At 34.9% G+C, this 72,089-nt stretch overlaps 3 protein-coding genes across 6 annotated transcripts in view; 1 reads left to right on the plus strand and 2 right to left on the minus strand.

Moving 5' to 3' along the window:
* Nucleotides 1-5,763: 5,763 nt before the first annotated feature.
* LOC106870552 (pachytene checkpoint protein 2 homolog) lies at nucleotides 5,764-33,903 on the minus strand. 3 transcript variants are annotated; one of them, XM_052966409.2, is made up of 13 exons: nucleotides 31,956-33,903; nucleotides 31,317-31,383; nucleotides 30,705-30,807; nucleotides 27,287-27,452; nucleotides 26,125-26,307; nucleotides 24,330-24,420; nucleotides 21,823-21,959; nucleotides 19,245-19,331; nucleotides 17,909-18,015; nucleotides 17,458-17,611; nucleotides 10,841-10,953; nucleotides 9,300-9,369; nucleotides 5,764-6,981 (listed from the first exon to the last, which is right to left on the minus strand). In XM_052966409.2, exons 3-13 carry the CDS (start codon nucleotides 30,788-30,790, stop codon nucleotides 6,886-6,888), a joined length of 1,290 nt encoding a protein of 429 aa, XP_052822369.1. In that variant the 5' UTR covers nucleotides 30,791-30,807; nucleotides 31,317-31,383; nucleotides 31,956-33,903; the 3' UTR covers nucleotides 5,764-6,885. The 3 variants fall into 3 exon arrangements, with proteins under 3 accessions (XP_052822369.1, XP_014772164.1, XP_089205218.1); XM_014916678.3 differs by having other exon boundaries at nucleotides 31,317-33,903; XM_089349092.1 differs by lacking the exons at nucleotides 31,317-31,383; nucleotides 31,956-33,903 and having other exon boundaries at nucleotides 30,705-31,159.
* A 5,863-nt stretch (nucleotides 33,904-39,766) lies between these two features.
* Nucleotides 39,767-50,908, minus strand: LOC106870550 (3-hydroxyacyl-CoA dehydrogenase type-2). Its single transcript, XM_014916676.3, has 5 exons — nucleotides 50,752-50,908; nucleotides 48,094-48,258; nucleotides 46,833-46,997; nucleotides 44,277-44,514; nucleotides 39,767-41,942 (listed from the first exon to the last, which is right to left on the minus strand). Exons 1-5 carry the CDS (start codon nucleotides 50,770-50,772, stop codon nucleotides 41,752-41,754), a joined length of 780 nt encoding a protein of 259 aa, XP_014772162.1. The 5' UTR covers nucleotides 50,773-50,908; the 3' UTR covers nucleotides 39,767-41,751.
* Nucleotides 50,909-65,465: 14,557 nt separating this feature from the next.
* Nucleotides 65,466-72,089, plus strand: part of LOC106870549 (ataxin-10) — a 63,888-nt gene continuing 57,264 nt past the window's right edge. Inside the window, exons 1-2 of one of the 2 annotated variants that reach the window (XM_014916673.3) lie at nucleotides 65,466-65,729; nucleotides 66,544-66,858. In XM_014916673.3, the coding sequence (XP_014772159.1) occupies nucleotides 66,716-66,858 (143 nt within the window). In that variant the 5' untranslated portion in view covers nucleotides 65,466-65,729; nucleotides 66,544-66,715. The remainder of the gene's footprint in view (nucleotides 65,730-66,543; nucleotides 66,859-72,089) is intronic. The other variant, XM_014916674.3, reaches the window with a different exon arrangement.

The following is a 72,089-nucleotide window of genomic DNA, read 5'->3' on the forward strand; positions in this document are numbered from 1 at the left end:
GAGAGAAATATTATCACTGTGGTATCTGCAGTAAATCATTCTCTGAAAGTAGTAATTTAACTACTCACAGACATATTCACACAGGAGATAAGTGATATTAGTGGTAAACCATTCTCTACAACAATTCTCTTATCTTTTCACAAACACATTCATACAGGAAAGAAGTCATATCACTGTGATAATCTGTGGAAAATTTCTACAATAACTTAAGTATTCATAAATATATTAATATAGGAGAGAAACCATATTATGATACCATTTTCTGAAAAAAAGTAGTTTAACTCAACACAAACTCATCCATTAGAAGAGAAACTATGTTAAATCATTCTCACAAAATTCCAGTACATTTTTCATAAAAAAGAGTATGTGTATTACTTTGATATGTTTTGTATGAAAGAAATATCTTATTTCACAACAGATGTATGTATTAGTCACAACGGAGAGAAGGTATAATAGTGTGATAACAATCTCTTGTCACTCTTCTGTATAATTGCAGATGTATCTACATTGGTGAGATTAAGTTATCAGTAATATTTTTAATAAAAGCTTTTATTCAGAATACTCATATTCCATTATAGAAGTTTCCAGAGAAAAGATACTATTGATTCCTTCAATAGTGTGGGCAGATAACTGAGAAATGTATTTGTCCTAAATCTGAAATTACATTACCATACAGTTGAAATATAATACTCAAACTATAACAGAAAATATTTCATCAGATCGTATGTGATCATATATGTATATATTCTAAATCTTATATGCATCCTTTCACATGTGTATTAAATTTTCTTGTTAAATTTACATTTTATATCCTGTAATGAAAAGGATTTAGTTGTTTGTAATTTCTTTTATAGCATGAATCAACTGTAATTTGATAGTTAAACTGTATGTAAAATTGCATGTATCAATACCATCATCAACTTTTATTTGTACAAGGTATAAAATTCCATGATAAAGCATATCTTAACATAGTCTTCATCTATTGTCATCTCAGTGTAAGGCCCAAGAGTCTGAGATCTGACTTTACACTATGGTTTATGTGTGGATATTTGTTATACCTTTTAAAAAAAATATGAATTTCTCTTGAATATTATTTCTATTTGAAAATATATGAGTAACGTCATATAAATTAAATCCACTTTAGATTAACTTTAATTTCCTGTCTGGGTCTAGTAACAGGGTTATGTTATTTTATGTAATTTTGATACTATTAGCAGTTACCACTCCATCTGGAATGTTTTATATTTTTTAGAATGAATGATGTAATAATAATGTAAAACTTGTTTCTTTCTAATAATAATCTCTATTAAGTGAAATATTATCCAAAGAGAAGTGCTGATCTCTGACTGTGGAAGGAACCTGTGGTAGAGGTAGACCCAGGAAGACATGGAATGAGGTGGTGAAGCATGATCTTCGAACTTTGAGCCTCACAGAGGCAATGACTAGTGACCGAGACTGTTAGCAATGTGCTGTGCTTGAGAGGACCCATCAAGTCAAGTGTACCTATGCTGATGGCATGTAAAGAACATCTTTCAAGCACTGGGCCTCGGCAAAGTGGTTGAGTTCCTTTTGAGTGTTGGGCTTTACAGAGGCACCTTTGGCATTATGACATGCTTGAGAAGACCCATCAAGCCGAACAAAATGAGTCATGGCAGATACCAGTGTTATGTAATTGGCACCTATTACACTCCTGGAGTGGTTGGCATTTGGAAGGGCATCCAGCCGCAGAAAACCATACCAAATCAAACTGGAGTCTGGTGCAGCCTTCCAGCATGCCAGCCCAGTCAAACTGTCCAACCCACGTCAGCATGGACAACAGACGGTTAAAAAGTTTGCCCCACAACCATGTGATATTTTTTAGTTCATTCTTGCAATGTGATACTGTAGGTGTCTTCTACAATGGTATTGGTGTGACCAAGTGAGAGGAATTGGTAGACAGAAACTTGGAAGTTATTGGTTAAAAAGTTGACTAAAATAGGTTAATATGAGAAGTACTCCAGCAGGTGGTATCAAGTTTCTCCATTGTTTTGCTAATAATGTATGTCCTTTTACTTGTTTCAGTCATTTGACTGTAGCCATGCTGGAGCACTGCCTCGAAGGATTTTAGTTGAACAAATTGACCCCCAAGGCTTTTTTTTTAAAGACTAGTACTTATACTATTGGTTTCTTTTGCTGAACCACTATGCTATGGTGATGTAAACATGCCAACACTAGTTGTCCAGAGGTGATGGGAACAAACACGGACACAAAAACACACACACACATTATATATATATATATGACGTTCTTTTCAGTTTCTGTCTGCAAAATCCACTAACAAAAACCTTTTTTGTCAGCTTGAGGTTATAGTAGAAGACACTTGCCAAAGTTACTATGCAGTGGGACTGCACCTGGAACCATGTGGTTGGGAAGCAAGCTTCTTACCATACAGTTACGCCTATATAAATTTTGACTGCAAAAATATCCAGATGTGTTTTAATGCTAGAAATCTTCATTGGACACTGTCACTCTTATCTGCAACACTCGCTCTTGTTGTTGACAGAGCTACATACAATTGTCTATGTGGAAATGGATTAATTGTTGGGGAATTGAACTATTTTATTCAGTAACCGATATTGGGATGTAGTGAGTGTCTTTTCAAATGTTGGTCTAAATGGAAGTTATAATCTGCAAAAGTGAAAAGCAGAGTTGTGTCAGGTCTCATCTGAAAACAAACAATTAGATGAGCCTTTTGTTTATAGACATGAAAAGTTAAAATTTTCACTAATGCTATATCAAGACAGTGGAGGCGCAATGGCCCAGTGGTTAGGGCAGCGGACTCGCGGTTTCGATTCCCAGACTGGGCGTTGTGAGTGTTTATTGAGTGAAAAACACCTAAAGCTCCATGAGGCTCTGGCAGGGGATGGTGGCGAACCCTGCTATACTCTTTCACCACAACTTTCTCTAACTCTTACTTCCTGTTTCTGCTGTGCCTGTAATTCAAAGGGTCAGCCTTGTCACACTGTGTCACGCTGAATATCCCCAAGAACTAAGTTAAGGGTACACGTGTCTGTGGAGTGCTCAGCCACTGGCACGTTAATTTCACGAGCAGGCTGTTCCGTTGATTGGATCAACTGGAACCCTCGACGTCATAAGCGACGGAGTGCCAACAACAATATCAAGACAAATTTGAAATTTTATTCTTAACCATCCAATTTATTGTGAAATTTCTTGAGAAATATTAATTCTGATTACTCCAAAAGTAACAGTGATAGTTTGAGCTTTAGTTGCTGCATCTGTTAGACCCCCACAAAATTTCAACTTAAATGTGAAAAATTCCATAATTTCTACCATGAACAGGCATGTCAGAAATATCTACATTTTGTCCATTTTCATCCAATTCAATAATTGTCAAATACCTTGAGAAACATTCAAAACGTTTTATTCCAACAAACTCAGATATTTCACTAATAGGTTCTACATTTGTTAGATTTGACTTGAAGACTTAAAATTTTCACTAGGTAAGAAGCTTGCTTCCCAACCATATGATTCTAGGTTCAGTCCCTCTGTGTGGCACCTTGGGCAAGTGTCTACTTTAGCCTCGGGCCGTCCAAAGCCTTGTGAGTGAATTTGATTTGGTAGATGGAAACTGAAAATAGCCCATTGTATGTATGTGTGTGTGTGTGTATATATATATATATATATATATATATATATATATGTGTGTGGGTGTGTATATATATGTGTGTGTGTGTGTGTGTATATATATATATATTTATCTGTGTGTCTCTTTGTGCCTGTGTTTTTCCTCCCACCATCACTTGACAACTGATGTTGGTGTGTTTACATCTCTGTAACTTAGCAGTTTAGCAAAAGAGACTGATAGAATAAGTACTTGGCTTACAAAGAATAAGTCCTGGGTCGATTTCTTCGACTAAAAGACCCTTAAAGGTTGTGCTCCAGCATGACTGCAGTCAAATGACTGAAACAAGTGAAAGCATATCATACTTAATAGAAATTTGTAATTTTATCTCATTATAATTTAGTTTCGATTTTGTTCAAAAGTACTGACTTAACAGATGTTTCCAACTAAATTACCCAATTTGCAGCCACTTCTTACCCAGACATTCGAGGGCCATCACTGAGTATAATTACAAACAGTAGACAAAAATATTGGCCATCATAGTCCATAGCACTTCATAAACACCACATGGTGTGATACTTTCTCCAGAATAGTTTGAAAGCTTCTGTGTTGTGAGTTTGAGTTTAGCTTCTCAGGTTCATTCCACAGGCTAGCAAACGTAGTGTAGCTGATCAGTAAAAAGATGCTCCCGTGTTAACTTCCATTTCAATATAGTAGCCCCAAAATATCATTAACCCTTATAGCATTTAAACTGGCCATATCTGGCTCAGATATTCTACCTGTTTTATGTTAAATCTAGCCAGATCTAGCCTCTCACACCTACCCTACAATATAATTCTAAAAAGTAAGCAATCACATCATCAAAATCTCAAAACTATGACATAATTTATGATTAATTTTAGACAATGTGAATAAATAAGCATTACATTTGACAGAGTAATCTGAATGCTAAAGGGTTAAGAGATATGTTTGACAATATCCCTTGAGGGTCAACAATTTATCTTGAATAAAAGTTCAAGCAATAACTTATTCTTATTGCAAACAGTAATAAGAGTAGCAGTTTGCAACTGATCTGGTTTGATTCACTCATTTCTCCAATGCCAACTTTGTGAGTTTAACCAATGATTTTGATGACAAAATGATCAAATTAACCCAAATATAATATTAATTAGTTTTGACAGAGTTCTTTGTCAAATTTACTATTAGATTTTTAAAAAACAATGTTGATATGTATAATAAAAGGGGAAAAAATGTTTATTCAATCTAAAATAGAATATGTAATTTTGAACAATTTTGTATTTAAGTGTTTTTCAAAATAGTAATTTAAGTTAAATTACTAAATCATGCTAAAATAAAAGGTAATGATATTCATAATTTCATGAATGAAAAGAAAATTGAGTTTACAAAAACATAAAAATATAAATATTGGGTAACATTTGGAATAAAGAAATTAAAAAAAAAAAAAAACCAGTGATAATTATTTAAACAAATGTGTAAAATGGCAGTCATTTAAAACTGTAACACAAGAATATCACAATTAAGATGAAATCTTGATCATTTCCAGAAGTTATGGGCCATGTCTTAAGAAATTTGAGATCAAATGTCTGATTTCTTTCAAATACAAACAATATAATCAGCTATGAAAAATTTTAAAAAAATCCCTTGAAGGCAGTACCCCAGTTTGCTTGCAACCCAATGGCTGAAACCAGTAAAAGAATATATATATATATATAGTTGAAATTTATAGAAAAACAAAATATGAAGACAGGTGTATGAACAACAAGCAAGTGTATTAGTTTGACACTTGGGAAAAAAGAAAAAGTATTTTATGTTTCAAGCCTATGCCCATTATATATATATATATATATATATATATATATATATATATGTGTGTGTGTGTGCGCACATGTGTATATTGTGGGGAGGGGCACATGGCTTAGTGGTGAGGGTGTTGCACTCATGATTGCTAGATTGTGGTTTCAGTTCCTTGACCAAATGCAAGGTGTTCTTGAGTAAAACACTTCATCTCATGATGCTCTGCAATCACTTTGACACCTGATGCATGATACACCATGCACCTGTTCAGACAACATTGATTAAATGGAGAGAAGAGATAATGGATGATGTTCAGCATGAACATTTGATCACTATAAACAAACCATTTATGTCGTCTTCAATGGGAGAGTCTATCATTATATATATATATATATACATACATACATATATATATATAGTGTGTCTGTGTGTGTGTGCATGCACACGTATTTCTTTATTAATATTAAATCTTAACATATGAACAAGGTCTATTATTTACAGGTGAAAGGAACGAGGATGTTGTGTTATTAGAGGTGTAAGTGAAAGTTACAAAAACCAACATAGGTATGTTAGCTGGCCTCACAGGACACTTATTTTTCATCATCATCTCTTGCCTGTGTATTTAACATGAATGGGAGAATGTACATTAAAAAAAAAAAAATAAATACAGGCATAAGGAGAAAGAGAAACCAGAGAACTATGATAGACAGGATGAGTCTGTAAATATGGAATTGTAGCATAGATGAATCATTGCAGCAATGCAATAACTTTAATGTGTGCATATTATTAGCTAGTCAGAGGTAGGATGAGTGAGGTAACAGCAATGTGTCATACCGAACAAAATACATTGCTGAATTATAGTTTCAACAAAAGGTTTTGTGGGTCCAACATTCATTTTAAACATTCATAACAAATGTGTTTTTGTTTTACTCTTACCACACATTTATACTTATATGCATACACAATACACATACATATTTACAGTTGTGGCCAAAAGTTTGGAACATAGGTCTGTAAATTAGAATTTTTATATTAAATGCTCCAAGTTATATTTGGTTGGAGCATATATTGGGCATAAGAATTTTAATTTTGAAAAAAACATACCAAACTTTTCGCTATGGCTGTATATACTCACAATATACACATACACACATAAAGCTTACATACCACATGTCAGTATAAAACACTTTAATGTTTACACAACTTACATCACATACACACACATAAGCTTACATGCACATACAAACATTCTTATGTACATATACACACATATATATTCATCTATTTACATGCATACACAGTAAGGAGAAAAGTTTAGTTATTCATATAGATTTTTGTTTTCTTTTTTTCAAGTCAAGTATTTTTAATTTTCTGTCCAAAAGTTCTTTTCCATTCACACATACATGTAAATAAACACACATATGCTTAGATTCCAGTAAAACATCACTTTAATTGTCCTTACACAAATTATTTTGTTGAGTAAACTGATTGTCAACAGCTTTGTCAAGAGCGTCCAGATACACTTCCAACGTCGACGATGAAACCTAAACATGAACAAAATATGTAGATTAAAGTAGTGAAAAAAAAATTTTGTTCTTTAACTCTTTAGCATTCAAACCGGCCATATCCAGCCAAAATAATCTATTTGTTTTATCTTCAAACTGGCCACATCTGGCCTCTCACACTTATTCTACAATATTATTCTAAAAATAAACAATCACATCACTAAAATCTCAAAGCTATAAGGTAATGCATGATTAATTCAAAGCATTATATTTGATAGAGAAATCTGAATATTAAAGGGTTAAAGTACATTTATTTTTTAAAGTACCTGCCAGTTATTTCCAACATCAGTAACTGAATAATCACTGTTTTTCTATATATCATTGGTGATGGAATTTGGCTGGCATGCTGTGTCTGAATGCTTACTACTGATGAAGAGCAGGTACACTGAAATCAGGTGATCTAGTGGTTCAGCCACACTAGATGATTATCATCTGCTAACCATATGTATGTGCTTTTAGCACTGTATGTCTATATGACAAAATCTCTCAAGGCAAATATCACAATAATATGACATTTTAACATGCATGTTAAGTAGGACATAAAGCTTGCCATTCAGTATTAATTTCCATCACTAATATTCATTTTTTAAAGTATGGTTTGAAATAGCTAATTACATAAATATGACACCAATTTGTATACAATTACTCTGATTGCCTTTTTTTATAACTGGACAGTTTAGAATTATGTTTTATATGTCTCCATAGAATAAGCTCTATTAAGGGAGCTACTAATAGACCAAGGTATACTCAGTTCAATTCATTATACCATATAGTCCTTATAATCAAGTGTGATAATTAGTAGATTTGGATTAACAGGAAATAAAAGATCTGCATAACATTGAGCAGATGGTGAAAAAAATGTAGCCATGCTACACGATGAGAAAATTAAAACACTTTCTCTAAATGTCTCAATATAATCAAATATGGTTTTAAAAGGCTGGACACTGTATTTGCCCCTCAAATTTCATCAATTACTATAATTCTAGAAATGAATAATTTTAGTAAATCATGTAGTGAATGCCATTGATTAGTTTCAATTTTCTATTGGAACCATAGCTGCAGACATGGTTGTATAACTAAGAAATTTGCTTTGTGACCACATGGTTCTGGGTTCAATATCATTGCAGGACACCTTGGAAAAGTGTTTTCTACGATAGCCTTGATGTCTTATGAAAGAAGCTGCACAAAAGCTTTCTGCTATAAATCACCACCATCATCATTATTTTTTGTGTCTGCTTTTCCATGCTGACATAAGTTGAATGTTTTGAGGAGTTTTTCTTTCTTTGAAGCAGTGTTTTACAGTTGGATGGTCTTTGTGTTGCCAACCCTTTTATTTGCCTCTGATGAAATGCAGGAAGACACACACACAACCAGGCTGATGTGTCTGTCAGAATTCCTATATTCCACAGAAATGAAATGTGAGAATTACAAGCAGAACCACAGTCATGATTATAGAGGATTTATCTCAGCATAATCTGTTGGGTGTGCAATGTGAACTTGAGTAAAATGTTGAGTACAAGACAGTAATATTATATCATTTCTTTAAACTAAGATACTGGCTGCTTCCTGGAAGGAAGATGATTGCTCTTGATCAATAGATCATGTAAATAGATGACACACGATGAGTAAAGAGGATATGGTGGTGATTGTGATGGTGGGAGTTATAGTTAAGATGAAGACAGAGAAGATCCATTAACATCAGGCATGCAATGTTCACAAGTCACTTTGTGCTGCTCCCAAAACTGGGGCTATTGCTTCTCCTTCAGAGCAGGCATAGCAAACCAATGGGTTGAACTAAAATGCCTCTCCCATTTTATGCTTGATTATATAGCAAGCTGTACACGTGCTCCTGCCTTCATTCTGCATGATGGTGGTAGTGAGGAGTGTCAGGTTTATATGAAAAGCCACCCATTGCTACCAGTCAACAATGAGCATCAGTAATGAACCTGACCTGTCTAGAAACACACTGGGGAGTCCCAGTCAACTGCATATCTTTGGGAGCAGTTTGACTGCAAACTCCGATGGAGTGGTTTCAGTTACAAACTCGGTGAAAGTGAGAATGTGATATACCAATACATGGGAGCTTGCAGTGTCACAAAGCATGGGTCCTGGCCACAATAATATGGTGATGGAGACAGCAAATATTTTCAAACATTTCAATTAATGTTACAACAGAATATGGCTTAAAAGTTAATTCAATTCTTCATGTTAAGCATATATAGTGCAATATTTTGTTAAAAAAAGAATTTAGATTATACTTAAATTGATCAAAGAAAATGCAATATACTTAAACATACCCTCAAAAACAGAGCATGAGCAATAAATGGCATCTTTCTTAATGTTCTCCCACTCAAGCCATAACTTTTCCTGCGAAAACAAATGTACAAAATTAATAAATACAATATAAAAATACATGTTTAATATTCAAATTGTTTATCTACAGACACAAACATGGTTGTGTAGTTAAAGAATTTACTTTGAAAGGTTGCATACACCAAGAGTAAGTATCCTCTACTATAGCCCTAGGCCAGCTAATGCTTTGTGAAAGTATTCAATAAACATAAGCTGAACAAAGTAAATTTTGTGTGAATATGTACATGTATGTGCATATGGAGGTATATATATATATATATATATATATATATATATATATATTACATAGAAAAATGCGAACATGAAGAGTGATATTCTTAAGATTATAAACCTGGAAAAGTACAGGACAAGTTATTACACCTGTAAAAGTATAGGACAAGCTATTACTTCTAGTAAAGTAAAGAATAAGAAACTTTTTATTTGAAATATTGCAGCAAAGAATGCCAATTCTTCTAATTTATCACTCTTTACAGTTCTCATCTTTTAAATTTATTGTACAAAACTGTTCAGCTAATTTGTAAGTTTGTCTAATTAGTCTCTTTTTTCTGTATTTAAGGTAGTAAATTTGCCAAATTCTACTTAAATAAGTATAGTGTTATTTGTAAACTATAATAAAATAAGTTTTAATATTCAAATTTTAATTTTAGCTGCAATATTTTAAGTAAAAAGTTTCTTATTCTTTACTTTACTAGAAGTAATAGCTTGTCCTATACTTTTACAGGTGTAATAACTTGTCCTGTACTTTTCCAGGTTTATAATCATAAGATTATTACTTTTCATGCTCGCATTTTCCCATGTAATCCATGATTTTCCAGGTATTGCTGTTGTAAGATAATTAATAATTTAAGATTTTACCTTATTAAATGCTGAAAGATAATATTTCAATTTTTCCATTAAGTGATGATAATATTTCAATTTTTTTCATGTTTAATTTAAATATATGTTGTGATTGAATTATTTGATATTATCCATCCCACCAAATTAATGAGCAGGGATTTCTAGCATATTGTTGGTTGCACCATGGCTCACCAAAAGTTACAAACAACAAGATACTAGTCAACCCTAGGCTATGATAGAAAACAATCATCTAAGTTCTTAAGCAATCAGATCAAACTGAGAACTAAGTGGCTGTGAAGCAAACTTCTTAGCCATACAGCCATTATAGATAATGAAACAAAAATATTACATAGAAGTTTAACAAACTGAGGAACAAAAACAATATCAGGTAAGTAAATAGAATATAGAAAATGAAATCTCTTATCTGCATGCCTTAAATACACACGCTATAATAAAAATATTCTGGTTATTTCATTAGTCTTCTTTTTCTTTCTTTTTTTTATTTATTTAAGATTAGATTACAGCTGAAATAGCTTGCAGTCCTAAGTAGAAAAATCCACTTGCTAAGAAAATTCAATAAATTCAAATGTAGTAAATTTAGTAAAATCATTGCTGTTAATAAACTCACTGTGAAATGGTTAACAATTGAAGACTAAGCTTTGTGGCATCGTTATCAGCATAACCAGTAATTTCTAAAACTCGAATATCAAGCATTTGCTGAACAGGTGAAATTATGCCCGTCTGTAATTAAAAACAAGATTTTAAAATATAACAAAATTATAACCTGTACATATTTTTGACAAAATTATTTCAGGAAAAAAAAACAAAAAACACATTGAATGTGTTTTTCTTAATAAAAGGAGTATTTGAGTAGGAATGAATAGTCCTTTAAACAACGTTTGCAAAATGAAATTGATTTCAAAGATTAGAAACTAATCTAATTATTAACACAAGATATGAATTAATTAGAAGCAAATAAATTGAATAAATACACTGGTTACAATCAATTTGAGATTAGAAGCAAATAGCATATATTCTATAGGCTACAAAGTTTTAGTTGGTTTTTTTTTTTTTTCATTGCTTTAGTCAGGAAGAGAACTGTACTCACAACCAACAGAAGTCATCTGGTACTAGTGAGAATGACATAGTTTAAGTTGTTCTTAAACAGATTCAAGTTGGTGGAAGGACATGAGTAAGGAGGGAATTCCAGAGACCTAAAATTCTAGTGAAGAAGGACTGGAGGGAGCAGTGATTATAGTAGGGGCGGGTGGGTTAGGGCCTTACCTGTACAATAGAGGTAAGGCCTGAGTGGAGGTGGGATGAGAGCGGTAAAAGAACAGAGTAGAGACAGAATGCCTCTGAACTAGAAATAGGAGTAGGAATATGTTGGTGAGCAACCTCATGTCAGTTAGCCACCTTTTTTTGGATGCAGTCCAGGATATCTGTATGTGTGGCAGCAGTCCCATCTCAGGTATGGGAGTGGGAGTAGTAATCTTCTGCGAGTCTTCCCCTAAGGAAGTAGGCAGTCATTGGTATGACAAGGATCTGAGATTGCCAGAAGAGATCTTCAGTGATAACGAATTACAGTAATTTACAATAACTATGAAGTTATAGCAGCATGTTGTTCATGGATAGGGGAGGGGGGACAACACTGTTTTCTTTGTGCATGTAGTGTTTATAGCCTCTTACAAATTTTTCAACAAAGCACCTTAGAGTTAATCTAGCAAAAACCAAAGTCTTAGTAAATAGGAGAACAGACAAATTACAAGTCCCTTCAGGTAGATGGCCCTGCTTCATCTGTAGAAAAGACATAGGTAGTAACTCTGTAAGATGTACCTGGCGTAAGCTATGGAAACATAAGAGGTGCAGCAATATCAGAGGAAGGTTAACAGGGAAAATAGTTTTTGTGTGTGGAAGGTGCACAGGTACCATTAACACTAAGAATATACAGAAAATAGACTCCATCAAATGCCAGGGGGGGAAAAAACTAGAAGTAGGTGACCAAGTCAGTAGCGGAGGTGGATGCTCCGAGAGCATAGCTGTGAGAATAAGAATAGGCTGGGCAAAGTTCAGAGAGCTCCTACCTCTGTTGGTAACAAAGGGCTTCTCAGATTGTATGATGGTTGTGTGCAAACAGCCACGCTACACAACAATGAAATGTGGGCTGTGGCCACCGAGGAGATGCGAAAGCTTGAAAGGAATGAAGCTAATATGCTTTGCTGGATGTGCAATGTCAGTGTGCATGTATGACAGAGTAAGCATCCTGAGAGAAAAGTTGGGCATAAGAGGCATCAGATGTGGTGCACAAGAGAGACAGCTACACTGAGATGGCCATGTAATATGTGTGGTGGAGGACAGCTGTGTGAAGAAGTGCCAATTTCTGAGTGTGGAGGGAACCTGTGGAAGTGGTAGAGTCAGGAAGGCATGGGATGTGGTGATGAAGCATGAATGTTGCTTCTTTGAATGCTGGGCCTTATGGAAGCAATGACAAGTGACCGGGACCTTTGGCAATATGCCATGCTTCAGAAGACCCATCAAGCCAAGTGAAATCACAAACATAGCTGATGCCAGTGTTGTATAACTGGCACTCGTGCCAGTGGCATGTAGAAAGCACTCTTCAGATGTTGGGCGATATGCTGTATTTAAGAAGACTTGTCAAGCCAAGTGAAATCATAGTAGTGGCCAATGTCAGTGTCGCCTATCTTGAACCTGTGCTGGTGGCATGTAAAAAGCACCCATTGAACTTTGGGCCTCACGGACGCAGTGACAAGTGACCGAGACCTTTGGCAATATACTGTGCTTGAGAAGACTTGTCAAGCCAAGTGAGATCGTAGTTGTGGTTGATACCAGTGTTTTTTAACTGGTACCTGTGCCAGTAGCACGTAAAAATCACCCACTACACTCTTGGAGTGGTTGATGTTAGGAAGGGCATCCAGCTGTAGAAATCATACCAAATCAGATTGAAACCTGGTGCAGCTTACCAGTTTTCAGTCAAACTGTCCAACCCATGCCAGCATGGAAAACGGATGTTAAATGATGATGATGATGTACACATAAGAAAAAAAATTTTGAAAATTGATTATAAGGATGATGACGAATAATTCTTTTATGCATTTCTTTTAAATATCAAAATATTTTGCTAATTACAAATGTAAGTGTATTAATTTAACTATAAAAAAAAAAAGTAAAAACATTGTGATTAGAACTGAAAAAGAAATGTATTTAATTCTAAAATTTAACAACAACTGAACTAAATTTATTAATGAGAAATGGAAACAAAAACTATGAACAGCTCCTAAGAATGCTGCTAAAGACAAAATGCCTTGCATCATTAGTAAAACAATGATTTGATAAGTTAATCTGACAGACTACTTTTCAAATATAAATGAACATTTTCTTTGAACAATTATCTCTTTTCTTCAATAGTATAAGAATACTTTTGTGCAAACAATTTAAGCTTTAAACATTAAAAACATTTTAAAAAGACAATAATTACCAATCATTGTCTCAATCTTAGAATAACACAAACTCCTATTAGAACTGAATTATTTGTGCTGTTCTCATTTTGCGTTCAATATTGTCAATGAAGTACTCAAAATATTTATTGATGGAGGTAATGTGATAGAATTCTTCTTTGATTTTATTGCAGTTAATCTTTAATGCAGTTAAAAATCGAAGACAATCTTCCACCAACTGCACAGACATATGCAATGGCATATTTCTCAATAATAGTCATTGAAACAAATAAAATTGCAAAATGATTTAAGAAAACGTTGATCATAATAAATAAAAACATCTACAATCATAATAGAAATGCAAAACATCTGTAATACTGATTTTTGACACAAGAACAAATACAAGATCAACATTAGCAGGAGAGGAGAGTGAGAGAGAGAAATGGCCAGACGCTTTTCATGTTACCAGTCCTTAGCTGTTTCAAAGTAAGGTAATATTTTCCCATTGCTGGCCATGTTTTTTGAACAACCTCATTTATATGACAATTATGACACTCATTTACAGCCACCAGGTGATGTCAAGAGAAGGGGACACACAAACACAAATTACATACATACTCATATATAGAAAAGGCTTCTTTCAGTTTCCATCTATCAAATCCACACACAAGGCTTTATAAGCCAGGGTTATAGTAAAAGACCCTTACTCAAGATGCTGTGCAGTAAGACGGAACCCAAGCTTCTCAACCATACAGTCATGCCCACACATTATCATCATCATCTGCTATCCATGCTAGCATGGATTGCACATCTCTAGTATATATTACTAGCATTTATTTTTTATTGCAGAGATAAAAGACTCCCAGCAAGAACTAAGATTTAATATGGAATTTTACTATTTCTGCCAAATTTCAACATCCAATATACAAAATAAATACAAATTAAAACTAAGTGAATTAAGCATATTAAAGCAATAAGGTTGTTATTGTAAAAATATAATTTTTTCACTCTTTCATATCTTTTACTTGTGCTAGCATACATAAAATGGTTCTTGAAAGTAGCTATTTATATATGCTCTTCTATTCCAATGATAAGAACAACTAAGATAGTTGTTCTTATCAATGGAAGCCATTCCCAGTCACTGATGTTGAGCTATTGAGTACTACACTCCATTTACCTAGCAGCAGGTCATATGAAACATGGGGTACTGAGCCAATTGAAACTGACAAATAGTTTAGAAATTCTCAAAACTTTTTAAATTATGTATTTCAAATCAAAGATAATGAATGATACATGGTTTCATTTATGACAAATACAGCAAAACATTTGGTCCAATGTTCTTACAAATTCAGATACTTTTTTTTTTTATTAATCCTCAAATGAGGAATGGCAAAGTTTACTCAGACTTTAATGACTGCCAGTTTATTGCCTGTTAAGAATATTTTATATACCATGCCCACTTCTCATAGTTTAAACCCCACTCCCACCCCCATAGCTTGATGCCAACTCCCCAACCTTCCTCAGACTTCATAGTGCCGTGAGTTGCATGGAGACCATTTGTGCAGGTGGTACAAAAAAGTGCCCACTACACACTGTAAAGTAGTAGGTATTAGGAAGGATGTCCAGCTGTAGAAACCATGCCAAAGCAGATACTAGAGCACAATGCAGTCTTTAAACTCATTGGACCCTATCAAACCAGCCAATATACATCAGTATGGAACATGCTCATTAAATGATGATTATAATGATGAGCTCTTGTGCTTTTGTCACTAGTAACCATCTAAATGTGAAACAAAAGAGCAACCTATTGTCAGTAAGGTATATTGAAGCAAATTAAGTTATGTACTTTATTCAAGGATACATTGCAATGACTGCAGTAAAATTTGAATTAATGACTATGAGGTCATAGACCCAGCACTAATTCATAACCATTTTATTAACTATCAGTGTTTAAGATATTTAATTCTTATGACTGTAATATACAATTTACTGACAAATCATTGTAGCAGTTATCACACAATGTTATCTGAAATACCAGTGAGAGCCAAAAGTTGACACAAAGAAATAATCCTTGATGTAGAGTTTATTCTAATGCTGCTGAGTTTGGTATCTTGCTCTCACACAAATCAAAATGGATACTCTTGCTTATCTATTCAAGTGATTTAACTAACAGAATCGGCACATGTTACATCTCCTCCCTGGAATCACTTCCATTCTTCATTATCATCCCTGTATACACTATTTCAACCAATCACTTCCTCTCTGTGTTTTCAGCCACTGCTCTCTCTCCCTTCTGCTATACTCCATTCTTAATGCCTCTCTTATCCGCTATCATTCTCAATGTCCTCTCATATCTATCATCATGTTATGCAATCCATAGTCAGTGAAGTACTGAAGCCCCTAATGTACCTGTATATCTCTTTCTCCACTGCTCCTACACCTTGTACATCATCCCACAACTCCTACCTGAGCCAGTCCTATATTTCTCATCTTACCCCGCCTCATACAGGTATTTCCCTTCAACAGCATCTCCACCCTTGTTCATCACTCGCTGTATTCACTTCTAACCCCCCCCCCCATCTTTAACTATCTGTTATTCCCCCTCATCCTCTTATGAAAATATCCACTCTCTCATCCTCTCCCATGACTCATTATCTGTATCCTCTCTTATGCTCATCCTCTTGTACCTTGAGCGTTTGCTCTAGCACCTAATCGCAACCTTCTTTTTATTTCTTTCAGCTATGTATCTCTTCTATAGCAAGACACCTGCACTTTTCCTCTATCATACTTTAGCCTTTCAACACTTGGCATAAAGCCACCCACCTCCATTTTCCCTTCTCAAATACCCTTTTCTTAGTACTCTTTTTACTCTTTTACTTGTTTCAGTTATTTGACTGCAGCCATGCTGGAGCACTGCCTTTAGTCAAACAAATCGACCCCAGGACGTGTTCTTTGTAAGCCTAGCACTTATTCTGTCGGTCTCTTTTACCAAACTACTAAGTTACAGGTACATACCAACATCAGTTGTCAAGCAATGGAGGTGGGTACAAACACAGACACACATACGCACACTCATACATATATATATATATCATCATCATCGTTTAACGTCCGCTTTCCATGCTAGCATGGGTTGGACGATTTGACTGAGGACTGGTGCAACCGGATGGCTACACCAGGCTCCAATCTAATTTGGCAGAGTTTCTACAGCTGGATGCCCTTAGGCTTCTTTCAGTTTCCGTCTACCAAATCCACTCACAAAGCTTTGGTTAGCCTGAGGCTATACCAGAAGACACTTGCCCAAGGTACCATGTAGTGGGACAAAACCCGGAACCATGTGGTTGGCAAGCAAGCTTCTTACCACACAGCCACTCCTGTGCCTATGTAGTGGGAGCTTTTTCCTTTTCCTTTATCCAAGTTTTTTTTTTCTGTCTTGGAAGTTACACAGCAACCTTAGTAGTGTTGGTGACATGGAAAAGCACCCAGTACACTGTGTAAAGTGGCTGGCTTTAGGAAGGGCATCCAGCAGTAGAAATCATGCCAAAGCTGACACTTGAGTTCGATACAGTCTTGTGAATAGCTGAATCCTGTCAAGCTGTCAAATCCATGCCAGCATAGAAAGCAGGCAGACATTAAATGAAGACAATAATGAGTAACTCAAAAAGTTATATTTACTTGTTAATTGGACTGAATAGTTTGCAAATATGAAAACAAATACAAATTATTGAACTTTTAAGTAAGTTAAAAAAAAAATCAATGCAAACAAACAAAGTGAACACATTTTACATACCCTCATTAGTTCATTGATACAAGAATGGTATATTTTAAAAATTGCTCGAGGTGAAGGCAAACCGATGTACTGCTTGATATCAGCTCTGTCTACAAATGCCAAATCAATGGCACCTGTGATATTTGATGTTGTAAGAATCAAGACATTTGAATAACTGCAAAGAAATTTTAGATAGATTAAGCAAAAGAGGAAAAGAGAATTATAAAAAAAAATGGAATCAAATTCAATCCTGCTAATAACATATTTCTGAATTGAAAATAAATTCTGTTTCAGCTTAATTAAATGTTTTTTGGTACAAATCATTTGAAGCAATGAATGGAATGTATTTACTCAATGGTGTGTGTGTGTGTGTGTGTGTGTGTGTGTGTGTGTGTGTGTGCAATGGAGGGTGGGGAGAGAAAGAGAGAGGGGGGAGATTAGTAGAAAACCATAAGAAGCCAAAAGAACATACTTTTTGATTTGGTCGATTTTCGTCAAAAGAGCATTGACCACTCTAATAGCATCAGACGGTTCGTTGCCATTCAGACTGTTTTTTCTTGCAGAAGTAAGACTTTCAACCTAATCAATTACAAGCATCAAGACTTTGTTTCACTTTAAATAGAAATTAATCAAACAAAATATATAATGGTCATGCACAAACAAAACTGAACTGAGTATTTCATTTAAAAAGACGAAAACATGCAACTTTGCAGTTTGAGAAACGATATATTTCAAAATCTTTCAATCAAGACACTATGATACTTTGAATAAGTTTAGTGAGAGAAACTTCCATTACTAACTGCAAGGTATGTTTATCATCAGCAATAACAAGGTCTAAACATGTTCTTATCTTAATAACTACAATAGATTTATTTGTTCTAGATTTCTATCAACTTGAAATTCTAAACACTTATAATAGATGCTGATTAAGGAAACATTAAACTTTATTTTTTTACTATAACATCAAGAATAAAGTTCATATCTATAATCTGTGGCTAAATATTATGTCAGTGATTTAAAAAGAAGAAAAAAATTGGTTTTGCAATCTATTTTTTAGCATAGTCTTCCAAACTTAGATATGAATTTATTACATGTATGTGAATGTATTTTGTCTGCTGTGATGATTGCTTTTGGTTAAAATCCAATTTAACAAAAAAAGACAAAAAAAAAGTCAGGAATTCGATGAAACCATTTTTTGACTTCATTTCTATTCTCAGGTAAAAGACATAACCATGTCAATTTCCAATCACATGACCTACCTAACAGCTTTGAAATAAGTAATACCTACAATAAGTGAGGAGGTACAGTGAGACAAGTAGAGTAATATACTTTATCAGCAATACCTGTTACAGTATTATATCTGACACAGGATTTGGATGCCTGATCTTTGGATCAGTAATCCAGTACTTTAAGCACATAGGCATTCCTATGTTAAATATCAGTACAGTTCCCACATCTTATTATTGCATAATTAGTTGCTGGAAGATTTGTTTTCAACAAATAGTATGACCAATTGTCACTGTATGAAAGAAGTTTATTTTAACTTTGATGGGAGAGCTTATTTCAAGTTTTTTTTATCAGAGTTTCTACACAAATACAATATTGTGTTGGTGACAGGCTATGAACTACTAACCTTTCACCTGGTCAGTGGACCACCATCAACAACTCAACAACTATTATTGAAGATACATACACACACACAAACACACTTCAAGCAGCAGAAATATGATGTCAAGAAGCTTTAATTTAACTTTTTGATTAAGTTTCAAAACATTTATCGAATGTACATCAAATAAAAAAGTACTTACTTCATCTATTAATACAAATACCAAAGCTTCATTGTCAATAATTATCTCTTCAATTTTCTCAAACAACTTCACAACAAGTTTGCCACTCTATAAGTGAAAGAAACAATGTCAGTTTGAATAACAGATATATTAGGTTCTCAACATTTAATCAGTAAATGACTTTATACTTTTTGATGGGGAGAAGAAAAGAGGATAAAAAAAAACAGATACAAAAATAGCTCAATTAATCAACATTAGGGAAGTCCCACACATCTGCTCAACCTGCTAGGAATAACAACCAAATTACCCTCATCAGGCCATTGCCACTACTTTTGTACTCAATCTCCTCATACTAACCAAAATGTAACTGTCTAATGGTTTCTCTTTTGTTCATTACTCCTTCCTCTAACAACCTCATGCTCTTACCACAATGTTTCTCCCATCATAATATCTCTATCACCCTCTTTTATATGCAGACCACCACCACTAAAACAACAACATAAGCAAGAGAGGACTGACTCTTTTGTCTTAGTAAGGGCAAAGCAACCTCTAGTGATGGTGCTACAATAAAACACACCAAGTACAAGCAGTACACCCAGTACAAGTGGTTGGTATTAGGAAGGGCATCTAGCCGAAATACATGACATGTGGTTCTCAACCTGTCTCTAAGAGAAGTAACTTCAAATAAGAACTCACCTGGAGCATGGTGGTGGCCCAACACATTCCAGCATGGAAAAGCAAACATAAAAGTTAAAGATCACGCACACATACACACATGAAGCAAGCTGTTAAGATATTTGCTTGCAGTCATATCTGGATCTCATCCCATTGTCACCACCTTCCAACTATTCTGGTGAGAGGTATAAGTTCTTTTGGCTAGACAATAATTCTGAAGCACATATTCTTTTTCAGAAATAGATATTGAGTTTGTGACTATTTTAGCATGAGAGCATCATTTTTGAATTATATTAAACACTAATATTTTCTGTCTAGTGCTCATTTTATCAATCTCTAATGAATATTGTTAAACTATAAGGCACTAAACAAGAATGACTCTCCCCAGACACCACAAAATAATTTATATAGTTAAGGTGATATGAAAGAGGAAGTCATGCGTAACTGAAAACTGAAGTCATATGTGTAACGAAGAAGTCATTCATCTTTGTTCTAATGAACAAATGGTAACAAACCTAGGAAGGGCTGTATCCTCCAGTATCAATGCATATAATGTAATGGAAATATTTTATGATAAAGATGTACTTTAATTTATAAAGGTGTTATATTTTAGTTCATAGGTTAGTATGAACTTGAGTACCTTCTTGATTTTTCATCAGATAATAGATTAAGATTTTAATTGTGGACTGATTAACATAGCCTACTAACATAGTTTCATTATCATCATTTAACATTCACCCTCTATGTCACCTCACCTATTCTCACCATTGAGGACATGTCTCAATACACCTTTGCCATCATCTCTCTCTCTCTCACTATTGCTCTCTTCATCTTCCTCTCTAACTTACTCCCCTTTCTTTTTTCCAAATGGGAAATCAATGTATCTACTCTACAGCTAAACACCTATACTTTCAATCTCTCAACTGGCACAAAGCCACATCCTCTCACTACTACTCCTCTCTTCCAGTTGAGGGTTATTTTGTCTTGTAAGGTATTTGGTAACCCTGTTGGTGCTGGTGCTATGTAAAAAGTACACTCTATAAAATTGTTGGCATTAGGAATGGCATCCAGCTGTATAAACCATGCCAAAACAGACAATGGAACCTTGTGCAGCTCCTGGCCTTGCCAGCTCCTATCAAACAATCCAACCCATGGAAAACAGATGTATGATGATGATGATTTTTCATGCTTGCATGGGTCAGATGGAATTTGTTGAGGGAGATTTCCTACAGATGAATGGCTCTTCCTGCCACCAAATCTCACCTGTCTCCAAACAAAGTAATATTTTTCCATAGCTAGATATGTTTTACATGTAAGATTGGAAATGAACAACCACATTCATATGATGCTCATTTATAACAATCACACAACACACACACATATGATGGGCTTCTTTCATTTTCCATTTACTAAATCCACTCACAAGACTTTGGTTAGCTTGGGGGGCTATAGTGGAAGATACTATCCTAAGGTACTGGGCAATAGGACTGAACCCAACATAACATGGCTAGGAAGCAAGCATCTTAACCACACAGCCATGCATGTGCCTCTATTTCATATGAAAGAAACTCAAAGATAAACTCACATTCAAACATACACAAATAATTGAATGAACTCAAATAGATTAAAAAGAAACATGGAAAATGACATTGGAATACAATTTCTAAAACAAGGTGATACAATCAGAATAAATACAGATAATTAAATATAAATATTAACAATTAGAAAGAAATGCAATGTGAATTACTTTAGATAATTAAATGATATAGTGACAATTTATTTGTTGTCAACAAATTAAAATTTTATCATCAAGGAGAAAAATATAAAGCTAAGGATAAAATGGAGTGAATATATTAAATTGTTTTATCAAATTTATAACAATATAAAGAATGAAATTAAGAATTAAGATGAGAAATAATCTTACTTCTGAAAACCACTTAGAAAACAATCCATGACTGTTAAGTTCTATCAATGTGCCATAATTATAGCGGTCGGATAGTTGAATAGATATTTTCTGTGCCAGAGCTTTACACAGAGAAGTTTTCCCAGTCCCTGGTGGTCCTAGAACATATAATATCAATGAAAATTATCAATAAACTTTATTCTTTAACAAAGAATCATGATGGTCAAGTAGATAAAATGATAGCCTCTTGGGTTTGAAAGTAGTGTGATTGCATCTCATCATTACTGCAATTTTATGTTGAAAGCAAAAGAATAAACTTCACTTATCTGTCAACAGAGAAATAAAAAGGAGAAAGAAAAGAACCGGTAGTAGATCATGAAACAATTTGAGTGGTTTGGTGATGCATGATCATGAAAACCAAATCACCTCAAAACGATAAAATATTCTTAAACATCCATATAGTCAATGAAAGATAAATTGAAACAGTACATTTGTTTCAATTTATAATGGGCAGAACAAAACAGGTTTCCTAATGTAAGAAACCTGTTCTGGCCTCGTCTTTCATACTTTAACCCTTCAACATTCAAACTGGCCATATCAGGCCCAAATATTCTACCTGTTTTATGTTTAAACTAGCTGGATCTGGCCTCTTACACCTACCCTACAATGTCAGTCTAAAAACAATCACATCATTGAAATCTCAGAGCTACAAGATTATGCATGATTAAAGCAAAATGATGTCAATAAATAAGCATTACATTTGACTGAATAATCTGAATGCTTCCTCACATCTCTCAGTATAAAGCTGCTCCTCCCTCTAGAGTAACCTCACTCAGTCAAAGGGAGTTTTAATCTTGTAAGTTACGAGACAATCCCACTAGTGGTAATATCACAAAAAAGCACCCCGTATACTCTGTGAAGTGGTAGGCACTAGAAAAATATCCAGCTGCAGAACTCATGCTAAAGTAGACACTGGAGCACACTGCAGTCTTTGGAAGATGGACATTAGAAGATGATCTTTTATCTTTTACTTGTTTATGTCATTAGACTGCAGCTATGCCAGGGCACCACCTTAAAGAATTTTTAGTAAAATGTATTGACCCAATACTTATTTTCTTTTATGCCTGGTACTTATTCTATTGGTCTCTTTTGCCAAACTGCTAATTTACGGGAACATAAACACACCAACACTGGTTGTCAAGCAGTGACAGGAACAAACACAAAGACACACACACATAGATATGTGACAAGCTTCTTCCATATTCTATCAAATCCACTCACAAAGCTTTGGTTGGCCTGAGGATACAGTAGAAGACACTTGTCCAAGGTGCCATGCAGTGAGACTGAATCCAGGACCATGTAGTTAGGAAGCAAGCTTCTTACCACACACCCGCGCCTGCACCTATGATGATGATTCTTAAGCTTTCTGTTCAATGTTTCATTGAAATTTTCCATGCTAGCAAAAGTGAAATGGTCTTTATTGAAGCACTTGTTGCTTAGTCCTAGAGTGTATCTAAGACTACATTATTCAATGTGTTCACTTTTTATAAGATGGTGTGTGATTTGAGGAAGATTAGGTTGCTATTTCAAGCAGGTCAAACAACTACAGTTCTTTATCTAGGCAACTGTTTTACTACTGCTCAATAGATTAGATATGAATGAAACCTATTTGTCACATGTCAAACAAGTGCACAAACAGAAGCAACTATGTTTTGTCCAGAATCCAAGAGTATGGCTGTGAGTATGGTTTCAAGTCATGATTATGCTGTTTACACTCTTGCATTTTAATCTCATAATTGTTGTTGTTCAACCTTAGATGATCCATGGATAAAGAGACCTATGATCAAAGGCAGTCAAGTTGTGACTAGCCCTGCGTTGGAAAGGGCATCCAGTCATAGAAACCATACTGAACAGACAATGGAGTCTGGTGTGGACCTCAGCATTACTAATTCCTGTCAAACTGTCCAACCCATACCAACATGGAAAACGGACGTTAAATGATGATGATAATGAACTGCATTATCCAATGTATACTTTTTTACTAAGTAAAGGAGGGTGCAATCTGAAGGTACTTGGCTAATATTTCTAGCATATTGGGGTTTCATAGGAATTCCTATTTTGTTTGATATCAACCTAACAAATCCATTACTTTATATTTTGTTTATTTGGAATTGTTTTCCTTAATCTGTTTTACCAAAGAACTTTTTCTAGAGGAAACATTACTTAGTGGAATTGTCATACAAAGATGCAGTAACAACAACCAATTAGCTAGAAACAGCAGCCAAATCTCTCCTGAATCACACCTTAACATATTAAAAATGTCCTAGATAGAGTTTTCCTAAATAATAGAACAGGATGGTCACAACTGGAACACTTTTGATTACAAGTGTGCTTGATCACTGGTACTACTCAAGGCTAAAGAACAACAGATAAGACATTTGTTCAAACAATATTCAAATCTCTCAGCATCTTACAATGAGAGAGAGAAAGAGAATTATATAATAGTAAATTTCAGAAACTGTGCTTACCATGCAGAAGAATTACTCGATTCCAGGAGATTATATTACTGTTGACTTTACTATCAGAGAAGAGAATTGTAGTCATAGCATAATTCAAAAGCTGGTTGAAAGAAAGAAAAAACAAGGTAATGGAAACCAGATAGTAAATAATTACTGGTACCAAATTAAAGTTTTGTTTTGGGTTCACTGAATAATCACCATCATAATTTTTATATTGGTTTTTCCATGTTTGCATGGGTTAGGTGGACCTTCTACAACAAAGAGTTTTGTCACACATTAAGATCTTTTGTCATCACCTTCATGAGGCTTAGCCTCTTGAGATAATCCTTTAACACTTTTCATATTTTCTCATTTTGCAGGTTCCTTCCAATGGCGGATCACTTGGCATTTCTTTACCCAACTGTCTTCCTCCATATGCATCACATGTCCATACCAATATTGTCTCCTCTCTTGCTCACCACTAATACTTAGTTTTCCTCTCAGTTCATTTGTACTCCATCGTTCATGCACACTAACATTGCACATCCAGTGCAACATGCTAGTCTTCTTTCTTTCCAACCTTTGCACATCCTCTGCATTCAATGTTTATTTTGCATTACTATGCAAGATTGTACACAAGAATCCTTATTGTTATGGAGACTTAATCCTAGATTGACACTGAGTAGATATAAGATCAAAGGTATTCTGCCCATGACCATCCCATCTTTTACCTATGTGTGGGAAATCCAGAACTACATTATCCAAAGTGTTCTTGTCTAAGACAGTAGAGGGGATTAGAGGAAATATGGCTGTATCTAACAGGTCAGGCAACCATGTACACATTCTCTTATTGGTTTGAGAATCCTCTTGTTGCTCCTTGAAACTTTTCTACCCAACTCTTATTGTCTACTATGCTTTTGGAACACTCAGCTTCGCTGTTAAGTAACCTAGACAGCAGAGGCAATCAACTACTTCTTAGAATTCTTCTGAAGATATGAAAAAAGTTATTTCACGAGTCATCACATTACTATATTCTCCTGTGCATATGCAACAATTAAAGTCTTCCTCATTTGTCACCATACTTTTGATCCCACTACACTTCTTATGTACCCGTAGTTGACACTGAGTACAATGTATGAAATTCCTACCAACTCTTTTTCTTTATATTGAGTATGACTGCTTCCCAAATGGCACTGGAGTCCAGTCTTCTTGCCTGCTAAATAAAACTTTTGTCTTTGCTAAGTTTATGTTGCAACCTCTCAATTCTAGGTTTTACTTCCACATTAGGAATTTCTTTAAATCTTTTACAGCTTCGGCTATGAAAATTAGGTCATTAGTATACAGGTGTTCCCATGGACAACTGGTTTAAATTTTTTTATGGCCTGAAGAACTATAACAACAGGAGTGGGCTGAGAATTGAATATTGATGGACCTATGCCTGCACACTAAATTCCTCAATGAACTCATTGCAAAAACTCACTTTTCTAATGGCACCTCTGTACATAGCTTGCACAACTCTCACAAGCCATTCATTTATGTGTAGTTTACTTAGTGAAATTTGAATATTGATTTCCTGTGAATATTATTGATAATTTTATAAATTTATTAATGATATAAAAACACACATATATATATATTTATTTGCTCAAAATAATAGAGCACTTAATATAAGTTCAGTAACATATTCTTTTAGAATATTCCTTATAAAATTTATATTTAAAAGCAATACAAAGTTAAGAAAAAGAAAAAACTAACAGGATTAAAATGAAAGGAAATATTTTGTAGTGAATGAGTAATTTTCTTGAATAATCAATAAGTTTCTTACATAAGCTTTTATATCTTCATCAAATACTAGAAAATCCCACATGTTATAGAAGGATAAACTAGGCAAGTTCCAAATCTGTGCAACACTACAATTACTATCATCTCCAAGATCTTCATCTGAGGGACCATCTTCATGTAAATGGAAAACATGCACTTTCAAATTGCTGCTCTGTAAGTCAATACTCTGAAATATATAAGAGTGCAAAATACAAGATCTATACTATTTAAGAGAGAAAAAAAATGAATTAAGCTTATACTTTTTTTTGTAATTTTCATTTAATATCTCCTTTTGATAAAGTGAGGATTGATATTAAGTTGAATTTTCAAAAGTAGGAGTTAATTGAATATCAGAGATGGTGCATCTACTACATATATGCACAAAACACATTCAAAACTAAGTGCAGGAAAAGCAAACCCATAGTGACTACACATCCTATATTTTCTTTGTGTCTCTTGCACTGATAAAACATTCTCTACTCTTCAGAACTTAACTAATTCTGTTCCTTCAGTATTCAATATAATCAACTACTACTCTTATCATTGTCACTGATTCTCTTCTGAAAAGTCTCCCAGAACTGTCTCCCATTGGCATCACTTACTTTTACTCATATCTTTACTTGTTACCACTGTAACTACTAGTTTCTAGCAGAATGTCAAATGAAAATGGTTATGGGACCTGATCTTCTCTAACTTTCAAATAGAAAATATATTAAAGATGAATAAACATTTAATTTGGTGTGAAGGCATTTTGGAAGACTAACTGAGTTAGATCTCTCTCTCTCTCTCCCCACCCCGTTCAGTGAATACAGCACAAAGGTATTAATCAGGCTTAGAACTTTAAATAATGAGAGATTTTTGAAAACTTTATACTACCAATGGATAATACTGCTATATCTCAAAACAAAAATAGGTTCAATCTTTGTTTACAATTAATCTCACATAATTTTTTTTTTTAATTTTAATATTTATTTATTTACAGCTAGGTAGACTGACCCTTTTGAACAATGAAGACCTACACCCAACTCATAAATATAAGTAGAATCAACTACCTTCTGAATGCAGTCTACATAAAACTAGAAAAATATATAAAAGACTTCTATATTTAATTACTGCATTAATTACATATTTTAAAAAATATGAAAATAAGAAATATAAATATATACCTGTCTTTCTCTGATGCTCAAATCTGTATCACACAAAGCTAAACTTTTTACATGAGTTTTTAAGTCTTCATCATCAAACTCTGTGGTAATAAAATCACCATAAGCCACCTTCTGATTATATAAGAATAGTTTGACACGCTCTTTGATAAAATTTTTCCGAGCAATGCTGTAAAAATAGAAAATATTTTTTATACATTAGTTTGTCCAAAGCACATTCAATTATAACAAAGTGTCAACACTGATTGAACTGTATTATGTGGATATAAGAGTTAGAGCAGAGCTGGGGAATTTTTTTCCCTTTTTTTTCATTGGAAGGCCATACTGAAGTTAACTGCCATTGGACAAGACCAAATAATACTCCATTCCATCCAGCTAAATCTATAATTTTATAAAATGTAATTATTTATATGATATATACCTTAATAAAATGAAAACACATTCTTTTAGAAGAAGCACCTCTATAGGTGTTTCTAAAATAGGTAATTAGCTGAAAAGATAGGCTTTAAGATTAAATTAAATCAACATAAATGTATTCCAGTATAATGATTCTCCTTCAAACATTGCACATCTTTCAAAAAGTGTTGTAGGTTCCTCACTTCTGAGAGTTTTACTTTCTGACAACTGCACTGTACTATACATATGGCCATAACCCTTAACATTAAAAAGGGACCAATCCATCACACTGTAAACATGTAGTGTAGGGGCAGAAAAAACCCTAACTCACTGCATAAGAGCTGTAAGACTGTTAAAGCTTGACAAAAATGAGTTGTTTTGACTATACTGAATGAAGATAGAGTCTTTAATGCTGTTCTTACAACACTTAGAATTAAAAGTATCGGGTCCTGCGTCCTCAACAGGAAGACCTCAGATTAAAGGCATTTCACTGTGACTGTCCTAGCGTGATTCTCCTTTTTAAGACAGTAGGGTGTAATTTGAAGAAAATCTGACAGCAATTTCTTGCAGGTCAAGCGATCATATAGAGGATCCCTTGTTGGTGGTACTTTATGATCAAAGGTGTTCAAGCTATGATTGTCCCAATTTTGTTTCAGGTATAATATATCCAGGTCTACATTATCCTGGACAAATATATCTGTGGAAATCGAATTTCTCTCCCTAGTCAAGATCTGAAACCGCATCTTGAAATTCTCCCTAGCCATACGGTCTATTGTCTGTCAAAAGGGAACACTGATTAATGTGTTCTCTGTTTGACCCATGACCTTGCTATACTACTGAAAGTTTATATAAACAAAGTGTGATCTATATTAATTTAGTTATAATTATAACGATATATCCATTTTCCTAGGTAGTCTGCACAATAATAAATACAAGATTCTGTAAGGAAAAGGCAGTGAGTGAGACCGACCAGCACGAATGAAATACCGTCTTAACAGAAGTAACGTCACAGAGGGGCAGCTATGACATTCACCAGCGATACAGTTATCTCGTCCACCACTCTCTTTCTCACTCGCTCACTTTTTGTTTCAACATCACTTGATCTTTTTAGTTACTGCTGCTAGAACAACAGGGAATAAATAAGTCCAACGCTATCTATCCTTTTACAAGAAAATATAACTCTCATTACCTCATATGCTTTCTGACGGTTTTTATACATGCCTGCCCATCATGGTTTAGCTTTAATTATATGTAATAGTGAAATAAATATGTTATCTATAACTTTAGCCACTGTCTTTCTTTCTTGGAGTCAACATCAACATCTTTGCCTTCAACATAAACAACAACCGTTACAAATCTTCTCATTTTAATAGTGTGATATAAGGGAGATTTGGCTACTATTTATAGCAAGTAGAGCCATCCTATAATGATTATTTCAATGGTTGAATGCCTAGGCAGCACTGATTGAACAAAAGTGTTTGAGTCATGATTATACTAGCTTTAAGGTAAAATGTATTCAAGATTATGAATCTGTTCTGTTTGGCTGCCAAGATTTCAAAAATCAAAGTTTATTTAAAAGTTTAACATTTGGTACATTAATGTAGTTTTCCAAGCTGAATTGCTGGAGATATTTAACTTTTTCTAGAAAAATTTGGGGGAGTGGGTCAGACGATTATGTCAAATCCAGTCATCAATTGGTACTTATTTATCAGCCCAAAAGGATGAAAGGCAAAGTCGACCTTGGTGGAATTTGAACTCAGAATGTAAAGACGTTCTGCCAGTTAGCCGCCTTGTCACACAATCCATTTCTCAGCATCATACGGCATTAGAGTTCCCTCACATGCCTAATATAATCTAAACTCCCTTTTGAGAAAGACAGAAATCAATCACTTTTCGCCAAGCGCCATTTCTCTAACTTCTTTCATATCCTTAGCACCCTAGCCATTATGTTAAGACAACTATCTGGGTTAAAGAAACATGAAACCACAGGCTCTTGGAGATATTACAGAAAGAACAAGTAAATGAAAAATAAATCTCTCCCTAAATTGGATACTAGCCTCATATGTTAATTTTTTTTTTAGGTGAACCAGTTTTTATTTATCCAATAAGTAACATGAAATAAATAGAATTATCGGCAATGTTTCGTTATTGGTACCAATGAACGAAGCATTGCCGAACTATCTTACACAGAGCTGGAGGAACCATATGCAAAATTCGAACTCAAAAGCTAAATAGTTTAATGTATCATTTTATTTATCTTTCTACATTTTGATGAGAAAATGCTGTGGTAACTTTTCCTTTTCCAAACTCATTTCAGTCATTAAATATTTCATTTGAACGTGAGAATCAGTCTCCTGTCCAAACAAAGATATCACTTTAATTGAAGAATCCTTTTAAAATTTCCCACTGCTTACAATAATTCATACTTTCAGCAAGCTTACTAAAAGTTAAACAATTCCAGTTTTACACTTTTCTCTTTCTTTATAATGGTTTGGTATATTAAAAAAAAAAAATCTTACTTAAAAATCAATTTATTATTTACTTTAGATTTTAAAAAAAACGTAAATTCAGACGTCTTTAAACGAAGTATTTTTTCCAACTTTTTAATTTTAAAATACAAGATCCAATTGGTTCGATAAATTTACATTTCAGTGAGCTGAAAAATAAACTATTCCAACTAATAAAGGTGCAAAGCCTCACATGTATAAAAAGTTTAGGAAACATTCAGATAAAAGAGAAAATCTATATAAAATCAAATTAAAGTAGACGTTTACTTGCGTAGGTGGAAGTGTTAAATAAAGTACATTTTAATGGTGAGATAAGCTTAAGAAAAATAAACATTTCGATCGATTTATGTCACTGTTATGAAATGGATTATCTGTTTGCTAAAACAGTGTGGTTAAAAAGAAACAAAATGATTAAGTTCAATGTACCTTCTGTTCAGGAATTGTTTTTAATGATAAACAGGAATAGTTTTCAGTAATAAAAAAAGGCAACATCAAGTGATAATCCAAATTATACATACCTTTCTGGTTTCAGTGCTACTTCGACGTGGAAAAACGATTGAAAATCGTGAGGAAGGGCATTTTCTAATTCAGCAACACGATCCATTAATTACAGTTTATCGACTGAATTAGTTTCAACAGAAAAACGTAGAATGAGATCAATTTGTCAAAATTCGTTTGAAAAATTATAATATGAAGTGTATTAAATTTCTTTTCCGTTTTCTTTCTCCTTTCAATTATGGGAAATTTAAAACTATGTTGCTAAACAAATAATTGTAAAAAAAAGCAAAACATTTATTTGTGTTCTGATGAATAATATTTTCGTAAAAAGATAATTAATTAATCACGTAGATTTAAATGCGGATTGTGAAATGAACAAAAAACTAAACTAAACTAAATCATTGAATTGCAGAAGACATACGGAAACTTTTCAAACTTTCCGCCCAAATCATAAACCGACTCATTTGAATGTCGCTAAATGTCTTATATAATATATATATATATATATATATATATATATTAACGTTTAGAGTTAAAAAGCCGAAAATTAATATATTTTAATATAACATTCGGTACTTAATTTTTGATAATGAATAATTTGAAATAATGAAAATATAAAAATAACGACTTACCGTAAACAAAATTGCAATAACGTGAATAATCAACATTTGCTGTTAAATTGGACTTTAGAATTGTAGTCTTAAAGAGGAAAGAAAAAAAACTTTGGTATCTTCGTTTATATTTTAGTAATCATGCAATGAAAAGTTAAATATATTTTAATTTATGAACTATCATTATCATACAGGAAAATTTGGTAAATGTTATTCATAAAACATCTTTTATGAAGAACGATGCCCGAATCATCATACCATTTTCTTCAAACTATACTTATAAAATTCAAATTGAAAAGGTACGGAGACGAAACTTTGTAGATTACTAATAAGTGACAAAAATATGTATTTTGTGACTGATATTGAATAGATCCACCAACTGGGTGTCTTTAGCATTACGAATTAAACGCGTAAACTATTTTATTTACTTTCAGCGAATTTCATGACAAGCACTTACACAACGATAACGCAATAGATTAATCATTGATTCGTCACTACATTTCTGACAATCAGAGTGACAAGGTAGTGTCCCTGTAACTCGACGCAGAAAAGATATCTTGAGGGATTTCGTAAAGCACTAATTTTTTTTTTTTCACTTTATTTACCGACATACAACGATGAAGAAAGACAGACATTCACACACCTCCGCACAATACATACCTACATACGACCTGGTTGAACTTTCTCTTCGCTCTCAAATAAACCAGCACTTCCCTAGCCTATCTGGAGGACAATGCTCTTCTTACAGCCACCAGTATATCTCGACCATTCATTGAAAGTACTTGGAAGATCCTCAATAACTTTTTAAGAATTATAACCTTTCTATCTCATTTGAAAATAGCATTAAAGCAACTAACTTCTAAGAAGTGACCTGAAAGAGTGATTACAATATATCAATGTCCTTTCTAATTACCCTAGATTTACCCATAATAGCATTATCGCTAGTGTTTCAATCAGGATTTTTCACCTATCAGCTAATGAGGATATCTTTAATAATTATGTCCCATGCTAGTTATACCAGGCTTTTAGGAATAGTGGCTTCTACAAGAGAATCTCTTACATTCCCAATACTAGGCTAAAGACAAAACTTGCACTTCTCTTTCCTAATGTGGAATCTAAGCCTGCCAAGCTTGCCTCTACCCATCCACATCTAATCACCCTGCAATGGATTTCCTTGTGGTCGGTACTTGCCCAGTATTACAGCCACCTCAGGGGTTGTAAGTTCACCATTCTCTCCCCAAGTTAAATCTTTACCTAAGCTATTTTTCCAAATTCTAAGCTCTAATTTCCCATTACACTATAAACACTACTCCATCTCTAATAAATCTTCAATTGAAAGCTCATACTCCAAAAACACCAAACTTAGGATCTATTATTGCCTCTTCCAATAGGTGCAAATTTAGATGCCTTACTGTGGGCCCTATAAACTATTCATTTGGACCCCGCCTTAACCCACTAAATACTAATACTATGAACTTTGGGAATCCTACCCACTTCAATGATAGTCACACTAGTACCATCAGCCCTAGTTCTAGTAACCTTAACACATGTAACAGTAGTGACACCCTCTCCAAGTCCCATACTACTAACATTAACACCTCTGGTCCTCCTTTGAGGATAACTGATCATATGAATCAGCATAGAATAGGGATTAATCCTAAGTCCACTGCTAGAGGGAAAACCTGTAATTGTCAGGTCTCCCAACCATGTCTGTCAGATGGATTTTGCTTACATTATAATGTTGTATATAAATGTCAAGTTATAACCCCATGGTCTCACCAAACTAGGGTCTATAGTTGTGGCACTGTTGATTTCATGTGGCACTACTAGGCTGACCTGAATTCATTCTCAGATGGAGCCTCTAAACTCTCTACCTCACTGGCTTCTTATATACACCACCTAAAATCCTAGGATATTCTCTATTCTTATCTTGGTCTGTAGTTTGTGGGGCTTCACCATACAACACTAGCCATCATGTTTGTAAGTTATGTTGCATGGAATTACTTGTTATTGTTCACCATCATAATACCTCATTACTCAATAGGTTCTCTCATGTAATCTTGTGTAAGCATAAATTTTATTCCACAGTTTCCAATTACATAAAGTCTTTATGATTTCTCTTAATTGTGGTCAAGCTCTTTACTTATTATCTAGCTATACTAGCAGCACTTTCTCCTTTTCTTCTTATCTCAGCATACCTTCCTCCACTGCTCCCACTGTGCTCCTTTCCTTCATTGCTTATCTCTTCTTATCTCTCCATCTGCTCACCTGTCATCCCTAACTGATTTATTGCCTGCTTAGATAGATTCCCTTGACCACCAGTGACATTTGCTTTCACCACACTGACTTTAACTTTACCCTCTCCCTTCCTCCCTCTGTTTCTTCTATTCTAACTCTATTCCTTCCCTCCTTGTCATGAAATCCCCCTCCCTCCCTCTGCTTTTTGCTCTTGTTCTACCTACTCATTCCTTCAACCACTTGAATCTCCGGCACTACTATGTTCATCACTTTTGCCAACCTTCTCTTGATGAGAAGGAGCCAGACTTTTGTATGATTGTTTACTTGCTGCATACCCTTTTTTGATTATTACATTATTCCAAGCTTCCTGAAACAACTGTTAAAAAATTATGTATTTTCTTCATATTTTTCTGGTCTATGTAAATGTATACTGTATATATATAATGTGTTTTTTCTTTCTAAATATATGTAGCTATATGTGTGTGTGTGTGCATGTATGTATGTATATATATATGATACAGAAATAAATTTATTTCTCAAACGCGTGATAATGCTATAAATAGCGTGATCAGGATAAATTATCCATATATTGCAGAAAAATATATTACTGGCCAGCCATGAGACTCAAACTCACATCTCTGTGATTACGCGTCAAGTGTTTTACCATTAAACTAAACTGCCCAGCAACAAATTCTTCTGAAATTTTAGAACTTATAAATTTAGCTTCATAATTCTGGTGCCTCAACTGAAGTGCCATATTCATCTGTATCTATCTATATATATACATATATATATATATATATATATATATACACACACACACATACATACATACAATAACAAAGAGCTCAAAAAATACAGAAAAAGATGAAGAAAATACATAATTTCTTAACTCAACAGCTGTCTCAGGAAGTTCGGTGTAATGTAATAATCATAATTCACAGTTTGCAGATGGAATATGCAAAAAGTCATACCCTAAAAAAGGTACGTTCGTAGGATTTATTTGAATGAAAGTATGTTAAAAACAAGGACACCAAGTTAGGATCAAGATTAGCATAGCTGTGTATATAGCATATACTGACATACATATACCAATATGTGTACAGATAGTCTCAACACATATATACATGTATATGAAGAAATCAACATACACATATATATGCAAAATTATCCATATACATAGTTTCATGATCTACAGTGAGTTCCATTTCCAACTTTGGGAAGGTTCCAGGTGTGGTGTTTACATAAAGAAAGAACAGATATGGGTTCACTACACCTGTTTCAGATGCAATTTTAATTGATGAGTAAACTGATTACATCATGAAAAGACCTGTTTTCTTCAGGTGAATTAAAAACTTTAAATTTAGAATTTAAAACTTGGTTCAGAAAATACCAAGATGTGGAATGTGTGTTAACCCTCGCATTTTGGCAACAAATGAGAAAGTTTCATCTCCACCAAGCAATGTTTGCTATGGCTACTTCCTTTCAGATATGGTCCAGGTCATTTCAGCAGTTTCCAGTTGATTTTGTATGATGTTACTTCCTCTTTTAGTTGCCATGCATAGCTTCTCTTGATGAATTCTAAGAGAGGACTTGTGATTATTTAACTCCATCTTAATAGGATCTTCTGTAGCTCCAATATATTTTTGCATGTACCCACTTCTGTTATTCCAAGAACAACACTACATCTGCTTCATAGATCACAGTTTCTGTGTTGCATTGACCATTCACTGTGCAACCACTGTAAATCCTACATGAGCACCCTGCCTGAGGTGAAAGGCCAGGAGGAAAGAGGTAATAAGTGGCAGTGCATGAAGGGAGGAGAGCTGCAGTATCACAAACCTGTAGGGAGATCAGAAAATATGTGAATGATGTGCAGTGAGGAGTAAGAGGTGAGAGATAGAAATGTGCATTGATGGAGTTGGATGTCATAGTTACGCAGGGGTGGCTATAGTGAGTGTGGAACAAAGGTGGAGGGAGGTTGGTGCTGGCAGATATGCCAGAGTGATGATAGTTATAACAGATAAGAGAGGATGTTATACAAATGATACTGTTGGTTTCCAGTTTTCTGTGAAAAACATATCTGGCCATGGGAAAATATTACTTGCTTGAAAATAGTTGAGAGTTGGTGACAGGAATGTCATTTGGCTGCAGAAAATCTGCTTTAACCAATTCCATTTGACCGAAGCAAGAATAGAAAAGTGGGTGTTAAAATGATGATCATAATCATGACCATGATCATTTGATGTTTGTTGTCCATGCTGGCATGGTGGAAGGCTGCATACCCTTCCTAATGCCAACCACTCCGAGAGTATAATGGGTGCATTTACATGCCACTGGCATGGGTGCCATTTGTGTAACACTGAGGTGCTTTCACATGCCAATTTGCTTGATACCAGTATCTGCCACAATTGCGATGTTCCTTTGTTTGATGGGTTTTCTTCTCAAGCACAACTTAATGCCAAAAGTCTTGGTCACTGCCTCCATGAGGCCCAATGCTCAAAAGGAACCCAGCTACTTTGCCTCTGTGAGGCCCAGTGCTTGAAAGGAACTCAGCCACTTTGCCTCTGTGAGGCTCAGTGCTCGAAAGGAGCTCGGCTACTTTGCCTCCATGAGACCCAGTGCTCAAAAGGTGTTCTTTACATGCCACCAGCACAGGTGCACTTGGCTTGACAGGTCCTCTCAAGTATAGCACATCGCCAAAGATCTCAGTCACTAGTCATTACTTTGTGAGGCTCAAAGTTAAAAAATTATGCTTCACCACCTTGCCTCATATCTACCTCAGGTTCTCTCCAGTTAGAGATCGGCACTTCTTTACACAGCTGTCCTTGTCCATACGCACCACATGACCATACCAGTGCAGTTGTCTCTCTTGCATACCACATCTGATGCCTCTTATGCTTAACTTTTCTCTCAAGACGCTTACACTCTGTCAAACATGCACACTGACATTGTACATCCAGCAAAGCTTACTGGCTTCATTTCTTTCAAGCCTATGCATCCCCTCAGCTGTCACAGCCCGTGTTTCACTGCCATGCAGCATAGCTGTTTGCACACAGGCATCAAGCAATCTTCTTTTCACTCTGAGAGAGAGGCCTTTGTTGTCAGCAAGGATAGACGCTCTTGCAACTTTGTCCAGCCTGATCTTAATCTCACAGCTACCTCCACTACTAACTTGGTCATCTAGATAACAGAAGCTCTCTACCACCTCCAGCTTGCCTGCCTGGCAGTTGATGGAGTCTATTTTCTGCACATTTTCAGTGTTTATTGTACCTGTGCATCTTCCACATACAAAAGCTAGTTTTCTTGTTAACCTTCCTGATATTGCTGCACCTTTTAGGTGTCCAAAGCTTACATGGTACATCTTACAGAGTTTCTACCTACACCTTTTCTACAGATTGAGTAGGGTCATCTATCTGAAGGGATTTGGGATTTGTCTGCCTTCCTACCTTCGAAAACTTGGGTTTTTGCTAGGTTAACTTTAAGGCCCTTTGATTCTATACCTGGTATTTGTGCTTAATACTTTAATCTGGCCCAAATATTCTACCAATTTTATGTTAAAACTGATTACAATCAAACTCTCACACCTACCCTACAATGTTATTTTAAAAATATACAAATACACCATTGAAATCTTGACGCTACAAGATAATGCATGATTAATTCAAAGTAATGTGAATAAATAAGCATAACATTTGACATAGTAATCTGAATGCTAAAGGGTTAAAATTAAATTTAAAAAATCACTAAGACTAAAATATTCAGGTTATGTAGTTGCTTGCTTCTTTATTTGTGCATTTCTATGAAGTTCAACATTAACCACCTTTTATATGGCTAAGATGCAACAATTTTCAGTGACTCAACCTTCTTGGACAAACTGTACATTAATCTTTTCTGGAAATTTACCAAAAATATATTAAATTTATGCATGGGTTTATCTATGTTTCATGTAGGGCACTCTTGCATCTAGGTATCTTCAAAGATAAGGTTATAAGCTATGTGACTTCTGATACTTTTTATAAAGTTGTAAACTTTTGGAAATATACACAGTGCAGTTAGTGTATATGTTGTGCACATGCATGTGTGTATTTTAAAGTTTATTTACAACTTGAAAGATGGCTCATCTAGAAAGCTGCTACTAGATCCATCAAAGTTTGGCTGTAACTGAGAGATGAGGTTGAAATATGCTCATTGGTGGTTTTCAGTTGTGCAAGTTTTTGTAATACACATACTTTCACCCTGCCCATTTCTGTCATACTGAAAATTCTGCTGATTCTTGAAGCAGCTTTACTTCTAGAATCATAACATTCCTTACTCAAATATTTTCCAAGTGGTATGTAAACTATGAAAGAGCTACCCTTAAATATGTTGAGTACTTTTGATCTGCAGACACCTTAGTATTTTTACCAAGAATATCTGTATTTCTTCTTTGTATATATATATGAGTAAGACAGATATACAGTCGTACATAGGATTGAAAGAGGGTGGTTGAAGGTGCTGGGACAAGCAGATGGTGAGGAAAATGTTCTAAGTCCATGAGGTGCACAGTGTCAAGATGGTGAAGGTGGGGGAATGTGGTCATTGGCAATACCAATGATGGTGCTGTATGAAAAATCATGAAAGTGAATTCAGTGATATGTTTAGTGGTGGAGAAACTGTTGCTGCTGATGGCAGAGTGGGCAATGATAAAGAAGATGGGAACAGACGACTGTGTTGATGTTAGCCGGTGTGGCAGTGGTAATAACAACAGAAAAAGGGATGGGCGATAGATCTAAAGAAACAGGTGGCAATGGCTGCAGTGGTATAGGAACATAGGGTAATAATGATAAAGGAAGTATATAAGGCCATTAACCAAGACACAGGGTCTCTTGAATACAGTGTCATCATTATCAAGGCAGAGTGACTAAAAATGCTGCCTTGTAGAAGCACACACCCAACCTATGTAGGCATGGGAAAATGGCTATTACATGACTGGTGTGACTGTGTAAGAAGCTTGCTTCTCAATCACATGGTTCCAGGTTCAGTCCCACTGTGTGGCACTTTGGACAAGTGTCTTCTACTATAACCTTGGAGTGACCAAAGCCTTGCGAGTGGATTAGGTAGACAGAAACCGAAAGAAGCCCAGTGTGTGTGTGTGTGTGTATATATGCACACACACACACAAGGTGGCGAGCTGGCAGAATCGATAGCACACTGGGCGAAATGCTTAGCGGTAGCGGTATTTCGTCAGCTGTTACGTTCTAAGTTCAAATTCTGCTGAGGTTGACTTTGCGTTTCATTCTTTTGTGATTGGTTAAATAAGTACCAGTTGCACACTGGAGTTGATGTAATTGACTTAATCCCTTTGTCTGTCCTTGTTTGTCCCCTCTACGTTTAGTCCCCCTGTGGGCAATAAATAAATAAATATATATTTATATTTGTATGTTTGCCCCCCCCCATCACTTGACAATCGATGTTGGTGTGTTTACGTCCCTATAGCGGTTTGGCAAAATAAACCGATAGACTAAGTATGAGACTTACAAAGAATAAGTCCTGGGGGCAATTTCTTCAACTAAAAAACTGTAAGGTAGTGCTCCAGCATGGACTGAAACAAGAATATAAGTATATCACAAACACATAGTCCCACTATATGGCACCTTGAGTAAGCATCTTCTTGGGCCAACCAAAACCTTGTGAGTAAAAGAAGCCTGTCATATATATATATATCTATATGTGTGTGTATGTTTGTCCCCCACCATCACTTGACAACCAGTGTTGGTTTATGTTCCTCTAACTTAACAACTTGGCAAAAAGAGACTGATAAAGTATCAGGCTTAAAAGGAAAATAAGTACTGGGTTGATTCATTCTATTAAAATTTCTTCAAAGCAGTGCCCGAGTATGACTAAAACAGATAAAGGATATACTGAGTTCATTTTGTTACCATGTGGTCTTGGTTTCTATTTCATTATATCTTGTGGGAAGTGTCTCCTACTGTAGCTTTGGACTGACTAATGCCTTTTGAGTGAAAATGATACATGGAAACCCATCAGGTGCATGCATGAATGCTTACATTCCTTTCTTTGTATGAAAAGCATTAAACGAAAATGTTTGTTGGGTGCTTGTTTGCATTCAAGTGCGTGTAAACATAAAAATATATATATACATACATACACACACACATATCTATACATGTGTGTATCACTGTATATAAAAGAAACACTTTCTTAAAACAAAAATACTGACTTAACAATGATGAATTTAAACAAAAAATAAACTTTCCTTTTATTGTATGATGGTTAGCAACACATAGATACTGACTGAAATCAAGAAATCAGTCAAGAGATGAATGTTCTTGTCCTCTTAGAAGTTTAAATTTAACTGAATTAAAAGGTTGCTTTGGTTTTTTTGTCACTTTTTTCTTTCCTTTAGTTCATTCTCAGAAGTGTACTCCTTGATTTTGGATTAGAGAAATGCAAAATGAGGTTTACTTACTATGTCTCAATATTTTGATTATTAACTTCCAGATCAAAATCGAGATGGAATGACCATCTGATAACCTTTTTTGATGGCATACAAGACACACAGGCATATTAAGTGTGCTCCAATTTCAGCAGCACATATTCAGGAGAAACGTTTTTGGTGCATTAAAACATGTAATATAGGTTCAATTTCACATATAGGGCCTGAGCTAAATTTTTTGAGACAGTTTTTGGAAAATAGTGCATCATATATGCCATCAAATACGGTAGTCTTGTAGATGTGCCATGCAAAAAATATATAAAAAAGTTTAGAATACAAATGAATATATATATCTATATATCAGTATAAAATACTTTGCATTATATTTATAAGCACATTATATAAGGAAAAATAAGAAAACAAAATGAAATCAGAAGATATTGGAATAACAACAATCCATGTAAATGTAATTTTCTAATATGAGTGTTTGCTTCAACCTTGTCCAAGAGTTTTTAAAGCATTCAAAAGATTAACGTATACTTATTAATTTACAGAACACTAAACTTGGTGCACAGTCACAAAGATTTTGGAAATGCATGTAACTGATTAAATCAACTGTCAGTATTTGAAAGGTAGGTAATTTACCAACTGCAGAAAGATGAAATGCAAAGTGATCCTTTTTTTCTATTTATTTTCAGGGAAAAAAAGTTAAATTTTCAAGTTGGATAAACTGTCCGATATTATAACTAGAACAATAACACCGGTTTTTTTCTTTTTAGAAAGAATTCATAATTAGATTCTTTTAACCTAAAATAAACATTTTCATCAATCAAATTGCTTATTTGGTTTAGCACATTGCTGTTATCATGGCAATGCATTTCTTTGGAAAGGATTTAATTCATTGTCATTCTCCAAAACAAATACTTATTGATTTCTTACCATCAGACATGAAGCCACAAATACAGTGAAATGGTTTTAACTGAGTATGAATATCAGTGCCCATACTCAATTTCTCACATATCTTGAATAAATGCTTAAATATCTGAGGTGCATTGTTGTTAATAAGATTACAATTTTTCAAAGTATTAAGCTTAGCTGTATATGTAAAATATATTGACACTTTGTTTTATCTGATTATATTATCAGATGTCTTATTCTGGTGTGTACATACAGCCCTACAAATACAATATATATATATATATATATATATATATATATTTCCAGACAGGATTTGAACTAGGAACTTTAATGGAAGAATAAGATGTGACAAATATAAATAATGATAATACACTCTCTAAAGATGAGGTTATTTGGTAGTGCTAACCTTCAAATTAATACTAATTAAGAAGTTCACTAAGAAATGTAATTAAACTTAAAAAGCAAGAAAAAAGACTTTTTTCATTTTAACAAATTTGTAAAAGCTAAGAGGGCATGGAATTGTTATATTCTAACATCACAAAAAGAAAATAGAAAATATATCTTAAATGGATATTTTATATAGTTAATTCCAGTGTGTGTGTGTGTGTGTGTGTGTGAATGCTTGCATGACTGTTTAGGTAGATGTTGCTAACTAAAGTTTCAATGACTAGTAAAAAAAACTATCCCCTGTGATTACATGTATTTTAGTTTTAAATCTTTTGTATTTCAAACCAATTTAAACTCGCTCTAACTTGTAATTATAGCTAAAGGAATATCAAGGAAAACATTCTCAACAACATGTATTTCCAGTAGTGAAATAACTATATTTGTGAAGTGGGATCTTGGTCATAACTAAAGAGTTCAAGGTGCCATTCGTAGTGCTCCATCAATACGTATCACCTCTCCATTCAACATTGGATTTTCAATAACAGACTGTACGAGGTGAGCATATTCTGCAGGATCACCAAGTCTGCTGGGAAATGGGACAGTAGATGCTAAGTATTTCCTCACTTTCTCAGGCAGTCCTGCCAACAATGGAGTATCATAAAGACCTATAAAAAAGCAAAAAAAAGCAATTATTTATATTTAAAAGCAAAAAAAAAAAAAAAAAAAAGCTGGTTCTTGTTTTCACACTATCAATGTAACACCTGTCTTTCCCAGTCACAAAGCTTATAGAATGCATAACATATCATTTAATTCATCTAATACTATTCCTCTTGTTACAAGAGGGCATCTTGTTTTACAAACTCATTGCTGACATTTAAAATATCTTTTTAAAAAATGCAGCCTGGAATTCTCCTGCAAGTCAACACCACTCCCTTAAAAACGAAACTGTGACAATACTAGATATAGTTATCCATACATTCTAGTCTGAGAAGACTTACAATGATGATGGGCACTTTCTCTTTTCAAGCTTTCAACAAAAGAAAAATGGATGGAATATGTTTTAAATCAAATCTCTTAGTGCCAATTCTGACTTTTAAATCACTTGGTCTTGAAATGAGATGACATTTTCTAAGCAGATTTCAGCAACTTGCTAACATTAAACCAGTGATTCTCAATCATTTTTTTTTTTTTTTATCAAGGGACCTCCTTTGATTATTTAACTCTGGTGGACCCTCATTCAATGTTTAAAAAGTCCTATTGTATTATAATTATTAAACATTAGGGATTGTATTTAACAAATTGTTAAAATATTTGGTGTATTATTTTATAAGCAACTTATTGCTCATAAATTTAAACAAAATATCTTATATGGACCCTGGTTGAGAACCACTGCTTTAAACTCAAACTAATTCAGCTATATATATATATATATATATATATATAAAATAAATAATAAATGAGTATATGCATATATACGTACAGGTATGTGCATACCTACGTCTACCTGTAGATATAGGTGCATATCTGGGTACAGGACATTGCAAACAAAACGTAGACAAGAAAATAATAATAACCAGAGTACAGAAAACACACAGGCCACATAGAGAACATTTTCCTTCATCGGCTACCCCCATTTTAACACTGGCGTTTCGAAGAGTAGGGCAGGACGCATCGTTAAAATGGCTCTTCCCATGGACCGCAAATTAAATTTGTATACACAAATTAAACTTGTGCCATGGAGGAATGTAGTGGCGGACAAAAAACAAGACAGGAAAACAAACGGAAAAGAAAACAAGACAGGAAAACAAACGGAAAAGGCTATGCGGCCAGATGTGAAAAATTATGTGTATATGATCTTCTCCAAGTCTTATTTTATATAATTTATTTTTATGGGAGGATGCAAGGATTTTTAGGGATTAATAGTATTGATTTCTGATATAAGCAACCCTAAGTATGGTGGAGAAGAAGTGTTACATCAACTATCATTTGACAGGTTCTTATCTTTTTCTCAATCTTGAAAAGATGAAAGGCAAACTTTCATTTTTTGATAACGGTTTTTGAACTGAGAACATATCTAAAATTTCACAAAGCATTTAGTTTGAAACTCTATTAAAGTCTTTAAAATTGAACAAAGAGTGTTTGTGTATGTGTATAAATATATGACAAAGAGATAGAAAAGCAGTCTCATGGCTTTGTGGGTGCAAAGCTTGCCTTGTTGCCATGTAGTTTTGGGATCAATCTCCTAGTATGGCACTTTGGGAGAGTGTATTTTCCAGTAGCATTGGGTTGAACATTGTGGGTGAAATTGCTAGAAGGAAACTGTATGGAAGCCTGTCATATGTGTGTGCTAACATTCCTCATATTGCATGAAAAGCACTGAGTTAAAGATGATAATATTTGATGACTTTCCTTGCAAACAAAATCATTCTCTAGCTATGCACTTTTGAAGGTGTAAGGAATAAAACGCCCCTTATTTGAAAATCAGATAAGGGTTAATGACATGAAAGACATCTGGCTGTAAAACAGTGCCTCAATAATATGTATTCATCAAACCAATGTTATATGTATGTAGTATATCTTGTGCATACAGTTAGAAATACAACTACTACTGTTGATTTTAGAGCTCCATGTAGGTTTTTATCATCCAGTCTGCTTTCAGTACAGAGCCTAGGTTTCTACTGATTATAAAACGGAGAGCAAATGTAGGAGAAATTATGATGAAGACAAATTTATATCATTTGTTTCCTACATGTATTTCACTGTTGCGGTAGATTGAAATGACAGCACTGGATATTCCAAGTGTAACTGGATGCTTAAAAACAACAGATCATCAGGGGAACACTTGGAACATGGAATGCTGTTGTTCCAAACAATCACAACAGTGAAACACATAAAGAAGGAAATGATAGAAACTTTTATCAATTTTTCGTACGTACGTATGTATGTATGTATGCATGTAGAGCCTGAATATTAAAGGGAGATAATAATAGATGACTTACCTGGAGCAATAGTCATACAACGAATTCCTTGAGATGCAAGGTCTCTAGCAAGGGGCAAAGTCATACCAACAATTGCTCCTTTACTAGCTGAATAAGCAACTTGACCCATTTGTCCATCATAGGCTGCAACACTAGCTGTATTAACAACAACACCTCTATGCCCATCAGCATTTGGCTCATTTTTGCCCATCAAACCAACAGCAAGCCTGATTACATTAAAAGATCCACAAGTGTTCACCTTTAATACAAAGTAGATGCAACCTAAGTTAGCAAAAATAACACATCCAAATTTTTATTCTATGAACCAAGTTAAAAAAAAATCTAATTTATGCAACAAAACTTCTCTTACAGGAGATACTGATTTATTATTATTTGCAATGAATTTTTGCTATTGGATAAAACTAGTCTCAAAACTACATTTATGTTTAGATAACTGCTATTTAAGACCTTATTAATGTGGGAATCAGATTTCAAATATTAAAACTGTAAATAACACTATAGCTATTCTAGTAATACCTCATCATCATCGTTTAACGTCCGTTTTCCATGCTGGCATGGGTTGGACGGTTTGACTGAGGTCTGGAGAGCCAGCAGCTGCACCAGACTCCAATCTGGCAATGTTTCTACAGCTAGATGCCCTTCCTAATGCCAACCACTTTGAGAGTGTAGTGGGTGCTTTTTATGTGCTACCGGCTCAGGAACCAATCAGGTGGGCCTGGCAATGATCACATTCGGATGGTGCTTTTTACATGCCACCAGCACAGAAGCCAGTCAGTGGGTACTGGCATCGGTCATGATCAGTAGGTGCTCTTTATGTGCCACAGGTATGGGAGCCAGTCAGGTGGACCTGGCATTGACCACATTGGATGGTTCTTTTTACATGCCACCGGCACGGGAGCTGGTCAGGGGCACTGGCTTCAGCTACAATATTGGTTTTACTTGACTCAACAGGTCTTCTTAAGCATTCCATATCGCTTGATGCATTGAGGGTATTCTTAACAGGGCTGGACATGCGTGGCTGCGATCTCACTTTAGTTGTCGGGTCTTCTCAATCACAGTATCTTCAAAGGTCCCAGTCTCCCGTCATTGCCTCTGTGAGGCCCAATGTTCGAAAGTCGTGCGTCACCACCTCATCCCATGTCTTTCTGGGTCAACCTCTTTCACAGGTTCCTTCTACAGTTAGGAAGTGGCACTTCCTCTCACAGCTGTCTTCATTCATACAGAACATATGACCATACCAGCAGTCGCCTCTCTTGCAACACCATATTTGATGCTTCTTATGTCCACCTTTTCTCTCAGGGTACTTACACTCTGTTGTGTATGCATACTGACATTATACATCCAGTTGATCATACTAGCTTCATTTCTTTCAAGCCTACGCATTTCCTCAGCATTCATGGCCTATGTTTCACTGCCGTCTAGCATGGCAGTTCGCACACATGCGTCATACAGTCTACCTTTCACCCTGAGTGAGAGGCCCTTAGTTGCCAGCAGAGGCTATTCTTAATCTAGCCACTACACTTCAGAGCAACCACCCCCCACTATAGACTTGGTCACCTAAGTAGCAGAAGCTATTAACTACTTCTAGTTTCTTCCCCGGCATGTGATGGAATCTGTTTTCTATACATCTTCAGTGTTTATTGCCCCAGTGCATCTGCCATACACAAAAACTATTTTCCCAGTTAACCTTCCTTTGATATTGCTGCACCTTTTATGTGTCCATAGCTTACATCGGGTACATCATATGGAGTTTCTACCAATGCCTTTTCTACAGATCAAGCAGGGCCATCTACCTGAAGGGGGTTGTGACTTGACAGCCTTCCTACTTACTAAGACTTCGGTTTTTGCTAGGTTCGATTCTAGACCTTGCTTCCACACTCTAAACGTCGTCTCCAGTTCTGGCAGTGACTTGGCTATTAGAGCAAAGTCATCAGCATAGAGGAGCTCCCAGGGGCAGCCTGTCTTGAATTCCTGTGTTATTACCTGGAGGACTATAATGAATGAGAGCTGAGGACTGATCCTTGGTGAACCCCTTCTCAGAATTCTTCACTATACTCGTTACCAACCCTCACCTTACTGACAGCATCCCTGTACAGAGCTTGTACAGCTCTTACCAGCCACTTGTCTATCCCCAGTTTCCGCCCTGACCACCAGATAAGGGATCGGGGGAAAATCCTTGTAAGAAAATATTGAAAGATTATTTATACCTTCACATATTTTTTCACACAATTTCATTATTGACCAAATAATAGTTAAGACAGCTGAGCAGAAAAAGCAATTTCCAGAAGAATTCAAATAAAATATATTCTCTACCAACACTGATCAGACTATAGGAGCATCTAATACTATTAAAATATCCCTGATGAACAAGATTATTCACTCATTTTTCCAGTAGTGTTTCAATGGGTTTTTTTTTTATCTTCTTAGTACAAATATTTACATGTTATAGCTTCTATCTTGACAACTGCACAAATACATAGAGTTTAATTTTAATGATTATTCAAGATATTTTTATGACCCTTTCCGATGAATAAAGTAAAAACACATTCAACTTACTGAAAGAACTTTTTTGAAATCTTCATAACTATGTGGCAATTCCTTTTTAAAATTGTAGACTTTGAAAGCTACACCAATTCCAGCACAATTCACCACTGCATCAAGCCGACCAAAGTTGTTTTTGGCAATTGCTAGTGCATTATCAACATCAGCTTCAGATGTCACCTTATAATGAGAAAGCACAGAAAGGATAAATAAGGAACAGAAAAGTAGTTAATGAATTGTCAATAGTGGTTTATTGTTAATATTGAATTTCGAAATCTACAATAGGAATTAGCAACAGGTGAGCCACTGAGGTTTTCTTGGTGAGTCCTGGACATTTTCTAAAAGGTTTTCAGATGTAATGTATTTGTGGTTATTGAGCAGTTGATACCTTTAAGATGGTCTTTTGTGTCATGAATTGTTTAATTTGTTCATACATGAGCACCAAAAGTAATGGGAATGGGAAAGTACATGGGGATGTCTTAATATGTATATGATATATGATATGATATAATTGTAGGCCATATAATATTTATGGCCAAACGCAAAAGAATCAAAAGTTGGCTGTTAATAGAAGTTGATAACCTTCAAAGCATTTTAACATGAGCACACAAGGAAGAAAATGAGTATAATTGTCAACCTTAAAAACTAATATACAAGAAGTTTAGGAAATACATTGATACTCATAAATTTTTATTTACTTTTTCATTTTTCAGTGATAATATAGAAGACCAAGATGGACATGGGCAGAAGTGGCTAAATCTTATTTCAGAACCCTGAACAACATGAAGAAAATGATAGACAGAACAAGCTGTCAAGTTATGTACAGCGTAAGTCCATCTCTTGCAAGCACGAAAATACACATGTAAAATGAAGAATGCTGGTGATAGAATGATTGGGATGGTTTTTACAAATTTGATCATATGCATATTGAAATAATTATTTTAAGAGCAGGATGTTCTTCCTACAACTAATCCTCCAACAACCAAGTAGCAGTTATCCATTCCATGAGTATGCCTATATTTTTTTTAACAGTTTAGTCAGAACAGAGTGGTGGGAGAGGCTGCACTCAAGACATTTTGTCATGTATTTAGGAGCTCATTAATCCATTATTTCGAATTTTTGTGGTGTGACTAAAAGCTAAACAAACAATAAAAAAAATATTGCACCAACAATTCATAAGCCTGTTACAAATGATAAAGATCCTAACAAAACAAATCTGAAAAAAAAAAGTAAAATAATTATTACATCAGTATATATTGCTAATTTTGTAACTTACATCGGTTGGTGCAAAGATACAGTTTCCTCCAAGCTTGCTTGCAACTTCAGCTCCTTTGGAGTTTGGCAAATCACACAGGACAACTCGAGATCCTTGTTGTACCAGTCTTTGTACAGCTGCAAGACCTAAACCGGATGCCCCACCAGTCACCAATCCAACCAGGCCCTAGTGAAATAAACCAGGAATGTACAAATAATTTAGTAAATAAGAAATTAGAAAAAAGTCAATATGATTCATGATAATAGGGTTAGTACATCAGAGAAGTTTTTCTGGTTAGTATTGCATCGTCTGTTTTGGAGATAATTTTAAAGTCAAGTTTCCTATAAATATGAGGTACCAATAAGAAACTGTCACGTTGGACTTGTGAGTATTAAGCACAATTTTTGTCTTTTAGGAAATGCCCAACTCCAGTCTTCTGGATAAGTTCTACAATGTAAATATCTCCTGGTGTTACACTTACACATTGAAGTTTTATACTCTCTATCTGAATCTCATCTTGGACCTGCTATATATATAGTTGGCAAATCTGCCTCAAATTATTGAAAAGATTGAACACAGATGGGACAGTTTTGATCATGTCTGCTCAATCAATGTTGACATCGAGCTGAACAATGGATCCTGTTCATATGAACAAGCAAACTGTACCATCTGATTCATCTTATCTTTGATTCACTTACCAAAGTCTGCATTAAACATATCCAAACCTTTAACTCCAGAAATGCTTTGATCTCCCTCCTTGTCCACAGCTTCTCTACAAGGTTCAACCTAGAGAACATCAACTGCACTGGTCTCACCAGCCTGGCATGGCTTGCAATAATTATAGGTACTGTTTCATTTCCTCTAAACTAAAGTGTATTCAACCTTTTTGATATCAACATTCCTGAGACTAAAGTTGTACGATACAATAGATCGTATTGAAATTAAAGCTGCCAATCATAATTTTACCTCAGAATATTGCATATCCCAAACAACTGAGTAAGGTGTCTATTTTACTAAGTCCCTCCAAATTCTTGATTGCTTTCAAAATTAATTTTAAAACAGACAATATATTTCATAAGAAATATGCAATGAAAGGGCTAAACCCCACAAAAACTCAGGTGTTATACTAGATCTTTCATGTACTAAGAAGTTCAAGTATTCCATAATAATCCTGTGTTAGAAATTTTTGAATCATGTTTGAAACACTAGCTCAATGATGAAAAAATCATTTTACCAAGACCCTTTCAAATACTTTTAGATTGTTTGAGAAATAAATCAAAACATAGTATATTTCAAAAGGATTAAATATATTTTATAGAGAATTAATTTAAAAGCAACAGAAAAAAATATCTTCTTGAAGTCTGGAATATAGCTTCAGTTTACTTTCAGCAAAATTTTAACTTTTGGTCATAAGGTCAAAATCTGTATCATGTTTCTCAGTGTTCTTTTTATATAATACATTATTATTCACTAAGTAATTTACCACTTCCGTTTTTTTGCACGTAGACATGCATTACAGAAATTAATCCTTAGATTGGCCAAAATCTGAAATATAACACCTATAAAATTATTTTATTTTAGAAAATTTAGATAAATATAACAATATAAATATAAAATATATAAGATAACTTTCGAAAGTTATTACATGACTCGTGTTTCTATTTGGTCTTGCAGCAGAGCTCGTATTATGTATTTTTCCTAATTTAAAAATTTTAATGAACCAACTAAAATGATACCGGCTTAAGATAACATAATTCTTCATTGTTCGCATACTGGGTTCTTTATTAACACTAAAGAATCGACTTTCGCTATGGCTTGAGATATAAGGTCAAATTTCATACTGAGCAGTGGCTGGTAGATATAGCAAAAGAAACGAGCAAACACATTTCTTTCAAAAACTGTCAAAAGTAAACGTTTATTAGTTATGCCAAAAGGGCATAACTACATTAACAAGAGGGCGTGTATATTAGTAATTGCGTCTTTAAGGTCAATAATTACATCGGGGATATTATTTTTTAGTTGTTTGACTTAAGAGGAACCCCCACCCTAACATGTTAAGGTTTTTCTCGAATCACCTATTTGTTAACAATTAATGAGAATAAATTCTGATATTTTCTGTTTTTAATGTTCTTACATTTTCAATGACAATATCCACAAGACAACTGCTGTCAACAACACCGGTAATTATATTTGCAAGAGTTTTCTTAGAAGTATATTTCTATTTTATCAATACTCAGTCCAAATTTACAGAGCCGAGTTGAATACTACACAATTTACATCAAGGCAATTCGTGGCTCTCGAAGTTGTGTTGAACCATTCTTAAAAAAGACGTCTCCGTTTAGAACAAAAGATATTTTGAAAACAGGAGGAAAAAAAAAACTGAATTGAGCACTATCAGAAACAAGTATTAAATAAGCAATATGGAATTGACAATACATTTATTTACAGTAAAAAATGTAAATATTACAGAGATAATTCCTTAGTCGAGGAAGAAAAAAAAAACGCATTAAAGTTACGCCACGTGTTCGAAGACAATAAAAGAAATGTTCGAATATAAAGATGGAATGCTATATTAAAGGCGTAAATATACAAAGACTGACTACTATGAAATAACATTCAGCTGGTAAGAACAAAAAGAAATATGAAATGCAATATCAAAAGCTAGCAGCTTAAGTTTACCTTCAGAGCAATTGTAGACATGCTACGACCTTCGTTGATAATAAAACACCTGTCAGGAACGATAACTCTTTGTTACTTCTACTCAGATGTTAGGTGTTGTGAAGAAATAAAAAAAATTAGCATGCGTAAAAAAATGAAAATGGAAAAATAAAACTTCTGACAATACGCAGATCCACTCTACACCTCGATATATTATTATTTTTTCTTTTTAAAGGTGGTGAGCTGGCAGAATCATTAGCACACCGGGGAAAATACTTTGCAGCATTTCGTCCGTCTATACCAGTGGTTCTCAAACTGGGCAGTATTGCCCCACTTGAAGCGGTGGAAAGTTCCAAGGGGACGTTGAAGAAACGTGGGGAGATGATGGGGGTAGCGATTCATGTAAAAATAATGGGTTCATTAGGTTAAGTTTTATTTGTGAAATACAGTTGCTTTGAATTTGCTTTAGAAAAAGGTCTATGTTTGTGATGGTTAGACGAGATGGCGGCGGTAGGAATGTGGCCTGGGTGTCAAGAGGGGTGGCAGCTAGAAAAAGTTTGGAAACCACTGGTCTATACGGTCTGTGTGCAAATTCTGCAGAGGTCGTCTGCCTTTCATCTCCTTTCGGAGATCGATAGAATAAGTACCCGTTGATTATCGAGTGATCGATGTAATCGACATATACTTTCTCCTGAAATTGTTGGCTTTGTGCCAAAGTTTGTGTATCCATAATTTATATTTAATACTGTGATTAAATTACTGGTCCAAGGAAGCGGTGTAAAATGTTATAACATTTTCAGTAATCTTCCAAACTGGTGAAGTTTGTTGTATTTGATTTTTAACTTCTGTAGATATTGGTATTTGTAGAGGAAGCATGTTTTTAGAAAGTAGTTGTTTTTTTTTGGGAAATCTTAGCAAAGTGGAAATAAAACTTTAAAATAGATTTTATATCTTACGCTGCTCGTTGTTCCCTTAACGAAGTTTCTTTTTCATGAGATAGTTTTAGGTCCAGTTCGATGTTCTTTTTTTTACTTCTCAATGTCATCTGTTGAGAGAGAGTTTGGTTTTTTAGTTGTTTTGGTTCTGTCACATATTTGTATCCGTCTATCTCACAGAATCAAGTGCTTGCGGAAATAGGCGTGTTTATATGGGATATGCTTTCAACAGATCCTGATTAACTCTTCATTCCCTCGTTAACATTGGGGTTGCCAATGTGCTGAGACCAGTTTGTTTCGAGGATTTCAGTTTCGATTTCCTTCCATTTGGCTTTCCTGAAATTCAAGTTCATGAGCAGCGTGTCATGTTTGATGCTATTTGTGTGTTGTCCTTTTTGAACCATATACAGATAATTGTATAATGTTGTGGTCGGAAATAGCTGTGAGAATGACCTGAACATTGCGAATGAAGTGTGTATTGGTGGTAAAGACAAGGTTGAGTATGTTATTTCCCCTAGTTGGACGCGGACGGGTCATGATTTGTTGCATGAAGAAGCCTTAAGAAGTACCGAGAACATTCATATCTGTCCTGTTCAGTTGTTTAATTTCAGGTTGGATACAGTCCTCAAGTCAGCTGAGACTAGGAAAATTAAACTCCCCTACTAAAAGTACATTGGCCTGTGGGCTGGCCTCATTTGAGGTTTGGCTTATGAGCGACAAAACATCTTTGAAGTGATCTTCGTGGTTAGCTGCATCAGGAAGACAGTAGGTAACGCCTTTGATCAAGTTGAGGTCAATCACATGCATTATTAGTATATCGCACACTGTGTTGGAGTAGGAGAGGACATTTGTTGCTCGGTTTTCTTGCATGAAGATCGCTATTTCTCCTTGTTTCCGTATCCTGTGGTCAGTTCTGAGTAGTACATGACTTGTACTTCCGCATCTAATATGTCAGATCAGGTGTATTTCACTTAATGTCACACATATTGTCTTTTCTCGCTGTACGAGGTCTCTCTCGCTTTGCAAAGTCTCAAAGAGATGATACTTTTGTTCGATTTGTGAAGTGTGAAAGACCTTGTACATTCGGCATTATTATAAAGTTGAGTTTGTGGGTCAATGACAACAATGGTGTGGTTGTGCACAGGGGTAATAGCAGTTGTTGGTGCTAGAAGTATTTAAAAAAATCATCATGGTTAAAAAAGAATTTTCTTGTTTTGGGAGGGGTTGTTGCCTAGAGTTGGTATGATTGCACTATTGAATATGGTTATAGTTATATGGTTTGCAGCTGTTGATTTTATAGTAGATAGCTGGGTGATTTCTGGGTCTCGATGGAAGTCTGGACCAACACTGCCACTGTAAGGGATGTTTCTACTGTGGATTTGGTGGTGGTTTGGTGTCATGCTTTTACTAGTGCATCGAGTCCCTGGAAGATGAGTGAAGGGAGAGTCACACATCAGACATAATCTTTCGTGTTGGGAACAGTAACAGATTTTAGGATTCCGGGTTACATGTGTAGAACTTATAAAGTGTTATTTAGAATTTAGCAGTGGTGGTGGTGTTGTAAGATGTGTGGTTTGGCGTTGGCTGGTATTGCTTGTACGAATTGTGTATCTCGTCTCAGGTAAATGGGTGAAGCTACAATCACTGCGTATGCAGTCTCTCGCGTTGAGAACAGCAGCATATTTTGGGGTTTCATGTGTTCATAATTTTACTTTACTTACAGTTAGCAGATTTATCATGGAGCTGTCGGGTGTACATTTAGATTGAAGTGGAAAGTGAGGTTGGCGGGGGGGGAGGGGATAAAGGAGTGGATCTTCACTAATTGCAGTAGTAGTAGTGGTAATCGTAGTGACTGTAGAATAGGATGACAATGGTGATGATGGATCTCTTGTATTATTCTAAGAAAAATTTGAGTGGCCTGACTGTGGAGAAGAGCCAGGGACTGTGTTGTTTAACAGGTCATCAATTGTTCTAGCAGAACACTCTAGAAGAGTAACTGCCAATGCTGATCTTGTTGCTATTGCTTTGTTGTGGTAAGGGTAGTAGCAGTAAAACATGATGACAATGATAATGGTGGGGTCACTTGTGGTATTTTGAGGAAATGAGGAAGTGAGTAATTACAGAGTGAAGGGCTTTTGATTGTAGAGTTTAATATCTCAGCAATTGTGCTAGTATTGAAGAGTGGCCGTAATTGTTGTTGTTTTATATATATATATATATATATATATATATATATATATATATATATATATATATATATATATTGTTGAGGATGCTTTAGTTCAGTAATATATCTTTCTAGAGATTTTAGCTCTTTGTTCTTATTTTCTAAGCCTGGGAAAGGTAAGCAGGGGGTGCAATATTGAATTTTGCACCACCATAAAATTTCAGCTGGTGCAATTGCACCTCCTGTTCCCGGACCCTTGATAACAAACAAGACAAAAAACTGTATAATTATAAACTTAACTGACCCAAATAAATAATTTTCTTAAACTGTAATCTTTGCTGGTGTATCGAAAAGTCGTATGGGAAAAGGTATAATTCGAGTTCAGTTAGTACATTGTACGCTTATTGGAGCCAATTAATTATAGGTACAGCCTTAGAGAAAGGAAATAAGAAGGAACTTCTAGGTTTAAGAGGTACTAATTCTACCTACAAGTTTTACTCAAGTCAGGATTGTGTTATGTCTATTTCTATGTTTGTTTAGCGTCCTCCTATTTTTGCATGCAAATGTTTGAGTATGCGTTTCTATAAACGCTTATAGAGTGTAAGGCGGAATTTATACGTGCATCTAAGTATATATTTTAGGGCCACAATAAGCATTCCCTCTCTCTCTCTCTCTCTCTCTCCCTCTCTCTCTCTCTCTCTCTCTCTCTCTCTCTATATATATATATATATATATATATATATATACAGGGTGCGATGAATAAACTGTCGTCCAAATTACGCAAAAATGAAAATAACACTGACATCTCATTTTAACAAACGTATTACCAAAATTACATAATATCTTGAAATACTAATGAGAAAATTTATTCAGTAAAGTCGCCATTGGCTTCAACCACGGCCTCCAGACGACTTCGGAATCTCCTGCGACTCTTCTGCACGGTCTCCTTATTTAAGTTGGTGAATGCTGCCATAATCCTTGCCCTCAGTTCATCTTTGGTGTTACAAGGAGTTTTGTTGGTTTCTCGCTCAACTGCGCCCCAAGGGGGTTGCAGTCTAGGGAGTTAGGTGGCCAGATGTTAGGGGCAATGTGCTCGCAGAAACTGTCTGACAGCCATGACAGGGTTTTCCTGCTTGTGTGGCATGGAGCAGAAATCAATTGCTAGATATAGGGTCTTCTAGCAGTCACTCTCTTGACTCAGGGCTGCACTACTTCCTCCAGGCACTTGATGTAGGCCTCCGTATTGACTCTGAAGTCGTGTGGGAAGATGAATGGAGGCATAACGTGGCCATCACTAGTGATCACTCCAAACACCATGATGTTGGCTGGATATTTGATTTGTATCACTCTCGGTACGTGTCCTCAGATTGACACCCAAAACACTCTGAAATGTTCGTATTGGAGCTTCCTGTGCAAATACCAAGCAGTACATCATGTCGTTTCCAAATTTCTGGCAGAATAAACTGCGTCATGCTGGTGTCCAACCGACCTTACTACTCTATGTATAGCAGGGTCAAAATCAAAAACAAACAATGCGCATGCACGAAATTGAAAACATATTTTGGCGACACTTTATCCATCGCACCCAATGTATATGACATTAAATGAATGTCAAGGGAACAGGAAATTATGCAATGAACTTTAGTGACCTACAGCTGTTTCTGCAATAAAATGTCGTACACTCAGAGCTGAGTGCTTGTGCATCACCGCCTAGCTTACTCGGAGTTTCAAAAATGAAGTGCACGACATGTTATAGCAGTAACAGCTGTAAACCGACGAAGTTTATTGCACGATTTCCTGTTCTTTTGTCATTTATCTAATTTCGCATAAGGCTCTGTACTTAACTAATACTTTATTCTGAAGCATATGTATAAAGAACTCTGACACCAGATTATTAGTATCGTTATGCCTAAGCGAAACATTAATATGTATTTTAGAAATGAAGGGAATTTCGAACGCAAGAAAGTAGCTGTGAAAACAGCTCAGAGGATCGGGTACATACATACACACACACACACATATAGTTTTTCTATATCTAGTAAGACTATATATAGTCTCACGAATGACCATGGGATTGCATCTAGAAAGTTCCTCTCTGAGGCACAAGTCCGGGCAAGGTTGTTTGTGGAAGACCAGCAGTCGCCTATTCATATCAGCCTCCCACCTCGATATCACCGATGTTATCCAAGGGAAAATCAAAAGCCAATACAGCTTGGCATCAGTGACGTCGCAACTCATTTCTACAGTTGAGTAAACTGGAGCAATGTGAAATAAACACAAGAACATAACACACAGCCTGGTCCGGGATTCGAACTCACAACCTCACGATTGTAAGCCCGAAACTCCAACTACTCAGCCATGTACCTACACACACACACACATATGTAAGGGGTGAAGTGTCTACGAACTTGGTAACTCTTCAATTAACTTATACAGTACTTCCTCTCACCTCACTCTATCACCTTCTCATTGCTATTCTTACTTCCATAGGAATAAAACAAGAATTTTTTTACTCTGTTCTGGAGCTATTTTTTTTTTACTACATATTTGTTATTGACTATTGTTGATCGCCGCCACTGTTTGATTTACCTGCAATTCAAGACGTCTGTAAAGAAACCATCGAGTGGAACTAAAGGTAGTCGTGCGAAAAAAAAAAAACCGTAAAAGGATTACACAGGATATTAAACTTAATATTTTAAAATGGTTTGATGCAAGAATGAAAATTAGCCATATTGTCAAAACATAAAAAATTTCAATGTTTATAGTGGAAATAATATGTAACAATACAGAAAATTAAGCGAAGCGCTCAAGAAATTACTCCGATAATTGCTTGGGCTTTATTGTTTCATAGATCTAATGTGATGCTTAAAATAGAACTACTCTAGGGTGTATGAATCGAAGATCACACTCGACCCTTGTACCGACAAGTACGGCAGTAAGTAAAAAAGAAAATGCCAAAAATTTTTATGAGGATTTCCAGAAAAAGGAAGGTGAAACTTCTAACGAGAAACCTTTTCAGGCTAATAAGCTAATAGTAATCTGTGAGTGTTTGTGTGTACGTGCGCCATAACGTTGTGCAAGTGCCAGTAACGTTCGTTTGACTGTCTCACACACACTTTTACCATTCTCATTCCACAACGTAACAGATTTTTTACACCACAGGGATCTATCGTTAGCACTTTAATATGATACTTTGATTTAAGGTGGTGTATTAGCGGCATTGTTTGAGCGCATGACAAAATGCTCTTTATGTTTTGGGCTCAAATCTCACTGAAGTCAACTTTATCTTTCATTCTTCCGAAGCCGCTAAAAGAAAGTACCAGTCAAACACTGGAGACGATATAATCGACCATACTTCTCTCTCAAATTTGATGCCTGTATCAATAATGTTTAATATTGTTTTAGTTTGTGTGTATAAAGACGTTTTTTTTTATTTATGTAAACGTTAATACGAATATAAAGAGAAATGTGTTAATACGAATATAAAGCGGAATAATGTTGTTCATATAATTTTCAATCAGATCCTGAAAAATAGTTATTGACACAAAGTTCCCAAATAATCGTTGCGAATAAATTTGAAATCAACGTTTTTATGATTCTAGTCCTGTCTGGGTCTAGTTAATCTTTCAGCTGTCCAAAATCGATAGAATAGATTAAAGTGAAGGATGTCAAATGTAAAATTGATTGAATGTTTATAGGATCATGGAGCTGAAATATATCCAAGTTCTTCATTGCGACAAACGGACGAAAAACTGGCATAGTGTGGGATGCACGAACCGCATAGAGCGACCACTTTATATGTGCGTGCTTACTGTAGTCAAAAATATTTCATTCAAGGACGGATGCGGTCAATTTGGTAACCGTAAAGGTCGGCCAAAATCCACGATACGCCACTAACAAAAGATAAGGCTGGAAAGAACTGGAGTCTATGTAAATTACTCATAACGACTCTATTCTAACAAAATCAGAGCTTTAGGGTCACCGAATAGCTACACTAAACAATCCAGTCAGTTCTTAAGTGGATATTATCGCAAGGTTGCGAAGTTAGATCGATCTAGAAAAGAACAGAATTTGTTAGCCGTAACTTTTAATTTCTGTAAGACTACTGCAAGAGACCACCAATAAGAAACATAGATTAATAAATTCAGATTTTTTTTTTACATAATCGAAATCAAGTTCTATAATAAGATATTTCATGAAAATCACAGGACAGATAAGTTAGCCTTAACTTATCAACATTACATTCAGTGGTCCACAGCTGTATATATCTAGCCCTCTCTTATAAGATAGTTACTATAAAAGTCTCTTCTCTTTTGTATTAGACAGGCTCTATATCTATCCCATTTAAACCAACTCGATGAATTTGCCTTTCCTTTTCCCAATACCGCAATTGTCACACACGCAGGTCTTGTATTAGATATCAAAATTTCATCCCATCCAAATTGTATATTACGGAATTCCTTCTCTGTCCTTGGCTTATCGTCAAACACAGGACATTGACCGTATTGACTTTTCCCACTGACTAGTATCTTCCTAATCTTAAAGGATCCTAATAAATAATGGAAAATTTCTCTTTTTGTCATATCCAACAATAAAAGCAATCGAAAAGAAGATATGACTTAAATTAATCAATAACCTACAAATAGATGCAATCCACTACAATATTTGAGTAGTTTCAAGAATGAAATTAACAATAGACAGTTTAAATGATTTCTTTAAACATCATGCCAAATCATTCTGACAAAATTTCTATAAAACGTGCTTGTACCTGCATGTGTAGGGCGATATGGAAGAAAAGACAAATGATTGCAATGGCTTTTTTTAAGCTATCACAGATGAGATAGATATTCCAAGAAAATAGTACATAAATTACTCTTTTATATTTGTAACAGTTAAGTGTAACGAGATATATGTACCGAATGAATGAGTGAAGAACAATATTAATTGATTGTAGAGATGGCCCTTTTATCGTTATTATTATCGTTATAATGTAAAGATAACGTCTTAGTTGTCTTCTATATTGTAGTTGCACACAGGTTATTTGTTGTTCTATAGTCCATTGTATAGTTAGTAAATTCGTCTGTGTGTGACTACTAGGGAGAAAAAGAGTAGGAGAATCAAGGCAGATAGAAAAAATAAGGATTCTTGTGTTGCGCGTCGAAAGACATACTTGAAGTGAGAAAGAGAGATGATCTCTGACCAGAGACCAAAGAGAGAGAACTGATTTTTGGTTGCGTATATATATATATATCTTCTCTAACTAAATTAGATTAGACTAGACAAAGGATTTTCTTCTCTAATCAGCATGAACCCTGTTTAACCTAAAAATGGTAAAATAAACAATGAAACCTTAAGCGTAACAGCTGACGCCATAAATTTCCTAGTGCAAAAGGCGAGAACACTAGGAAGAGAACTTGTAGGAAAATGTGGATTCGATTTCGAATCTTGGCTTAGAAATTTGGAAGCTATTCGTTACATATTTCTGAGATGTGTCATGACAAAATTAGTCTTTTGAGTTAGAGTTCCATTGATATCTATGCTATGATATTTAGTAAAACAATGGAATGAGTGGAAATTAAGGATGTTCTAGTTAAGCAGAGTTCAGTTCATTGATATCGATGGCAGATTGACAGAATCATTAAAACGTCGGACAAAATACCTTGCAGTTTATTTATGCCCTTTTACGTGGGTGGATTGGGAGAATTAGTAAATTGACAGACAAAAATACGCTACGATATTTAATAAAACAGTGGAATGAGTGGAAATTAAGGATGTTTTAGGTAAGCAGAGGTAATACAAATAGTTGAAACAGTGTAATAAATTTCAAGCTGTGAGGAATAGAAATCTTACGTTTCAGGTAGAAATCGTCATCGGAGAAAAAGAAAATGTTGATTGGTGTTGAAAGAAATATAAAGTAGGATTAGTTAGTTAATTAGCGATAGAGTATGAGTAAAAGACAGAGATGAGGAGCGCGTGCGAGAGAGAGAGAGAGACAAGATGGGGAGCGTGAGAAGAGGGGAATGCCAGCAGATTCGCTGAGTTGAAGGGAAGGAGGTAACGTCAAGGAAACATTACACACACACACACTCAGTTACTGTAAATGATACCATGTCTTCCCCTACACCTTCACATTGTATCTCTATTATTGTCCCTTATTATCTCCTCCTCGTCTCTGACCCACTCCTATTTCCTTCATATTCCCCCACCCACTTACTGATATTCACTGGATCCAACTCAATTTGCGAGTGTGACAGATGATTAGAGATGGGGATCTCTAATCATCTGTCACGCTCGCGAATTTCCCTATCCAATTTCTGCTCCTCTGCGGCTATCCTTTCTCATTTGCGCCTTGTACCTTGAAGGTACGTCCTCTCTCACCATCTCTGTCCCTCCCTCCCTCTCTGGAGAAGCTATATATTCACCTCTTCCACAAGACATCCGTTCCTGCCCTTCTACCATTCTTTCACCTCCTTCAATACTTTACCTCACTTAGTTGAGGAGTCTTGTCTTTGTAATCTCACTGATGCTGATACCACTAAAAACACTCACAATACATTCTCTAAAGTAGGTTCGCTTTATGAAGGACACCTAACTATAGAAACCATGCCAAAGCAGATACTGGAGTTCGGTGCAGTTCTCTGGCATGTCAGTTCCTATCGAAACACCCGACCCATGTCAGTATAGAAAGAGGAATGTTAAACGATGACGATATTATTGTGTGCGGATGTGTTTAAGATGGCGAGCTGGCAGAATCGTTAGCACTTCGGGCAAAATATTTAGCAGCATTTCGTCCGCCTTAACCTTCTGAGTTCAAATTCTGCCGAGGTCGACTTTGCCTTTTATCCTTTCGGGGTCGATAAGATAAGTAGCAGTTAAGCACTAGGATCAATGTAATTGACTAGACCCTTCCTCCAAAATTGCAGGCCTCGTACCTATAGTGCAAAGGATATCATAATGTGAGTGAGAGGAAGAGAGAAGTTTATGCACACATGTCCATAACATATGACAAGTTTTCAATTATTAAAATAGATCCGCCATCAAATATGTGAAAAACAAACTTTTAATGATGATAATTATGATGATGATGCACGGCGCTACGAAGAGGGTGTGTCGTTCGACTCTATCGATCCTCCATATCCATGCAAGTGTATTAGACGCATATGTAAACACAAGCGGAAATAAATCCATATCAATATATAAAATCACAAAACAAACAAGATACGCAAATGTATTTTCTATACGCACGTGTATTTTCTTTACTCATTATCATATATGCAGATGTATACATGAATACAAAGATTATTGTGATCGTCGAAGAGATTCAGTCTGATTACCCTACTATTATTGTCTTTCATCGTTCACTTCACCATTAGTTGAACTAACTACCCGTCATATGTCTAGAATGTATCGAGAAACTTCGTCCTCTGACACATTTGCCGGGGATCGCATACTGGAGATTATCCTCCCCCAACTTGCAATGTAGGGCGGGGTGGGTGGGGGTAGCTTAATCCACACTCAATTTATACAAATGCACTTCTTCAGGAAATACCGGCACAGCTTGGGAATGCCTCCATTCAATTAAACGCGGCTCTTTGTAGTATTGACTATCATCACTGTCCAGATCTGGGTGACGTGTCATGCCAGAAGATAGCTTCCAGTGGCGAGATGTTCTCATTTTTGGCCGAGGCCTTAATTGTTTTGTATTATCTTTCCACTGGTCTTTTCAGTAATACTGAAATAACTCTTCACGTGTTATTTATACAGTATTTCCTTTAGTTCTTCTGGTCTAAATACATTGTCATTATCCAACAATATAGGAACTTGTGGTTTCTCTTATCCTATTCAACTCCTCTGATTGTCCTTGCAAATCTCAGCCACAAACCCACTCCGATTAAAGAGTACAATTCAATTTCCCAAAGTCCAACCCTGGTCTGACCTTGTTCATTATTGGCTCAGCTACCGCCATCAAAGCGGCGCCCGAATTTTCACATTTTCTACTCATGGCTCCTGAGTGCTTTTCTCTATTCATCTTTCCATCTCTTTTTCGAACTCAGCTTTCTCGCCATCCTTCTTGTAGTAGCTCCCTGCATTATTCAATGCCAGGGTTTTCTTTATTCTCTGGTTGCGATTCACTGCACTTTGACCTATTCCAAACTTCACTCCTTCCACGTCGATCGTGACGCTCTTTCCTCCCAGCATGCCAATTATATCCAATGCGATCACTATGTCAACACCTTCGGTAATGTGATCCATTGTGATCACTTAGTGTTCCAGTCGCGCCTGCGTTACTTGTACTTCTGCACGTGATTTTCTTTCCGTGTATTTCTTTTATCTGGCTTTTCTCTCTCCACTTGTCAACCAGTCTCAGAGGGACTAGCGTTGTGGTACAATTAGTTTCAAGATGGGCTGCCGATCCCCTCACATATCTCACCATCACTCTTGAGTGTCGTTACTGAATAGATGGGAAAGCAACTGGTGCAGTAACTCCTTTTTCTCTCCCTCTCTGGTGCAGTATTTTACAAGATGGCCCACATGATTGCACCTGTATCGGATCTAGTTTTTTCTTCATTCGCAAAGTATTAAGGGGGGGGGGGGGTCATTTTGCGAATGATAAAGACTAGATCCTATGTATCAAATAATTACACTCTTGAACCATGCCTAACCTCCGATGTTTGAAACGCTGCCCATTAAATGTTCGCTTGCATTTTGTCACCTCGTCGCCAACGGCAGCATCTTAACACTAGCTATTAGTTCAGTCATGGCCATGGCATCTAAGCTAGGCAACTACTGAAGAGCTATTTAAATCGGTTACAAATGCTAGCTCTGCAATTCTCCAGAACCCTTCTGTAGCAGTCCTGTTAAGCCTGCTATCCTCCTAATTTCATTAACGTAAACATCTACCTTCTCTCCGTTCTACCTCGCCCTCTCTAACTTTCCATAAGTTGCAAATCCTCCTTCTGAGAACGCCTCCTTTCATTTTACTTATATTTTTCAGCATTTTTACCGATTAATGTACTTTTCCGAGTAATAGATGAATACACTGCACGATTTTAATGGTTTTTATGTTATCATTGCATGTATTTAATTAATAATCCGATTAATAAGATAACATACCAATATTTGCTATGTGAAGCATAATGACAGTTGTGCAATCCCTTTACGTCTTACATTTGAAACCTCATTTTTGAATATTGAAGAATCATTTTTTAACATAAACATAAATAAATCCAAAGATGAGCAACAAATACAGTTTTTTTCAAGATTGTTGTTGAAAGCTCTCATCTCATTAGATTTTTCAGTACCAATTGCAAAAACACCGCTTTAAATCAATTCCAGTATTCTCAAATAATTTTCGATGTGTCGATAGAAGGCTCCAGAGATAGTGCTTGTGACAGAAACTCGTCCCACAAACTGAAATGAAATTCTATTGAGTCTGGTATTTTATATGCGATATCAGTTATACTTATCTATTAATAAAAGAGAATGACAACTTTTCCCAGTTGATTGTTTGGGAAAAAATCAACTCGTGCAATAAACACGGTTGGTGGGATAATTTTCTAGATGAGAGTACTGTGCATCGTTCTGTGACTTCACATTAAAGGCGCTCGCGCATAAAGGTGACTGTTGTTTTCTAAAATTCAAAGTAGTGACCAATGGACTGAACAGAAGAATGGTATATTGACATCTCAAATATTTTTACGCTCATCTTACATCTTAAATAGAACAGGCTTCATTCGCGACTGTTGATGAATTAATTTCGAAATATTTTGTTTGTTGTTTTAATCATTTAGTATGAGTTTTATTTATTGTAAAGAAACTTCGTTATATCTTATTTTCTTTTTCTCTCACTTTAGCCACCATTTTTTTTATAGCTAGGATTATATCATCTTAAATGTTTTTAAGGATTTAGACCACTACATTTTTTTAATGTTTTAAGGATTTAGACCACTACATTTTCATTTATTTATGACTTAAAAAGTTTCTCCAAAGATGCTTCACTTTGTCACAGTATTTCTTTGCTACTTTTACTTTTCTTTTGGATCTTGTTCAAAACGGGGGCACCAGTTTTCATTAATGTTTTATGTAGTGTTTTTGGTACCGAAAGACTTTCAAACTTCGTATACTTATCTATTTTGTGTTATAGAACAGAAAAAAATTTTTGTATTCGAATTTATTTCATGTAAAAAATTGTCTTATTTCGATAATTTCAACCAATCACTGACAAGTATTCAGCTGTTTATACTTACTCCTTTGGCAGTTTAAGCGGTGTAAAGCGTATTTAATCTCCATTTATAATTTCGTTAACATCTGCCTGAACTGTATGTGTACAACATTTGCTTTTTTCATTTTCTTTCACGCGTGTTTATTTCGTTAACATCTGCCTGAACTGTATGAAAGGTTTATTAGCTACTGCCTAACCCTAACCCTACTGCCAATATGCTTCAGCCATTTTTTGACAAGGAAATAATAATTTTATCACCGCCAAAATCGTTTGACAATCGTTTGTTTACGTAGTCAGCACTTAATGTATCCGGCTGAATGGACGTCAGTCATTGGTTGAAATTACAGAAATACGACAACTTTAACATGAAATAACTTGCGATGTACGTTTTTTTGTTAAGAAGACTAAGAGAAAAAGATGTTTTATATGACACATTCTACCAGTGTCCCAAGTTTCAAAGTGTTTCGTTAAGAAAATACTGGTGCCCCCGTTTTGAACAAGATCCTTTCTTTTTTCAAAAGAGTTTGCTGTAACTTTAACAAAAAAAAAAAAAAAAAAAAAACACGAACACTTTAATTTCACATAAATTACATCATATTACTGCAGGAAATTACTCTGAAAGAAATCTTTGCAGAAAGGTGAGTAGATTGATTTTCATGTTATCGCAGTTTTGTGAGATTTGGCTGTTATTTCTAGCATGTGGATAGTCTTCTTGAAAGCCAAGGCCGTAGAATTGGGAGGGGAGGGGAGGGGAGAGGGGAGGGGAGGGGAGGGGGGAGGTGGTTGGGGTCATTTTTTTTTTTTCTTGAAGAATTGAAATTTTACAAACAAATTTTTTTTTCAGAATCGGATTCTCCATAGCCGAAAACGTGAGATTCCGTAAAAAAAAAAAAAAAAATCAATATATATCCATTTTCCTAAAAGTTATAAGGGAAAAATCGGATCTTGTGAATTTTCCGAAAGTCTTCTCTCCCCCACCTCGGTTCGTTTGCGCAATTTTATTTTTTTCATTTTTCGTTTTTTGTATAGTTGTTAAAACCGGGCAAGCTGTTTTTTTTTTTTTTTTTTTTTCGTTAACGGCTAAGGATCTTTATATTGACCGGTGATTCCGTATGGAAAACTTCAGCTGAACTAATCTAAAGTTCTGAATCACAGTAGCACTGCTACCATAGCACAAAGAGAAGCGCACCACGTAAGAATCTTATGTTACAGTTTGAACTAAATATTAAACCTGAGATATGCGGGAAATTTAAAAAAAAAAAAAAAGGATTATATTACGAATAGTTATTTTAATGTTTCGTCAAAAAATTATTTATATTATAATGTAAAAGCATAAATAATCAATTCCCTTTATCATTAGTAGTGTAAGTCCAGTTTGATTTTAAAATAGTCACACAAATCGCAAGGGAGCGAAAGGCAATCAATCGTCCAGTTTTACACTACATGTAACAGTTGTAGTTTTGGAACGCTTCGCTTTTCACAAAAACAATTTTATTTTTTACATTTTCTGTCAACCACATACAACCACAGATCCTGTGTTGTTGCTCATAGCAGTCAAAGCTCCCTCAAGAAATATTATACATGGACTTACCGAGACGAAAAATTATTTTTAGTTGATCACGCGACTTCTTTTCATTTGTTTGAACCAATATTAAACGGTGGAAAATATATTTTGGTAAAATGTTTTCACTATTTTATAAGTTTCACTCAGTAATTTGTTTCTGTCATTTTAAAATTAAGAAAATGTTGAGGAATGGATCGCTGTTATTTCTACTAGGCGAGTGACATATGGAGGCTATGTGGCTTACTGAGAGCCTCAAGTGTTAAAAAAAAGAAAAAAAAAGAGTGAAAAGGAGAAATATTTAAAATGAAAAGCGAATTAATTCAGTGTAATGCGAAACTGGACTAGCGCCAAAACTGATCCGGGACAATTTACTAACATCAAAAGGCTGATCCAGTCTAGCAGTTGATAGCAAAACTCAGATAACAGATATACATAAACAATTTCCTCAACATTTTAAAGAATTGTTATCTGTTTTTAGTTTGAAGTAAAAATAAAATTGAAAACACACACACATACATATACAAGAAATTTAAAAAGATACGTTTTGTTTATCGTTTTATGGTTTTGTCAACTGAACAAGTTGACAAACCCATAAAGTTATAAAAAGGTATCTATGTAATGTACGCACTGTCATGTTTGTGTGCATACAACCACACGTTTGTATGTATGTACATATATTTGTATGTATACACAAACACAGGAACTTTTAAAACGAAGTTAAATGTGTAAAAGTGAATATATATGAGGTTATGTTTTTACAGATTAGCACACTAAAGTGTTATAAATTATATATATGTATATATATATTGTGTATAGATTAAAAACAGTTTTAGCATTGAATTATAACGTTCAATAATGATAAAACAGAAACAATTAACTTTTTGACGTCTCATTTCATGCTAAATATAACTTTAATATCTTGCAGTGTGGAGAGCTCTACCATGCTTACAAGTAGTACCCCGGGTAACAACACCATAAACTGATCAGTGTTTTACTAATAACAACACTAATCGAAATTGCACTTATTTCAGCTGCTGTAGATATTCATATTTAAGCCGATATCTTCTTCACATATGTAAACCAACAACGAGTTTACCATGGACCCAGACACGGCGGCTGCCAACATTCGTTCCTTATCATGTAAGTTGGACACAGAATTAAAAAAAAATACCGATTGGAACAAGGTTGTCGAAATATTAAAAGAAATCAGCGAAATATTCAAGACAGAGAGCAGCCGTAGGTAAGACACCTTCCAGCTCTTTTCACTAATATATAACCGTTATTTAATTTCCGAAAAGTAAGAACACGATAATGTTTAATCTTAATTGCCACTAAATATTTTCGTCTCTCCTCTTTCATCTGCACTTGTTTGCTGGGCCGAAGTTAAATTTATTTATTTTTCTTTAAAAAACTAATTCACTTTTCATACTCGTGTTCTTTTTTCTTATGTTCAATGTCTACTTAAAATTTTCAGTCTCCCCTTTAACGTTCTAATTATGTGTCATTTCCGATATAAACGATAATAACACTTCTTATTTAGTCTATGCTTTAAATTATTCAAGCACACAGAGACAGGGGACTCAGTTGCTCGTATTTTGATTTTTAACATTCATCATTGCTATGATTATTACATAACAAGCATTACTTGATAACAGTTTGTTTTCTTCAGTCACACCCATGTTATTACTTATAATCGACCGCTGGATTAAAATAGACATGTAAACAAATGTTCTGAAAAACTGAATGAATGAAGCAATATGAAGGGCATAGCTACTGTAACTATATTGTTTGATTTATCTATGCTATTGAATTGCTTCAGGGAGCTAGTTATGTGAATTTCTATCATTGTTCTTTCTTTTCCTAGTCATTTCAATTACAAAAAAAATATTTAAAATATTTTTTAAACGTTGAGTGACGCAGTATTTTTTTTTTTTTGACGTTGTTTTACTTTCACTTCAATTTTGGTCGATTAATTCACTTTTAATCACCTATACATGCACTATCATACCTTCGGAAATTACTATTTATTTATTTATTTATTTTTACTTATTTTAAACAGCCGCTCGCAATATACTTTGCGTGTGTTCATACATTTCAACTGGAGTTAAAATGTTCAATTTTATTGCTCAGTACGCTTTCTGTAACTAACGTTAGCTCGGCAGGTGGATGCCGTATGAGTCATTAATGATATGTGGTCACCTATCTTATCTAAACTATTTTATTTTATTTGTTTTTTCCACATCTTAGTTCTTCAGATCGTTAACAGTTCAAGAATCTTTTAGTACATATCGTTTTTTTTCTATTTTTTCTCTAAAACACATTTCTTTTGTATTGTAGCAATAAACACATGCGTTAACGAGAGTTAAATAAATCAAGTGTTTGCTTTATTTCTCTCTCTCTTTATATATATATATATATATATATATATATATATATATATATATATATATATATATATATATATATATATATATATATGTGTGTGTGTGTGTGTGTGTGTGTATGTATATATATATATGTGTATGTATATAAAAAATGAATTACTCAAACCAGTAATTCAGTAAATTATAAATGCTTGTTTTTGCCGGAAAGGTTATAGTAATTTGAATTGCCTTTAATACTATAATACCAGTAAAAATAGTGATGCTTCTTTAATCGTGGGAGAAGTAAAATCATCCTGGGCAGGAGTTGAGTTAGATTCAAACAGTCGAACTCCAGACTAAAAATGCCTTTACAGTTTGAGCAAAATAATGACTATTAGTATTTTGTGCAATAGTTTTAATTTATATTCATCAATTAATATTGTTTTCATTATAATATGGGTGTTTTGGTAGAAGGTAAAAATTTTACATCTACTACGTTGTCCCTTATACTTTATTGTACTTGCTCAATTGAAAGTCATTAAAGAAAATGACTGTCACCACTTAGTCTTACCACTTATTGTCTAGACAAGAAAAGGACCAATAACAGATGACTTGCGTAGCTAACACATTCACTTATTTGTGTGTGTGTTTGTATGTATGTATGTATGTATCTATCTATCTATCTATCTATACACACACCTCCACAAAAATATTAATTATACAAGCTAGGCATACAAATTATGTGTGTGTGTCTGTGTATCTATCTATCTATCTATCTATCTATCTATCTATATATATATAATATATACATACACAAACACACACCTCCACAAAAATATTAAAGAAAGTATGCATTTCATATATATATATATATATATATATATATATATATATATATAAATATATATATATATATATATATACACACACCTCCACAAAAATATTAAAGAAAGTATGCATTTCATATATATATATATATATATGTATGAAATGCCTACTTTCTTTGTATGATGAAATCATAATTTGTATGTCTAGCTTGTATAATTAATATTTTTGTTTCTTAAAGTCTTTGGCATTTGGGAGAAAGAGGTTATCTTGTATTAATTAGTATTTCCATATTACGTTGGCTACTGTTTGGTTATAGTCAGTTAAAATTACGAGTATTATAATTATTTGCCTTGGTAAATCAGCCTGCGTCACACCACAATATGCTACTATGTAAAAGTGTTGGACCAAGTGACTTTGACAAGTACTTTACATGGAATGCACATATGATTAAACTGCTACTATTAAGCTTGTGTTTATTCTACAATAGGTGCTACTAGAAATAAACCTTTTGAATTTATTGTTTGGAAGGATACTCTTAGCTGTTTAAAGTAGTATGTAAGCATTTAAAGATATTTAATGATTAGTGTGGTGGAAGTGAAAGTCTTGCTAAGAGTAAAAAGAAATGAGATGAATTTGATCTGCATATGTCTGAGAGATTATATGTCAGCAAGCTAAACTGGCTGTTGGTAATCAAAAATGGGAACTGTTTAATAGAGTAATAATGTATGGAAAGCAATACTAGTTGTCTAAAAAGAGAGAAACAAATGAAATAAACCATCATGCTATTAGAACTGTTTTTTCCTCTGAATTGAAGAGTATAACTACAAATTTACAAAGAAAAGATACGCTTTATAAACTCACATTAAGTTTCTTTATTTGTTCGTTTGAAGAAGAATGCTCCTTGGAATTCTCCTGCATTATATAGTATCTTTAGGATGATTGAATGAGTTTAATATGTTGAGAGAAAGAGATTTAAAGAACATATTGAAGTAGGAACAGTATTCAGCAAGATTTATAAAGTAGAGGTTTGTAGCAGGAATTGATGATAAGGTAGAGGTACAATTCTGCTTGATGGTTTGTGCAATCTAATACCCTAGTTACTGAAGCAGGTGCAGCAATTAAAATAGGGAGACAGTTCTTAATGGTGAGATAAATCTGGACCTTGTATCATGGAAACTAACAGGTATAAATTACTGAAAAGAAGTCAATCTCTCTGAAATAGTTTTAAAAATCCTGAGAATGTTGACTCCCAGATGAACATACAGATATTTTTGTCTTTGAGAGTGTAATGTTGTTTAGTTATGAGATGATCTTTCAAACATTTCAAACATAATTAGTTACACATTGGTGAAATAATATTTGTTTTGGTGGTGTTAACTGCTATTAATCTGCTCATCCCAAAGTGAATTGGATGAAGATCCTTCTGATGTGTTTAAGGCTAGTGGAATGTAGTCAAGATTTTGAGAAGATGGTATTTCTTGGATGTATCATAACTAGGAATGTGTGGCTTGAAATGATGAAAAGATAGTCATTACTATAGAAGAGAAAAGAGGTTCCGAACAAACAGCACATTCTTGAAGAATGTCAAAATTGGTAGGGTGTGAAATGGTTTCACTGATGCCTACTTTAAAAGAAGTAACTAATATTAAATTGCCAATCTAATTATTAAGTTGTGGATCTAGTTTGTAACTAAGAATTTTAAATCTTTGTGTCAATTTTATATGCAAGATCAGGAGTTTGAATGGCAATTTTGTTTAAATCCAAACAGTCTAGGCCAGATGTTAGGTGTATATATTAACAAAAAAATGTCACTTGTGGATTTGACTTTTCAGAATCCTCACTGATGTTTGCTGAAGAAGAGTTAGGATTTAAGGTGGTACTGTTAGCCCTTGAGTCATCTGTGATCAAGAAAAATCATGTTCAAAGATGTACCAGCTATGATTACTCCACTTTTTATTTAAACAGAGTGTATCCAGGTTTACATTATTCAATGTGGCCTTCATTTTCAAAATGATAGGATGTGATTTAAGGAATATTTTGCTGTTATTTCAAGTGGGCTGATCAACTGTATCTCCATAAACTTGGACATGTTTCAAGTGTGAATAATTAAATATTTTCACTGTGGTTATCTTTTTTCTTGTAGATAATAAACTTCTACTTCTATATTTCATAACTGCAGGTGTGGCAGGTGCAGGCATTGCTGTGTAGTTGAGAGGCTTGCTTCCCAACCATATAGTCTTGGGTTCAGTCTGGACAAGTGTCTTCTATAGCACTGGCTGATCAAAGCCTCACAAGTGGGTTTGGTAGCTGGGAATTGTACGGAACTAAGTTGTGTGTGTGTGTGCTCTTGTCTTGACATTGTATAATAGGTATAACTGACTGTCACTGTCATACAGTGTCATTCATTTTCAATATTCTGCAAGAACATGTCCAATCAGGTGGAAATATTACCTTACTTGGAAACAAGTGAGGGTTGGCAACAAGGAGGACATCCGACTGTAGAAAGTCTGCCTCAATAAACTCCATCTGACCTGTGCAGGAATGGAAAAGAGGACATTACAACAATGATGATGATGCTATTTAATTAACTCCCAGTTAACCTTGATTGAGGAAACCTCTGTGATAACTGAGCATACTATTCTTTCATTCTTTTACTTGTTTCAGTCATTTGACTGTGGCCATGCTGGAGCACCACATTTAGTTGAACAAATCGACCCCAGGACTTATTCCTTATAAACTTAGTACTTATTCTATCAGTCTCTTTTGGTGAACCGCTAAGTTACAGGGGATGTAAACACACCAACACTGGTTGTCAAGCGATAGTGAGGGGACAAACACAGACACACAAATATATATATATATATACGACGGGCTTCTTTCAGTTTCCATCTACCAAATCCACTCCCAAGGCTTTGGTTGGCCCGAGGCTATAATAGAAGACACTTGCCCAAGGTACCATGGAGTGGGACTGAACCTGGAACCATGTGGTTTGGAAGCAAGCTTCTTACCACACAGTCACTCCTGTGCCTATTTTTTTCTTCTTTTTTTAGGTCCAATGTATACCATGTTCTTCATTTGTAAGGTAGCAGGGTGTGATTTGAAGGAAATGTTTTTACCCCCTGCCAACCACATTGACTTGATATTTTATAATGGCAGAATCATTAGCATACTGAACAAAATGCTTAGTGGTGTTCTTGTGTGCCTTTACATTCTGAGTTCAATTTCCACTGAAGTTGACTTTGTCTTTCATCCTTTTGGAGTTGATAAAAAAAAGTACCAG

Source organism: Octopus bimaculoides, chromosome 3 (genome assembly GCF_046866305.1).
Source record: "Octopus bimaculoides isolate indiv1 chromosome 3, ASM4686630v1, whole genome shotgun sequence".
Classification (NCBI taxonomy): Eukaryota; Metazoa; Mollusca; class Cephalopoda; order Octopoda; family Octopodidae; genus Octopus; species Octopus bimaculoides.

Coding starts and splice junctions, on each gene's coding strand:
- LOC106870552 (XM_052966409.2), bottom strand. CDS start 30,790: ATGGATCGTGTTGCTGAATTAGAAAATGCCCTTCCTCACGATTTTCAA. Junction 27,453..30,704: donor GTAGCACTGAAACCAGAAAG/GTATGTATAATT, acceptor CTATTTTTACAG/CATTGCTCGGAAAAATTTTA. Junction 6,982..9,299: donor CTCATGCTCTGTTTTTGAGG/GTATGTTTAAGT, acceptor GTTCATGTTTAG/GTTTCATCGTCGACGTTGGA.
- LOC106870550 (XM_014916676.3), bottom strand. CDS start 50,772: ATGTCTACAATTGCTCTGAAG. Junction 46,998..48,093: donor GTATCTTTGCACCAACCGAT/GTAAGTTACAAA, acceptor TCTCATTATAAG/GTGACATCTGAAGCTGATGT. Junction 41,943..44,276: donor TTGTATGACTATTGCTCCAG/GTAAGTCATCTA, acceptor GCTTTTTTATAG/GTCTTTATGATACTCCATTG.